The following is a 57,429-nucleotide window of genomic DNA, read 5'->3' as shown; positions in this document are numbered from 1 at the left end:
TCCAGGCTCTGCTTTTGCCTAAGGAGGTGATGTGGGGATGGGGGAAGGTCTGCAGCCCAGTGGGGAGCAGGGTTGAGGAAGAAATCTGGTTTGTTCTGCATTATAACTCTGGGTTGCCTAATAAGGACTTGCCGAAACAGAACACGAAGCAAATGTAGGCATCCTTTGAACATTGCACTTCTCTGGGGGTTTTTAAATGTGCAAATAATGTGGACAAAAAAAGGTGTATACTGTACACTGTACTGGGTGGGCGCAGTGAGTATACACATGCATATATTGGTGAATAATAATATGCAAAACTGCACACAAATACAGTAGGTAGGTTTCCCACAGGCTTTTGGTTGGCCACTGTGAGAACAGGATGCTGGACGAGATGAGCCACTGGCCTGATCCAGAAGAGCTATTCTCAGTGCTATTTTTCTAGAAAAAGAGATCACTATGAACGCCTCCCTTGTTCTCCTAGAATGGCAATGGCGCCCACCTGAGAGGTGCCGGAACTGAGCTCCATTGAGTTCCGGTTGAATAAAAAACGCCCTGGCTGTACCTTACGTTATGATACGTTTGTTAAGAGAATAAAATGCAGGTTACTTTTTTCTGAGAACTTCTTTAAAAACAAACAAACTTAGGCAGAAAATAGTTTAAGGCTGAATTTAAGATTTAAGAAAATGGTGTTAAGATTGGAAAATAAAAGAGAGAGAAACCAAAATTAACAGATTTATATATATCTTTCTTTTACTCCTGTCCTCCCTCCATGATTGCTTTGACCAGTGTTTTTTGTTTTTTTAAAAACTGGAAAAACTCCTCTCTGTGTATTGGGGGGGATTGTGACACTGGTGTGTGTGTGTGTGTGTGTTTAACCCTTTCCTTCCATCCCATTTGCTCAACCAAATTCACACAGAGACACACATCCAACTGCTATCAGCTCTACGGGTGGATGGGGGTTACATGCTCTGATTCTGCAACCCCCTGCTGTAGCAGGGACTTTGCACCAAGAGCTGCTGAATTTTGCAATGCGTATCTCTGATCTCAGCTTTGCAGAACTCACAGGCTCCTCTTCCCCCTCCTCAGGAGCTCTTAAGCGATCAACGGAAAGGACAACCTGTTTTAAAAGTCCCCAAGTTACCGTAACAGCCAGGAGACTTCAAAGGGAAAGGGAGAGCGGTGGCCATCCTTCAACACCCTTTCCTCCCCATGGCCAGAGGCAAGAGCTCATTCTTCCCAACGCAACATGTTTTGAACTGATCGCATGACGTGGTTTCTGGACGTCTTCTTGCCGCGTGCCAGGAAGGCTAATTACGTTGTTTGGCTTTATGATGCGGCCTCGTGCAATCAGCGCTTTGAAAGAACAAAGTCATCCGCAAACATTGTCCTAGAAGGAGCGTGGATGAAGGATAAACATTCTTAGGATTTCTGGCAGCCTTCTCACTTTACCAATGACACCATGTTTTCATCCCATAGCTATGTTACTGCCTGGAAAGATGAGTCTGAATTCCTGGACAGTCTTGACGACAGAGAAGGGATTAAACGGAAACGTCAATTGTTGCATCCTTCAACTCTGAGAATGCCTTTGGCTTGCCTGGACAGAGGACAGAGGTGTGTGGTGTCACGGCACAAAACACATTTTTTTGCTTTCCCTGCTCTTTCCTCTAGGCTTCTGCTGGCATGCGGCCCCTGGAAATTCCCTTAAAAAGGAATGTGGCCCTTGGGTCTGAGAGAGATTCCCCACGGCTAAGGAAGGGTTGTTGTTGTGACAATAAAACGGCGAGGTGGAGAATGATGTATGCCTCTTTGGTAGGTAAAGGTGGGATGTAAAAGCCATGAAAAGGGATGCGGGTGGTGCTGTGGTCTAAACCACTGAGCCTAGGGCTTGCCGATTGAAAGGTCAGCGGTTCGAATCCCCGCGACGGGGTGAGCTCCCGTTGCTCAGTCCCAGCTCCTGCCAACCTAGCAGTTTGAAAGCATGTCAAAATGCAAGTAGATAAATAGGTACCACTCCAGCGGGAAGGTAAACGGTGTTTCCATGCACTGCTCTGGTTTTGGAAATGTACATCCATTTTTTTCTTTAACTTTTTTTGGGGCCCCCAAGAGAGTGGGGCCCTAAGCTATAGCTTGTTTAGCTTATACGTAAATCCAGGCTCTAGGTGTAGTCCTGGTGGTGCGGGGCGCCAGGTCGGAAGGGGGGGCGCTGAGTGGCAAAGCCGCGTGGAAGCCGTGCTGCGCGCTGCGGGGGCGGGGGCGGGGGCGCCGGAGCGATCTCAGTGCCAGGGCACCCGACCTGCTTGAGACGGCCCTGTGTAAATCCGGCACTGCCAGTCTAGCATCCTGTTCTCCCAGTGTCCAACTGCATGTCGGTGGGAAACCCACAATCAGGATTCGAACGCAAGAGCCCTCTCCCCTCCTGCGGTTCCCAGCAACCGGCATTCAGAGGCATAACACCTCTGACCATGGGCGTACCCAGGATCAAAACTAGGGGGGGGCAAGGGGGGGGCCAAGGCACAGAAGGGGAGGGGCCACAAAGTGGGCGGGAATGGCGAACTCGTTCCCCGCCGCGCTTGGCCTTGCCTGAGGGCGCGCCGGGGAGCTGGAGGGAGGGTGCGGCGCGGTGCGGTGGGAATGGCGAACTCGCACTCCGCCGGGCTGTGCTCCGCCTCTGCCCACCAGCCCTGCTTCTAGAGTAGGGCGGCTGCCCTAACTTGCCCCGTGGTGGGTACGCCCTTGCCTCTGACAGTGGAAGTAGAAATGCCCCATTGTGGCTGGTCGCCATTTATAGCCTTACCCTCCATGAATTTGTTTGGTCCTCTTTTAAATCCATCTAGGTTGGTGGTCATCACTGTCTCCTGTTGGATGGAGCAAGTTCCATAGCTGAACTATAAAATCATAGAATTGTAGAGTTGGAAGGGACCCCCAAGGGTCATCCAGTCCAACCCCAGCAATGCAGGAAATACATAACAAGGGACAAAATTTTTAAAAATGCCTTCCAGTAGCACCTTAGAGACCAACTAAGTTTGTCATTGGTATGAGCTTTCATGTGCATGCACACCTCTTTAGGTAACTGTAACAGGTATGTTTAGCCTGGAGAAGAGAAGGTTAAGGGGTGATATGATAGCCATGTTCAAATATATAAAAGGATGTCATATAGAGGAGGGAGAAAGGTTGTTTTCTGCTGCTCCAGAGAAGCGGACACGGAGCAATGGATTCAAACTACAAGAAGATTCCACCTAAACATTAGGAAGAACTTCCTGACAGTAAGAGCTGTTCGGCAGTGGAATTTGCTGCCAAGGAGTGTGGTGGAGTCTCCTTCTTTGGAGGTCTTTAAGTAGAGGCTTGACAGCCATATGTCAAGAATGCTTTGATGGTGTTTCCTGCTTGGCAGGGGGTTGGACTGGATGGCCCTTGTGGTCTCTTCCAACTCTATGATTCTATGATAACAAGGGACATAACTGATTACGCCAGTTTTGCTGGTAGCATACCCCCCAACATTTTAAGAGGAAAATTGGGGGGCACCATCCTGCCGACTCCATCACTCAACCTCTCCCTGCTGCCGACCCCTTCCTTGTCCACCTCCCCACTGCAGCAACCTGCTTGCTTGCCCCCTCCCTCCCCTCTCTTACCTTTCTCTGCTGTCTTTGCCTCCTGCTCCACAGCATTGGGAGACACCCTGTGGCCCGGAACAGCCTGCCGGAAGGTTGGCCCAGCCTGTCCAGCATCAGGAGATGCCACATGGCCCGGGGAAGACTTCCCCGGCCTGCACAGTATTGGGAGATGACGCAAGGACCAAACCAGCCTCCATCTCTTTCTCTGGCGCCGCAGACATACCGTATTTTCCCATGTATAAGACGCCCCCATGTATAAGACAACCCCTATTTTTTTGAGCCCAAAATGTAGAAATAAATAATGGCAACATTCCGTGTATAAGACAGCCCCCAATTTTAAACTTATTTTTTTTTAGGGGGGAAATAATAGTCTCATACACGGAAAAATACAGTACTTTCATCCAGAAGTGCCGTGACACGAGAAAGGGGAGTGGTGATGTGCAGGGCCAAGGTACGTTTTCCTTTCGCTTTTTGGGCCTGCGCTCTGGTGTGAGCCGACACCCGTCTTTTGGAACCAAACTTTGGCATGGCCAGAGCACGTGAGCCAAAGCAGGACATCTGGGATTGGGATCAGAAGCAGAGCCGGCTTCTACCATCCTGGTTAAATTGGGACACTTGAGGGGTACATGATAGGGAATAGGGGGACAAACAATGAAGGTTTCAGCAGATTCCAAACTGCAGCGGCAGGGAAACAGCTCTGGTTGCAGCGAATGCTGCCTCCTTACAGTCCTAGCAGCAAGTGATGGAGAGAGGGGAGGGGGAACTGGCCCTTAGGAGGAGGCCCACAGGAGAAATGAAAAGCCAGCCCTTGTTTCCCAAAGCTCCCTGCTGGCACCGTTCTGCTTGGCAACTGGAGCGGGCAGAGCTCATTATCCTAAGGATGCATAGGATGGAGGATCAGTTGCAGGGCAATGGTTCCGTTGCAGCTCGCTTTGCTGTCTTGAAGCTCACGGCCCGGACTTGTCTCCTGTTCCTGGCCTGCCACTTCTGGCTTGCTGCCAACCCGAGCAAAGAGCAGCGAGGCTCATTCAAACCTCCCCTCCTAGCCCAACGCTTTCTCTGAGCCAACTTTGGCTGCAAATATTGGGGATCAATCCTAAGTGGAGTTGCCTCTTTGGGGTGCACAGATTTCCCTCTTCCATCCATGTCTTGATTCCTGAGTTTAGGAAAGCAAAGAAAGGATTGGGAGAGCTCTGGGATTTGCCCTCCCGAAAGGATGGAGCAAAACTTTGCTTTGTGCTCATTATAATTTCTAGCAAGTGAAGGCAGGTCCTATCAGGGCAAATGGAGCGCTGGCATGTCAATCTCAGCCTGCTCTCAACCAGCCTCGCCTGCATGTCAATCCAGGGGCTGGTGGTGTCAACTGCCAGCTTCCCTCTCCAATGTGTTGGAGGAGAGGGGAAGTGTGGTGTAGTGGTCAGCGTGTTAGGCTAGGACCTGGGAGACCGGGGTTCAAATCCCCACTTGGCCATGACACTCACCAACTGACCTGGGGCCAGTCACTGCCTCTCCACCTAGCCTACCTTGCAGGGTTGTTGTTTTGATTAAATGGAGGGAGAGAACCATGTACATCCCATTGAGGTCCTTGGAGAAAAGGGTGGGAGGGAAATCCAATCAATCAATCAATCAATCAAAATGTACAGGCACTGTTCCTCTGATTTGGGGGAGGAGGGGAGAAATGGTTTCAAAAATGGTACAAGAAACAGGTGGAGATAGGTTTAAGAACAGGGACGAAAAAGCTGGAAAAGCTTGTTGAAACAAAAGTGTCTCCCGTTATTTCCAGAGTGCAGATAAATAGGTGCCTGTCCTGTCATATCTCAGCAGGGATGGTATTCCACAAAACCAGGACAGCCTCCCTAAAAGCCCGGCTTCCAAGTTAACATGCAGTGGGCTTCTGGAAAGTTTGAGACTTTAGGAGGCGATCTCCTGCAGAATGCAGTTAGTCCTGGGTATATACAAACTGCCTGGCCTCTGAGATCTTCAGGGGAGAGCCTTCTCTCGGTCCCACCACAGGCACACTTGATGGGAATGCAGGAAAGGGTCTTCTCGGTGGCTGCTCCCAGACTCTGGGACTCCCTCCCTGGAGAAGCCTGACTGGCTCCCTCCTTTTCCGTCCACCAGCAGGTGAAGCCTTTCTTATTCCAGTGGGCCTTTGGGAACTCTTGTTTTTTCAGGAAAGGGCTTCAAATAGTGCTGTTTAAATTAAAATACTCTCTGTATTTTAATACTGTAGATTTGTTTTTTACATTGTTCTGATCCATCATCATCATCATCATCATCATTTTGTACCCCTCCCATCTGACTGGGTTGCCGCAGCCACTCTGGGCAGCTCAGAGTTTATTTACTTTTAAACTCTTCCCTTTTTTATATGTCGTTAGCTTTTTGTATTTTTTTATCGGCATGGTTTTCCTTTGTTCAAGCTGACTTGAGCCCCCCTCTGGGAAAAAGATGGGATGTAATTGATGAGACTGATTAATTGCATTTAAGGAACAAGGTGGTCTCTCAAGTAACCCAGCCCTGAGCTGTATGTTCGTACCAACACCTCTGATTTGGCTTGGTAAAAGATTGGCAGACAATGGACTCAATGAAATCACATTGTGTGTGTGCGTGTGTTTGTGTATCGCTTCCTGGCCAGCTGTTGCACTGTTGGGACTTGTGCAGCACTTCTCTGAGGATGGAGAAGGCGGGGGAGAGAGAGGGAAAGTGAGGCTGCAGGAAACGCTAATGTGTTTCTAGCTGCAAATGCGCCCTGAGTGCATTAATACAGGATTTCCCTCGGCTGGCTTTGCAACCACGGCCAAGTCATACTTGGCAAGTGGTCAGCGAGCCGAGCCAACCTTTACGAAGGAGCTCAGGGGACGCAGATCGCTGGCCCAGGCAGGGGCAGAGGAGAAGGGCCACCCCAGCAAAATTTCAGGGCTGGGTTACAAAGCAGGGCGAGGTCTTGGGAGGGTGCTAAGCTGCGTTGCGGAGCTCCCACGCGGCTCTGACTCACAAGCCAAGTCTCTGCAAGCGCTCCTAATGTGGTATAGTGATTAGAACATTGGGCTGGGACCCTGAAGGCCAGGGTTCAAATCCCGACTCAGCCATGGCGGAAAGATACCCACAATAGAGGAGTGGCTGATGAAAAGCTATTGGACTCTGTCGAAATGGCAAAGTTAACATGCTTAAATAGAGAAAAATCATTATTGACATTTATTCAGGATTGGAAACTTCCCATGGGCTTTTTTCATGAACGAGAAAACCTGCAGATTTGGTATTTGAAGATTGGAAAAATACTGGTTCACAAGAGATAGAATGGTTGGGTTTTAATGAGTTGAATACTATATTTAGCTGCAGGACAGAGAACCGGAAGTCATTTTATCTTTCTTTAATCTCTTCTCTCTCCTCCTCTTCTTTTGTTTTCTCTTTTGGTCTCTCTTTCCTTTTTTCCTTTGTTCTTAAAGTAGTGTAATATAAAAATATACTTTGCAAAGAGCATCAACTTTTGTTCACTTTTGAATATTATTTAATTCCAGCTTAGCCATGAAGCTCATTGGTCAGCTGTTGGCCAGCTGCTCACTCTAAGCCTCACCTTCCTCATTGTAAGTATAAAATGGGTAGGAGAACCATGCTGCCACCTTGAGCTCCTTGGAGATATTTTGGAGTACAACTCCCATCAGCTTCGTGGCTGTGTGGGGATGTGAACTCTAGTCTCCCAGGTCCTAATCTGACAGTGTTTTTCCCAACCAGTGTTTTTCCCATCCTGGGTTTCCAGCTGTTGCCGGACTACAACTCCCATCATCCCTAGCTAGCATGGACAGTGGTTGTGAATGATGGGAGTTGTAGTCCAACAGTTGCTGGAGACCCGAGTTTGAGAAACACTGCATAAACACTACACAACGCTGGCTCTGTTTTATTCTTTGTTTTTAAACAAAAGCTGGAAATTTGGGGGGTGGGGTTTCTGCTGCCACCCCTGTGGACACTGCAGCCCCTATCAGTTGTGCTGGTACAGATCAATTGCTCCAGGTCCTCTGGCCACCACTTCTGATCTCAAATTGTCCGATGGTGGAGTTTTTGTCCTCACCTCTCTCTTTCCCTCCCTCTCTGCGCTCCCCCCCCTCGCCTCCCCAGGTCCATTCTCAGAAATGAGATCATAAGAGCTGCTTCTCACAGCCTGACCTTTTCCGCTAATGGCTCTCAAGCAACAGTGAGCCAGGGAAAACCTTTCTCTTTCCCCAAATGCGGGTTTCTGCCAGAGGCCCGCGGCTGAAATTTCAAATGGGGGCACGCCGGCAGGCTGGCACAGAAGGGATTAGGCAGAGGGCAAAACAGGCTTTGCTGTTTTTAATGCGCACTTAGCAGATTTCGTACGAGGCGGGATCCCAGTCGTATTTTGGTCTCCCCTATAAGCTCTGCTCTTGGGACAGAAGCGTTTCCCGACCGAACCACAGAATTGCAGTTGGAAGGTACCCCAAAGGGCCATCTAGTCCAACCCCCTGTATGCAAGAATCACAGCCAAAGGACTGTATGAACAAAGGAGACATTCACACAACCCCCTCCCTTTTTCCTTGCCTCACTATGTGTCCTGTCCTGGATTGGGGGGAGTTTATCATTTCCTTCTTTAACTTTTACTGGATCACGCAGACAGATAGCAAGGAACAGCATGGCACTTAATTAGGCCAACCAACATGTCATGAAATAGTATGCCAGCTTTGGAGTTCCACAGAAGTCTTTTTCAACAGGCTAGATGGTTTAAAAAAAATTCAAGCAGGCAGCAGAAAGGCAATGCAAATGCCTGCTGGTGTTGGTCAAGCCATGCGGGGAATAGGTTTTCAAATTGTTTTGTGTTATTAACTGTTGAGATTTTCTTAATAGCACCCCCCCCAAAAAAAATATGGCACTGGTTTTAACTTTTAAATCCCCAGATGATTTTTGAGATTTTTGGAGGGTCACCTGCACCTGTATAAGCCTGCCTGAACTTCAAGATCAACATCAAGAGGATCTCAATGTCATAAATGGCACATACCCAAAGACAGGGGCTTTTCAGTTGTGGAGCCACACCTTTGGAACTCCCTTCCTAGGGAAATCATAGAATCATAGAGTTGGAAGAGACCACTAGGGCCATCCAGTCCAACCCCCTGCCAAGCAGGAAACACCATCAAAGCATTCTTGACATGTGGCTGTCAAGCCTCTGCTTAAAGACCTCCAAAGAAGGAGACTCCACCACACTCCTTGGTAGCAAATTCCACTGCCGAACAGCTCTTACTGTCAGGAAATTCTTCCTAATGTTTAGGTGGAATCTTCTTTCTTGAAGTTTGAATCCATTGCTCCGTGTCCGCTTCTCTGGAGCAGCAGAAAACAATCTTTCTCCCTCCTCCATATGACATCCTTTCATATATATGCACAGCCCCTTCATAAACATCCTCTAACTTAATTTTTTTAAATGCTTCTCATAAATTAATGGATTAGATGGCTATTTTATTCATTGTTATTATTGCTTTGAATAAATTCACCTTGGGTGGGCAACGGGCCCTGAAAGGCAGGTTATAATTCATATTTATTTAGAGCAGAGAAGAAAAGTGCAGAAATGAGGGGTGTCAAATAATAATGAAATATTGAAGTATTACCGTATGTCCTGTTCAATCACATTTGTTAATTAACAAATTTGTTAGCTGAGATTCCTGCATTGCAGGGGGTTGGACTAGATGACCCTTGGGTCCCTTCCAGCTCCACAATTCTATGATTCTAACATAGCAAGAGTTGCTATGCATTTTGATTCATAAGGTGAATTAACACAGCAAAGTTGGGTTGATTGTGCTAGTACCAATTTCTTTGGGCCACTGTGCTTTTCTGGAAAACCCGCAGCGAAGACCGCCAACTTGGACGAGTTTGAAAGAGGGTTCGGCAAATTCATCGTTGGCTATGGCTTTGCCTCCACGGCTGGAGGCAGCAATGTTTCTGAATATCAGTTGCTGGAAGCTACAGGAGAGGAAAAGGGACTCTTGTGGGTTTCTGTGAGAACAGAATGCATAGAATCATAGAATCATAGAGTTGGAAGAGACCACAAGGGCCATCCAGTCAAACCCCCCCCCCCCCCGCCAAGCAGGAAACACCCTCAAAGCATTCTTGACATATGCCTGTCAAGCCTCTGCTTAAAGACCTTCAAAGAAGGAGACTCCACCACACTCCTTGGTAGCAAATTCCACTGCCGAACAGCTCTTACTGTCAGGAAGTTCTTCCTAATGTTTAGGTGGAATCTTCTTTCTTGTAGTTTGAATCCATTGCTCAGTGTCGGCTTCTCTGGAGCAGCAGAAAACAATCTTTCACCCTCCTCTATATGGCATCCTTTCATATATTTGAACATGGCTGTCATATCACCCCTTAACCTTCTCTTCTCCAGGCTAAACATACCCAGCTCCCTAAGCCGTTCCTCATAAGGCATTGTTTCCAGGCCTTTGACCATTTTGGTTGCCCTCCTCTGGACACGTTGGACTAGATGGGCCATTGACCTGATCCAGGCCATTGGCCTGATCCTCTTGCATTCTTAAGAAGCAGAGTATATCAACAGCAGGTGGCCTAGAGGCTCTCCATGCTGGGTGTACAAAGGTGAACAGTTAGGCTTGCCCCCCTCCATACCATGGGGAAGGATGCCAAAGGATTTTTGCTTTTTTCTGCAGTAGAGGTGGCATCAGAGAGTTGTCCTCTCTCCAAATACTATCCATTCATTCATTTTCTCTACAGATTTCAACGCCAGCTGTGCAGGCTGGCTCCAGAACCGCCCCCCTCCCTCCTGCAAAGAGGGCTTATTTTTAAACACAAAAGCATCCTTTCCACTACAAGTCAGTTCCAATATACCCTTTTCCTGCTGAGGTTACATGCGTTCAAGCGGGTGTGTCTATCAGACGGGAAGAGAGAAAGAGATAGAGAGAGGCAGCAGACCATTCTTTAAAGAACAAGACTTTTAATACAAATAAGTTGACAGGGTTTCGTCTCTTTCTTCCCCGCCCTTTCCCTTGCTAGCTAAACTTCACAACCGCCGGCACAAAATAATATACGGACTTGGAAGGAACAAATACAAAGAAACATTATAAATAACAAGTTTAGGCAACTTCGATGCAAACAGGCGTTGCAAAGGGGACAAGGTCAGAGTTTCGAAATACAAAGAGAAGGAGTTGCACTCATACACAAACACACACACACACACACAATAAAAAACATAGCCAAAGTTAGGGAAGGTGACTAGAGGTGGCTGGCTGCATTGCTAAACATCCTGGCAAAATTCTGTTCCTGCCGGACTGTTACAGATCTGTATCCACCAGAGATAGGGGACCTGTGGCTATCAAGGTATTGTTGGACTACGAATCCCATCAGCTCCAGCCAGCATGGCTACTGGGGAAGAATGATGGGGGTTGTAGTCCTGGGAACATCAGGAATGCGGCAGGTTTGCCTGGTATAAATCCACTACTGATGGCTATCTTTGGCGTCAGGTCCTGGACAAAAAGAATTGCTTGTTTGGACATCTTCAGCCATTCCCCTCCAGGCTTCTCCTGCTCCCTGTAGGGGACGGAGCAACTATTCTTTATTAGACAGGAGATCCACTCTAGCCAAAGGGATGAGCACCACGATGGACTCCCCTTCCTAACAGGAAGGGAAGTTCACAGCCCCCCATTCATATTGGAGAAGAGGTGAGATAACCACACGTAAAACATCATCCAGTTGTCGAAGGGGTGGTGGAAGCAGAGGAGAGCTATTATCTGCTTTGAACTTGAGCCTTCGGAGGAGAAGAGATGCACAAACAGCAGGCAGGTGGAAGCACACCTGCAAACGGTTCAGAGGATTGGAACGGAGTCGAAAGAGCTGTGCATTAGCCAGTCGCATCCTTCAAGGAATACGCAGGACAGCGATTCTCCCCAAAACATGGGGAGATTCAATCCATAACAACAACAACCCCCCAAGTCCCTTTATTGCTCAGTTGGTGACTGGGAGAGAAAATCCTTCTCCCAGGAGAACCTTGACAGAAAGGGACCCTTTGTTTTCTGCAAACAATTCAGAGGGGTCCATGGTCCGGTTTAATCACCCAATGCATTTCTCAATTATCTTTCTTTAGAAGGGGTTTTAAGAAGACATGTATGGCCAAAATTAGGCTCAGGACTTTTGGGAAACCTGGTTGCTGAGGACAGCCAGTTTCTTCCACCCCGTTATCCACCCCGGCAGAGAGCTCTCGCTTGGCAAGCATCAGAAACAATAGGATATGGACGTGGATGGTTGCATCACGGGCGGCGGTTGTTTGATGGAAGACTTGGCGCCACGTGCCAAGCAAAAGCTGTTGGAAACAAGGGATTTTTCCCTAAAGCCTGGGGAGAGAGGTCCACACACCTTCCTGGCTAACAACACAGACCCCCCCCCCAAACCCGGAAGACACCTCCACATTACCAAAGGTTTACGAAAGCAGTTGCTACATCCTCAACGATGGTATCGGCACCCCTTTGTTTTGGACACCTGGGACCAGACTCTACTGGATTGCCCAGTTTGGGTCTTTGGGGGGGGGGGGGCTTCCAGGGCAGAATGCCACCACAACTCAATGGTTGCTTGGCTATTTCCTGGGCTCGCAGGCCCAAGCAGGTATTTGCTAGGTGCCTGCAGAAACAGCTTGCGTTCTTCTACCTCTCTCACAATAGGCCCGTTTTTTTTTTTACAGCCCTCTCAGCCGTTAAGATTTCCATTGTTAACAATCCCATTGTTGCTTCTGCAAAAGCTTATCCCTGTCTGCTCTGTGCTGCACAAATTCCCAAGGCTTAGCAAACAAACGGGTGCGATCGAGACCTTGGGAATGAAAACAGCAATGTCTGGCTTAAGAATTGCACTTGGTAGCACAGTACCCACCAGAAGTGGATGGGAGATGGAGCCCAGCAACACCTGGAAGTTCGCTGATCCCTCCTCCAATGGGTTGCTTCCTCCTGTTGCAACAATGGCCACCTATTCAGGGGGCTCCTTTCTTATCCTTATGCATCCCTTGCAGGACTTTGCAAGAATCTAGGAACCTGCTTGCTCTGGGCTTCTCACTCCTGGAAAAGACATTCTAATCAACTCTCTTCCTTTTGGACTTTTGGAGATTCAGAAGGAGCCCAGATACACTTCTTCCCCAGGTGGATTTTCTGCAGGGATTTAGATTATGGGATGCCTCATCAGAACAACCCCGCTGCCCCAAGGCAGACCAGACATTTCTCAAAAGGAACACACACAAAACCCATGCAACAGTTGCCAACTTTTTCCCTCCAATAGTAAATATCCAAAACACACACTGAAACAAACAATGGGGGGGGGGAGTTTGTTTGTTTGTTTTCCTCGCTTCCTGTTGGAGCCCGCCAAAGTACCACTATACGTTGGATACCTTTTGGGACTCTCTGGCTTGCCGTAGTCCATACAGCCACTTGATGACCCGGGCGTTGCGCTCAATGATGGAGATGCCGTAAGGGATGCGCTCGGCCTGCCTCTCCTCCAAGGTGACGGCGCTGCGGCGCGAGCGGGTCCCCTCCGAGCTGGCCGTGCTGACGCTGTGGAACTTGACGGACACAATGTCCGAACTGGCCCGGGTGAAGCGCTCCACCTCCACGTCCCCCATGTCCTCTGGGTCCAGGCCACAGTAGTTGAAGAAGCGCTCGAGGTCAGCCGTCGCCCGGGAGTACCGGTCGCTCAGGTCCGACTTGGAGCGGTGCAGCAAGGTCTGGCGCCTGGCGCTGTCTGTCCGCAGCTCACCGCGGGGGCTGGGGGAGCTCAGGGGGCCAGGAGACAGGATCTTGGCCTGCGCAGGGGAGGAGGGGACCGGCGTCAACTGGATGCTGGGAACGACCCTCGCCCTCAGGGCCCCGCACGGCCGGACGTCCACCCTGCGCACGGCAACCGTGCTGGGCGGCTTGGAGGAGGCCGAGCTTTGGGACAGTTTGCTCATGCCTTCCGCCGGGTGGCCCTTCTTCCTCGGGGTGTCAGGGAGGCTCCCGGGGCTCCAGCCCTGGCCCCCCGCCCCCCACTTGTGCTCTGCGGGGCTCTTCTCTGGCTTGGGGAACGACAGCGGGCTGTCGCAGAAGTTGATCAGGTTGTTGAGGATCTCCAGGTTCAGGGAAGTCTTGGCGCCACGCGCCTCCGCCCGGCGTCCTCCTTGCGGGGTCTTCCGGCTGGGGGTGACCATCACCCGCCGCACCCCCGGGCTGAAGAGGGGCTGCTTGAGCAACAGAGCCCTCACCGGCTCCTGCCGCGTGCTGGCCACCTGCTGGCTCTTGACATACTTGGCCTTGTCCGCTTCCAGCCTCTCCACGGCGCTGGGCTTCTTGGCGGCACCGCCGGCCGCCGGCCGCCGGAAGTACTCGGGGCCCTTGTTCAGGATTCGGAAGGGCATGGCCGAGGTGAAGGGTGCAGCAGCCGGGACGCCTTTCATGGCGTGGCTGGCTTGGAGGGTCTCCACCGGCATGGCACTCACCACAATGCTTCCAGACCACTGCCGTGTCCCGTGGTGGGGAGGGGGGTTGTCACATGCCACAGAGGGCAGCCCGCCCTGGGAAATCGTCACTCCGGCTTGCCTCCCCGCTCTCGATCAACAGGAGTCGGCTGCCGCCTGACACTTTGCTGTGGAGAAGGAAAAGGCGTGCAAAATCAGTGCTGAGACCTGGCGGGCTTCCTTGCCCCTGCAGGGCTTTTCCACCCTTTTCCTGGCACAGCTCTCCTCTGACGGCCGAGTGCTGCTGTTGTTACTGCTCCAGCTCCAGAGCCGGGGGTTTCTGTGCCGTCCCTCAGACAAACAGCACACGGCAGACAAAGGCAGGAGCTGGTGCTGGGCAGAGGGAGCTGAGCGCTGAGCTGCCTATTTCAAGGCAAGGGACCACCCACCCCTTTCAGACTGGGCTGCCCCCGCTGGCCAATCGGAGAGGAGAGAGGCACTTCAAATGGGGGCCTCGGCCTATCAGGATGGAGCCAGGGGAAAGGGAGGGAGGAGGGAGGCAAACTCATTGAATGAAAATAGCCCTGGAGAAAGAAAAGCAGTTCGTCTGGACCTCCTGCCAGCTCCAGCCTCCGTTTGGCTATTATTATGCGGATTCCCTACCCCCCCTCCTCCTCCTCCCACTTCCTCCTGCCCCCCCCTTCCCAACATCACCTGTGCTCTTCCCACATACTAGGATCCGACAGCTTTAAGAGAGGGGGAGAACAAGTGGAGGAGGCAGCGTCATCATCCGAGGATAAAGCCTTGCTCCCTTCAAATGTTACTAGATGCGTGTAGGTTTTATCTGCCAACCTCCCAGCGAATTGCGCCGAGCAAGGTTCTCCCCAAAGACCAGAAGAAGGAACAGATGATCAGCCGCAGCTTTTCCACAGGGGAAATAAATAACACCCCACATGGGGAGGGGGGGGCAGCATCTCCCAGCCCTTCACGCAGCGATGGCACGCTCCCTGCTAAGTACACAAGACAAGCATGGAGGCAGGAACAGGCTGGAGGGCCACCGAGAGCCCAGGATCCTGTTCTTGCAGTGGCCAGACAGATCCTGGAGGTCCAAAATCCCAGGCATCTCCTGGGAGGTCTAGGAGAGACCCTGGCCCTGCAGGGCTACTGCCGGCCAGTGTGGACAATACTGAGCTACATGGGTGAAAGGTCTTATTCATTATAAGGAAGCTTCCCTGCGTTCCTATGTTCAAAACAGCTATGGGGGGCACCCGTTTGGGGAAGCTTGGTTTAGAACAAAGAAGGGAACGGGGAAGAATTGAAAACCACCTATTTTCTGGGTGCAATCCTCTCTTGGCTACCCTCTCCCCTTTCAAATCAGGATTCTGATTTTGTTAAGTGGCTATCTGTGTCGTTTTCTGTATTCATATTCATGAATAAAGTCATCCTGAATTGTGGCTGGGGTGGCATGGTAGGGGGGAAAAATCAATTCACAACACCAGTGGCAATTCTTGGGAGCTACATCTGCCCTCCCAACCCCAAAAGACACTCTCTGTTTAATGCTAGAAGATTACAGCACAATTTTTGCATTATTATTTTTTTTAAAGCCATCGTTTGAGCGAAAAAGGGGGAGCAGGGTTGGAGGCAGCCATGGATCAGGAAGATGAAAGAGAAGATGATTTTCTACCCACAGGGTGGCAGGAAGTCCCAAAGGCTCCCGCCCCCCCCCCTTCTTGCATATGTGATAGTGAATCGCACACAAAAGCATAGCCCAGACCTGGAGCCTTTTTCAACCCAAAGCATCACCTCCCTCTCCTCCCTCTCCTCCTCACCCCCCTAATCCTTGCAAGAGGGGCATTTTAAACAGTTTGCAACTGCTCTGGGTACCTCATTAGCCAGGAGGATTAGCAGCAGGGGTTGCTCAAATGTCTGGCAAGGGGGAAGAGAGGCTCATCAAAAGCTCAGGAAATGGCTGGCAGGCAATGCTGGGCTCCTCCCCATATGAGGGAGTGGGGTGTCTGCTGCTCTGCCCCCCACCCCCACCCCCCAGCATGAGCTGACAAAAAACCAAAAGGTAATTAAGAGGGAGCTTCCATAAGGCCAAAAGGTATCTGGCCATCGCTGCAAAAGAGGTTGTAGGACACAGTGCAGATACCCCCTACATAATCCCCAAAAAATTGCCTTTTTATTTTTAAGAGAAAGGTGCTAGTCCTCATGGTTGCAGAGTTTCCACTTTCCCCCAACAGTATATATATATAAACACCATGTACCCAAGGACAAGTTATTGTATTGTGTGTCCTCCCAGGGAAAAACAGGATTGTTACCCTTAAAGGACCATAAAGAAGGCTGATCGCCGAAGAATTGATGCTTTTGAATCATGGTGCTGGAGGAGACTCTTGAGAGTCCCATGGACTGCAAGAAGATCAAACCTATCCATTCTAAAGGAAATCAGCCCTGAGTGCTCCCTGAAAGGACAGATCGTGAAGCTGAGGCTCCAATACTTTGGCCACCTCATGAGAAGAGAAGAATCCTTGGAAAAGACCCTGATGTTGAGAAAGATGGAGGGCACAAGGAGAAGGGGACGACAGAGGACAAGATGGTTGGACAGTGTTCTCGAAGCTACGAACATGAGTCTGACCAAACTGCAGGAGGCAGTGCAAGACAGGAGTGCCTGGCGTGCTATGGTCCATGGGGTCACAAAGAGTCGGACGATTAAACGACTAAACAACAACAACAACCCTTAAAGGAACAATTACCCCTATAAGAACAACACTTTCAGATCAGTCCAAGAATGTGTGTGGCCCAACGCTTGGCTTCCTACAGTGGCCACAAGCAGATGCTACCAAGGAGAGCACAAGGAGGACAGGGGAGGGAACCACCTTCCCCCTGTTATTTGCCCCCACTTGCTCTCCGCCTCCCCCCCCCCCCAGTGCCAGAGCATGAAGCTCCGCCACTGCCAGGAGGTTCCATTCCATTATGATGTTTCATTCATTTGTTGTTTCTATCCTGGTCTTTCCCCAATGTGCTCAAGGTATGTTTCTCTCCCACTTTTATCCTTACAACAGCCCTGTAAAGTAGGCCAGTCTAAGGAGAGAGGGACTGGCCCAAGATCACCCAGTGAGCTTCTTATCTTAATGAGGATTTTAACTTGATTTCAGACTTTGAGAAGCTTTTATCACCGGATCTGGTTCATCAGAGAATCATAGAATCTTAGAGCTGGAAGGGACCCCGAGGGTCATCCAGTCCAACCCCCTGCAATACAAGAATCTCAGATAAAGCATCCAGGACAGATGGCCACCCAACCTTTAAAGCCCTAAACGGCCTCAGCCCAGTATACCTGAAGGAGTGTCTCCACCCCCATCGTTCTGCCTGGACACTGAGGTCCAGCTCTGAGGGCCTTCTGGCAGTTCCCTCCCTGCGAAAAGTGAGGTTACAGGGAACCAGGCAGAGGGCCTTCTCAGTGGTGGCGCCCGCCCTGTGGAACGCCCTCCCATCAGCTGTCAAAGAAATAAACAACTCTCTGACTTTTAGAAGACATCTGAAGGCAGCCCTGTTTAGGAAAGTTTTTAATGTTTGATGTTTTATTATGGTTTTAATATTCTGTTGAGAGCCACCCAGAGAAACCTAATCAGATGGGCGGGGTACTAATAATAATAATAATAATAATAATAATAATAATAATAATAATAACCACCTCTGCTTAAAAACCTCCAAGGAAGGCGATCCCACCACCTCCCGAGGGAGTCCGTTCTACTGTCCAACAGCTCTTCCTGTTTGGTTAAATTGATTAAACTAAATTATTTTAACTGGATTTTGAATAAATGTGCAACTGATGCGTAACTGTTCTGAATTTTAGTGTGTTATTGTCTTCTTTAGTAGGTCATGCCAACAGCTCTTTTGAATAATGCTTTTTAGGTAGGACGGGGGACACTGGGGCGAGTTTACGGAACAAACCAAAGTAGCAGTGGCCTGAAAGAGTTAGCAAACCACCGGTCTAACTGCTACACCGCACTGGTTCCCATAAGGGCGAGGGGCAGCACATCCATGCCGTGCATCTACTTCATTTTGCTTACATCTCCACCCAAAGGCGTTTTGGAGAGGGAGCCCCAAAGCAAACTAGGTAGTCACTGGGAGAGCCAGGATGTTGTGTTGCTGTTAAGCCTGATTTAAGTCTGATTTAGCAAGCCTCTTCGGAGAATACGGTATATCAGGCCTTCAACAACGGGCTTTCTTCCCCCACTCCACCAGAAGCCGCATCTTATCTGATGTCCAGGAAAGGATCTGTGCAACTCTATCGGTGAGTAACGCTTTGGGAAATTCTGACGGCACCAGTTGCAGCGGGGGGAGGGGGGGTGATGGCACACTGTGAATTTTCAGCTTTTCATAGAAGGAAGGATCATAGAATTGTAGAGTTGGAAGGGAACCAGAGAGTCATCTAGTCCAACCCCCTGTAATAAAAGAATCCAAAGAAAAGAGAAGGGATTCAGACCTCCCCCATCCCCTTTTGAGGCTCACCTGTCTATTTAACAAACAGGAAAAGTTAAGGACAGGACTTTGAACAGGACAAAGCCTGCAGCAGCGGCAGGAATCCATGAACATGAGATTACAGAATGAGTGGCCTTGGGTTATCGATCCTGTTTGGCGGGATGTTTTAAGCTATCAGACCCTCCAAGTGTCCCTGTTTTCCAGGGACAGTCCCAGATTTACAGAAGCCGTCCTGGCTTCTGATTTGATCCCAGAATGTCCTGCTTTTCCTTAGGGTGTCCCACATAACACCACCGAGACCATGTAACACGGGTCCTGAAAGACCTACATTGGCTCCCAGTACGTTTCTGACCACAATTCAAACTGTTGGTGTTGTTGTTTAGTCGTTTAGTCATGTCCGACTCTTCGTGACCCCATGGACCAGAGCACGCCAGGCACTAAGAGAAGGGGACGACAGAGGACGAGATGGTTGGACAGTGTTCTTGAAGCCACCAACATGAGTCTGACCAAACTGCGGGAGGCAGTGGAAGACAGGAGTGCCTGGCGTGCTCTGGTCCATGGGGTCACGAAGAGTCGGACACGACTAAACACCAACATCAGGGCATCTGGTTGGTCACTGTGAAAGCTGGATTCTGGACAAAATGGACCTCCCTCTGTCCCACTCTCACAGAGTTGCAGAGTTGGAAGGGACAAAAAACACATTTAGAACCAGCATTAAAATTTCCAGTTGCCTGAAAAACAGATGTTAAATGTTCAGGAGCCATGGCCTGCTTTGCTTCTCCCTGGAAAAGACCCTGATGTTGGGAAAGATTGAGAGCACAAGGAGAAGGGGACGACAGAGGACGAAATGGTTGGACAGTGTTCTTGAAGCTACCAACATGAGTCTGACCAAACTGCGGGAGGCAGTGGAAGACAGGAGTGCCTGGCATGCTCTGGTCCATGGGGTCACGAAGAGTCAGACATGACTAAACGACTAAACAACAACAACAACAGAGATCGCAGTCTTGTGAGTTGGACGTGCCTGGACTACAGGATCCTCGGGGTCCCTTCCAGCTCTATGATTCTATGAAAGGGCAGTTGGGAGACCACTGAGCCTGTTAGGAGCAGGGAGAACAGCCCTGCCAGATCAGACTGAAGATTCACCACTGCAACATCTGGTTTCCCACAGCGGTCAGTCACATGCCATTGGGAACACCACATGACGAATGTGAGAACATCAGAAGAGCCCCTCTGGATCAGGCCAAAGGTCCATCCTGAGTCAGCATCCTGTTCTCACAGTGGCCCGACCAGAGGCCTGTGGGAGGACCACAAGCAGGATATTGCGGGATTGTTTTTTTTTATAAAAAAATTAACCCTCAAAGATGCTTATAAATAGCTAAAGTAATAAAATCAAGAAAAATCTGCAACCCTGCTTTAAAACATGCAGAAGTTAAAATACTAAAATGTATTAAAACCACCTCCCCTTTCTCAACATCTGGGGGAAGGTAAAGGTGAAGGGACCCCTGACCGTTAGGTCCAGTCGTGACCGACTCTGGGGTTGCGGCGCTCATCTCGCTTTATTGACCGAGGGAGCTTCCGGGTCATGTGGCCAGCATGACTAAGCTGCTTCTGGCGAACCAGAGCACCGCATGGAAACACCGTTTACCTTCCCACCGGAGCGGTACCTATTTATCTACTTGCACTTGACGTGCTTTCGAACTGCTAGATTGGCAGGAGCAGGGACCGAACAGGGGGAGCTCACCCCGTCGCAAGGATTCAAATTGCCGACCTTCTGATCAGCAAGCCCTAGGCTCTGTGGTTTAACCCACAGCGCCACCGCTACCCTCTGGGTAGGCATGTCTAAACAAGAATGTTTTTAGCAGGCGCTGAAAAGAGTACAGTCGTACCTTGGATCTCAAACACCTTGGCTCCCAAACAAATCGGCTCCCGAATGATCCAAACCTGGAAATGAGTGTTCCGGTTTTTGAATGATTTTCGGAAGCCGAACATCCAGTTCCAGGAGTCGAATGGATTCCCGGAACGCATTCTGTTCGAGAACCAAGGTACAACTGTACAGTGAAGGTGGTCGCTTGATTCTCAAAAGGCAGGGATTTTGTAGGCGCTCCCCCCTGAAGGAAATGATTTACAGATGGTATTTAACTCGAGCAGGCTTGCTAAGATGTATAAGACTGAATCAGATAAGTGCTGGAGATGCATTGAGGTTGAGCATACATTCTTTCATATGTGGCGGACCTGTAAAAGGGTAAAAAGAGTATTGGGAAATAATTCATAATGAATTGAAAAAAATGTTTAAAAGCACCTTTCCAAAAAAACATTTTTGTTGTGGATAATTCATACTGAAGTTCCCAGGTGTCAGCAAAGGTTTTTTTATTTATGCCAGTACAGCGGCCCGTGTTTTGTAGCCCAAAAATGGAAAACGAGCGAGGTCCCAACCAAAGAAGAATGGCAACTTAAACTGATGGAACATGCGCAGCTTGCGGAACTTATAGAATAAGAGAACAAAAAGAACATTTGTTACTTTAAAGAAGATTGGAAAATGTTTACTGAATATATGGGGGGAATTGTGTACACTTCAAAACACTGGCACCATTAATATAAATTAAACAGTGTAAATAAATTTGCTGGAAGTAATAATGGAATGGTTTAGTTTATGTAAAAAATGCAGGGATTTATGCTGTGCAAAATGAACCATGGAAAGAGAAGAATGGAAGTCATTGATATTTTAAGGCTGTCTAAATGAATATTCTAAATTGTAAAACAGAAAATTTAATAAAAAGTACACACACACACACACGAGTGTAGGGACTGCCACACCAAATGGTCGAGTCCTTACAAATGTGGAATAGTCATTATGTGGCACGTATAGTATTGCCAATTCCGCCAATCAAAGCACTAGCAAGAAATCAGTCTTTTAGTGGGAAACGCCTCCACTTTGGAACTCCCTGCCTATTGACATCAGGCAGCTGCCCTCCCTTTTCTATTTTCAATACCTGCTGAAAACATTTTTGTTTAGGCGGGCCTATCCGGACATGTAAAAGGTGGCATGCGTTTGAGTCTCTTTTAAACTTACTTTTGCTTTTAATTATATTTTGGGTTGTTTTTATTGCACCTGTTTTTAACTGCCTTTCATTGATAAATTTAATGGGTGTGTTTTTGCAAGCTGCCCGGAGGCTTTATTGCAACATTTCAGAACGTGAAATGAAACAAACCAATCTGCCGCCGAAGGCAGTTGCCTCACTCTGCCTAATAGTGCAGCCGGCCGGCCCTGCTCAGGCGGATATTGTTCCTGCACATGGGACTATATTATAACTAATAGCCATGGATAGCTACTAATTTGTCAAATCCCCTGTGGGAAAGAGCAGTGGAGAATAGCCTGTAAGCAAAAGGAAAAGGTGAAGAAAGGAATAGGAGGGAAGAAACGAGCTGGGAGAAGGGCTGGGAAGAGGCAGGGAAGATTTAGCTGGTCTCCCTTGGGCAACATGAGGAAGGTTAAGGAGACAATCCATTGCAGGGGGTTGGACTAGATGACTCTTTGGGTCCCCTCCAACGCTGCTAGAAACTGAAGTTTGTAGCAGCTGCTTCTGGGAGCCAGAGAATTTCAGATGAATAAGATTTGGGGGTGCAATCCCAATCCTGTTCATCTGGGAGCAACTACTACTGAATGCAGGAGGAGTTATTTCTGGGTAGACATTGTTAGGATGGTGCTGTTGAGGGCCAGATTTAGGTTGGATGAGGCCCTGAGCTACTGAAGGTAATGGCGCCCTTTATATGTCCAGCTGTCCTTTGTCAACAACTAATTGTCACAATCTTTTGTGTTGAATATATGCTATATGGTAATTTATGGACCTAATAGATATCTGAGGCCGTTTGCACATAACAAATAGGAGCCTACACACCACAAAACACTGTTGCTGTATAAAAATATTCCTTCCAGTAGCACCTTAGAGACCAACTAAGTTTGTCATTGGCATGAGCCTTCATGTGCATGCACACTTCTTCAGATACACTGCAACAGAAGTCACCAGACAAACTTAGTTGGTCTCTAAGGTGCTACTGGGAGGAATATTTTTATTTTGTTTCGACTACGGCAGACCAAACACGGCTACCTACCTGTTGCTGTATGTAGGTTTTATTTTATTTGTTTTTTATCTTATATTTTGGAAACGTACATCCATTCTTTTCCCTTTAATTTTTTGGGGGGCCCTAATCTATAGCTTGTTTAGCTTATACGTAAATATAGCTTATACGTAAATATGGCACTAGACCGGAAAACAAAGCGCGTGCTTTATACGGAGTCAGACAGTGTTGTCTTCACTGCTACCACGGAGGGGCTTACTCGGGTCTAAAAAGGTTAGCCTCAGACTGTCCCCCACCCCACCCCATTGCCATAGGGATCACTTACCTTGGTTATCTTGGGCCCACCATTCCCTCCCCCTCCACCTAACCTGCCTCGCAGGGTTGTTGTGAGGAAACCACCCTTGAGCGCATGCCAACCCCGGGTGCCTTGAGGGAAAGCAGAGATAAACACATGATCAAATAATAGTAGTGCATAAGGTATAATCACTATATGGCACAGGTCTGAGTAGCATGGCTTGGCTTGTCATTGTAATCACCTCGGAGGCGGTGACACCAATTCCTTGCGCTGTTCTCTGCATTGTTTATGAATCAGCACCTGGGCAATTGAAATAGAACCGCACTGCAGGTGTGTCGCTGGGAGTGACCCTAAGGAGCATGGGCCTCAAATCTTTTTCCAAGTCGCCCGAGTTTGGGGGAGTGAGTAATTAATTCAGAGGAAAATGAACTGGAGGGTGGCTAGTGGGTAAGACACAGGTTTTTTTGGGAGGGGGGGGGACAAATTAATTTTAGATCTGGATGGGGAATTAGAATCATAGAATCATAGAGTTGGAAGAGACCACAAGGGCCATCCAGTCCAACCCTCTGCCAAGCAGGAACCACCATCAAAGCATTCTTGACATATGGCTGTCAAGCCTCTGCTTAAAGACCTCCAAAGAAGGAGACTCCACCACACTCCTTGGCAGCAAATTCCACTGCCGAACAGCTCTTACTGTCAGGAAGTTCTTCCTAAGGTTTAGGTGGAATCTTCTTTCTTGAAGTTTGAATCCATTGCTCCGTGTCGGCTTCTCTGGAGCAGCAGAAAACAATCTTTCTCCCTCCTCCATATGGCATCCTTTCATATATTTGAACATGGCTATCATATCACCCCTTAACCTTCTCTTCTCCAGGCTAAACATACCCAGCTCCCTAAGCCGTTCCTCGTAAGGCATCGTTTCCAGGCCTTTGACCATTTAGCAGGCTTTCCGTGATTCATTTAAAGATATGTGATCCTAACCCCAACAAGCTGGGAGCAAGTCCCACTGAATTCAACAGGACTTACTTCTGAGTAGATATAGCTGGGATTTGGACTGAAAATCTGCATCTATACCTAGAAGCGAACACTTGCAAACTATATGCAAATCTGTGCCTATTGCCCAATGCCCCAAATCTTTTAAGTATCTGGCTACACCCCTGCGGTATAGTCCCATCCCAACCTACTGCTTGCAAGTTGTTTGTAAAGGGTGGTAGAGGAAAGGTGTTCCTCGAGTCCAAAAGCAAGGATTTCCCCGGAATCCATCCATTAATTATTGCAAAAAAACAACAACACCCCAAACCCTGCAGTTTAGTAAGAGGTTAAATATACTTCTCCTGCCAGACTGGGATATAGTTTAAGATTGCAACAGGAGAAGAATGTCTACGTGTCATCACAAGGGTGTTTGCAACGTGGGAGGCTGAAACTATCCTGCCCCTGGGGTTTAGGAAGAAACATGTCGGCAGGCTCTTCCAGGCTCAGCCATCAAACTGACTACAGAGGCATTCGCAAGGTCATGCCACGCCACCAGCAATTCGCACAACCATCTGTTTTAGAATGAGCCTGACCTCCGGGAAGCTACCTTATACTGAGTCAGACCAACAGTCCACCAAGCTCAGTATTGTCTACACACTGACCGGCAGAGGCTCTCTAGGGTTCCAGGCAGGGGACAAGACCAGCCCTAATCTGGAGCGGCCATTGGGGGGTTGAACCTGAGACCTTCTGCATGCAAAGCAGATGTTCTGCACTGAGCTACGGCCCTTCCCTAAGCAGATGCATCTGACTTATGCTGAGACAGACCCATCTAGATCAATACTGTCTGCACTGACTGGTAGCAGATCTCCACGGTTTCCAGACAAGGGACATTTCCAGTTTCAATCATCCTATATAATAAAGTCCCTGTGTCTCTGCGTCCAGTCCCTGTGTCCCTGTGTCCGTGCTAATGCGCATGTGCCCAACGGACACAGGGAGTGGACGAAGAGGCGGGATGTACACATGCGCACACTCTCTTCCCCCCTCAACGCTCTGCCTCCCGTTCCCCTGCGGCGGCGGACCAAGATGGCGGCATCGGGCTCTGGGGCCGTGGTGGCGGCAGAGCCTGATGCCGCCATCCTGGTCCGCCGCCTCCTCCTCCTGACAACCCTACCTGGCCCGTGGGAGGAGCGGCGGGGCCACGGTCTTCCCTCCCTCTTTGCGCTCGGCTGTAGGACACGACAGGAGAGCGCTTTGTTTAATTGCGTTCCTGGCGCGCCCCGCGGCCAAGCGCAGAAAGGGAGGGAAGGCCGCGGCCCCGTCGCACCTCTAGCGCCCGTTTTCTTAACGGCCTGAATGAGACTAGTTCCCACAATAATTCATTATAAACTGATCACACCTGGCCGCTGGGGGTGTGTGTGTCTTAGTCAGGCTCAGCCAGCCTGTGGTTTCTGACAGCTCACTAGAAATGGTCTTTCTGTTTCCACACCCAGGACTAACAACTTGAAACAGAGGAGGAAAAGCTGCTATTCCCAGGAAGGTGAATTCTAGGCTCCAAACCACATGGGGGATAGACGCAGTTGTGTGTCTTTGTTTCCGAATGTGAACCTTTTTCCATGGGCTTGTATGTATTGCAACAGAGAAAGCTGCCTATTGTATGAAGCTACTGGCTGTGTGTTCTGATGAGGGGAATCTGAATTAAATTGGGGTGGGGGTTAAATATGGCTTGGCATTTTGATGACAACTATGTTGCGTGGACAAGGACACAGGTGGCGCTGCATGGGTTAAACCACAGAGCCTAGGGCTTGCCGATCAGAAGGTCGGCGGTTCAAATCCCTTCGACGGGGTGAGCTCTCATTGCTCGGTCCCAGCTCCTGCCCACCTAGCAGTTGGAAAGCACGTCAAAGTGCAAGTAGATAAATAGGTACCACTACAGCGGGAAGGTAAACGGCGGTTCCATGTGCTGCTCTGGTTCGCCAGAAGCGGCTTTGTCATGACCCGGAAGCTGCACGCTGGCTCCCTCGGCCAGCAAAGCGAGATGAGCGCCACAACCTCAGAGTTGTCCGCGACTGGACCTAATGGTCAGGGGTCCCTTGCATGGACAGACATTGCTAAAAGCAATGAAGGTTCGAGAAGTCCTGATCCCATAATAAACACCCACCTCAAAGCACCCTCCGTGTTCTACTAGGGTGGTGGGTTTGGGTGCTGAGATCCAGGTTCAAATCTTCGCTTAGGCATGAAGGTCAGGCAGACGCCCTCGGCACCAACACACACTCCTCGGCCAACCCTACCTCGCAGGACCGGTGTTGGGATGAAATGAGAAGCCGAGGGAAGAGTTCTGCAGAACAGCAAATCCTTCGTCACATCCCAATGACAGCTTGCCAGAGTTCCTGAGGAGGAGCCACTCCACCTCTGGGGTGTGGGCATGTCTACCTAGGATGACTCAAAAAGCTAACCTGCACGGCGCGTCTGGTGAACCAAATATGGAAGAGGAAGTCCCAAAAGGGGTGAGAAAAGGGAAACAGAAGAAGCCAGATCCAAGCACAGGCTGTTCAGGAAAAGATTGAGCAACCGGCAAAGTACTGGAGAAGTCAGGACAAGAAATCTATAATAATAATAATAATAATAATAATAATAATAATAATAATAATAATAATTTTTTATTTGTACCCTGCCCTTCCGGCTGGGTTTCCCCAGCCACTCTGGGCGGCTTCCAACAAAGATTAAAATACATTAAAATGTCACACATTAAAAACTTCCCTAAACAGATACGAAAGATGAATTGACAAAAGATGTGATGATAAAATGGGCAAAAGATTTTGGGCATAATATTGAATATGACGCGTGGTTGAAATTGTGGAATCAAACATTGAAGTTTACAGCATGTACTGCCCTGAAAGAAAACGTTTTGAAGATGATGTATAGATGGTATTTAACACCAGTAAAATTGGCTAAGATGTATAGAATGAGTAGTAAATTATGCTGGAAATGTAAGGAGAAAGATGGTGAGTTTTATCATATGTGGGGGACATGCAACAAATTTAAAAGATTTTGGGAAATGATATATAATGAATTGAAAAAGATTTTTAAATATACTTTTCCCAAAAAACCAGAGGCATTTTTATTAGGAATTATAGGAGAGGAGATTGTAAAAGAAGACCAAGTATTGTTAATGTATGCGACAACCGCGGCTAGGACATTGTTAGCCCAAAAATGGAAAACCCAGGAATTACCAACGATTGATGAGTGGCAGATGAAAATGATGGACTATGCGGAATTAGCAAGGCTGACTAGCAGGATCCGAAACCAGGTAGAGACAAGGTTCCGAAAAGACTGGAGTAAATTTGTGGACTATATGGAGAAGAACTGTAGAAGTTTAAAGACACTTGCAGGACTGAAATAAATCCTACGAACTGACTAAAGTAAGGGTAACAAAGAACTGCAAGATAGGAGTGAATAAGAAAACCGGATGAAGGGAGGGAGGGAAGTCATAGCTCGGCAGAGCAAAAGGAACTGAGATGGGTGAATTTAAGATGAATTGTACAAAAATTGTTGTTTTGTTTGTTTATTTGGAAAAACTTAATAAAAATTATTTAAAAACAAAACAAAAACTTCCCTAAACAGGGCTGCCTTCAGATGTTTTCTAAATGTCAGGTAAGTTGTTTATCTCTTTGACATCTGATGGTAGGGCATTCCACAGGGCGGGCACCACAACCGAGAAGGCCCTCTGCCTGGTTCCCTGTAGCTTTGCTTCTCGCAGTGAGGGAACTGCCAGAAGGCCCTCGGAACTGGACCTCAGTGTCCGGGCAGAACAATGGCGGTGGAGACGCTCCTTCAGGTATACTGGACTGAGGCCATTTAGCAAGAAGCAAGAAATAGATAGAAGCATTGCATTGGAAGGGGTCATCTCGTCCAACCTCCTGCAATGCAGGAATCTCAACTAAATCTCAACATGACAGATTGCCATCCCACCTCTGCTTAAAAACCTCCAAGGAAGGAGAGCCCTTCACCTTCCAAGGGAGACTGTTCCACTGTTGAGCAGCTCTTACTGCTAGGAAGTTCTTCCTGATGTTTAGTCAGCGGAGGGGTCAGGGGGCAACTGCAGAGGAGGAGGAAGTGGAGGGTCAGCCAGCGTCTTTGGCCCAAATCTGCCGCCTGAGGCAACTGCCTCACTTTGTCTCACGAGCGGGCAGGCCATGCTTGTAGAACTTGGCAGGGACAAGGATGGGGGCAAAAACTACATCCTTGGCTCCGCCTCTCATTGGCTCTGGCTCCACCCACTATTTGGACTCCCTGCCTTCCTCCCCACCACTCCCAAAGGGCACCCGCCCCATCTGTCTCCAGCTGAAATGAATATTCAGACTTCGCCACCGTATCTGTTCAGAATAGTTGCTATCATTGCTTTTCTCTCTGTCCTCGGCTGTCATCCCAGCCCTCAGATTGGAAGCGCCTTGGGGCAGATACTGCCTTTTCCGCCTCCTTTTTAAAAGTCCTGCCTATGTCGCTCCAAAAAGTGCCATGTAGACTTAGTAATCATGCATTCCATCAATGGGGGGGGGAATTCGCCACGCCTTTCTCCTTCCCCCGCACAACAACCCGGGGAGGTTCAGTACCGCAGTGGCGAACACCCCACAACCAAATCTCTTGCATGTCCTCTGCCCAGAATAGCCTCCACCTCAAGGCCTCTCAACCAGTTAAACTTGTTATCAGGGGAGCCCAGGAAGAGCTCATGCCATGGGTGGGAAGAACAAATGTGCTCGAGAAAGTGATAATTAACTTCCACAAGTCCTGCCTGGGACAGAAGGGAGCCAGGCTATTTCACTAGTGTTTCTCAATAGAAATATTTCAACCATGAGGACTAGGTACTTGGGGTTTTTTATGATGGAAGAGTATGGGGGATACCAATATTGTGGAGGGGAAGCATGGTAACTCCACACATCTGGGGTCTCTTTGTGAATGACCCCCCCCCCGATTCTGCTCCACACATTCTGTAGCAGTCCTGCTTCTTGACAGCGGAGAAAGGGCTACGTGACAGAATGTCTGATCTTGGAATTGGTTTGGAATCACTTCCACCTTTAAAATATCACAGAATTTGAAGGGACTCCAAGAGTCATCAAGTCCAACCCACTGTGATTTAGGAAACACAGCTTTAAAACTCCTGACAGATAGTCATCCGACTTCTGTGCTTTTATTTTTTAAAAAAAATTGGCAAAAAACCCAACAAACATCACATTTCCAAAATAGGAGCTATAAAACACCAACACTGGAATTTCCATACCCAATAAATCATTTGGTGATTAGCTGTTATGGTCAGAAGGCTTTTTGGTTCCCAGATTGAAATAGAGGTGATTAATTTCATCGGCATTTTGTAATCTGCACAACCAAAGTTTGTTTGGTTTGAAATTCCTCCTGTCTGGTTTTTTGGGGTGGAGACTTGGAGTTGCTGTTTTGCTTTTGAACCGTTTTGGTTTCAGAAAAGCAGAGAGGCAATAATGTGTGTCACTCGTAAGCCTCGCCATCCCCACTTCTGCAGCAAGAGAGAGGAATCAGCAGCCTCAGGAAAGCACCAGTATTTCCAGAAGGAAGAAAGGAAGAAAGGAAAGATAGGTAGATGATGAGAGTGAGAGAGAGAGAGACTGAGAGAGAATCCGCTAAAGGGGTGTGTGTGTGTGCGTGCATTTTCAGGTGTGATACAATCACATACTGACAAACTCAGATTGCATACAGGTAATTAAGAGTTGGTTTCGTGCCTTGGCTCAACAAATCAATTTCTGCAGTTAAGGAAAGTGACAAGGAAATGCAAAGTTTGGGATAAGCCTTGCTTGATGCCCTGTCATATAACCTCCCTGAAAACATATAAGAACAGATGTTCCCCCCAAAAAACCTGTGTCTAACCTCCCCAAAACTTTGTGCAAACACATAAGTGAGCGGATGTAGCCAAATGGGGTCTGAATATAGCTCATTGTTGGGAAGGCAGGGGAGATGGAAAACCAGGAGGGTGGAAGAATGGAATGGAGCTTCCCGATGTGGAACTCTGATCAGGAGGCACTTTGCAGAGGCGGTTTCGGGGTAGCTTGACTGGTTTGGCCTCAAGGGGGGCCACACTGCCGGGGGCACCCCAACAATGCTGTGGAACGGAGCACAAAAGGTGGGGGCGCCACATTTTAGTGTCCCACAGAGCACTGCTGGAATTGGAGAGCCCAAAATCCAACTTTACTGCAGGTCCCCCTTTCGTCATTTATCCCATGACATTAATGATATCCTGTCCCTCCTTCCAAAGGAACCTAGAGTGACTTCTTAGGGTGTAGGATGGGTTTTGTTTCTGTTTTCATAATAGATGTTTTGCTGTTCACCTCGAGCCTCTAGGACAGGGTGAGACATGCGCTTGAGTAAATGAACAGGAAGCAGAAGCTGTGTTTTTCAAGTGACTGGCCCTCATGATCATCCTGCAGCATCCCTCAAGACCTGCCCTCCAGGAAGACCATCCATGCAGCCATCAACAGAGGCTTCCCATCTTCTCCCCATCTCCCCCCTGACTTCAAGGAGCTTCTCTTACAGTGTGTTTGCAGAGGCTCAGAGCAGAGGGACAGGAGGGAGATCTACTCTACGGAGGAGGCAGAGAAGTTTCTGATGAGCCACCCTAGAGACACCTCTAAACTTTCCGCACCCTCAGCTCCTTTGGGTGCAGCTTGCATTTCCGTGCCTCCCACGTCTTTTCCTTATTTTGCAAACACCGTATCTTCAAACAGGGTGAGCCAAGGTGCTAAATAAATCCTGAAATTATAAGATGATTAAAAACAGCACGCACTGTTTAAATATAGACATGGGGTTTGCAAAACAGACGTCTGTGCAAATGTGGTCACTGTGCTGAATCAAGAATTAAATTCCTAGTTCTCGTTGGCGCAAGGGGAATTCTGCCAAACAGTGTGTTCTAAAGGCCGGTCCTTGCACCTAGGATGGCCTGGTGCCCTCTAGACTAGAGGTTTCAGACTACAACCCCCAGTCCTGGCTTGGGCTCATGGGAGTTCTAGTCCAAACCATCTGGAAGGCCCCAGGTTGGCAAAGGTGCCCATCCTGGGTGCCAGCTACTTACTGTCAGGCATGGCTAGGAAGATACTCCAAGGAAGACAGTCTGCCCAGAAAACAGGGTCCCAAGCTACCACAACATCCGACTGCTGAAAGGAGGTCCTTTGGCCTTCATTGTGTTTGACTACTCTGTGCTGGGCCTCATTATCTGACTGAGAGACGTCCTGACTCCTGTTCTTTTTCATGCAAACAGAAAGGGATCATACAGAAAGGGATCATTCAAATTCGATGCTGGGAAATTGCAAACTGCTGCCCTCCAAACAAAGACTGTTAATCAGTAACATTGATTATTTTTTTTAAAGTGTTTGTCTCAGCATCCATTTCCTAGGTGTGAAAGCTCTTTTCTGATCTTGACTTGCATTTGTTTTGAATTTTTGAAGTTGGGATGTCCTGGGAAGCAGCACCAATGTTCTGGATGGAGAAGACTCGAGCAAATGGACCGATAGCTTAGGTTATTAAATTCATGGGGAACAAATTCAGAGGACAGGTCTACCAATACCTATTAGCTATGAAAGTTCAAGACTTATTATTCTGACTGCTTAAAGGCATTTATTATTATTATTATTATTAAGTTGTTGAAAACTCTTGTTAATTTGTTAATTAAGGAAACTCCATGTGCAGAAGCAGTCTATATCACTGGGAATAAGATGCTGCAGGCAAAGAAAAGTGGAGGCCTGTTGCCTTCATTTCCCTGCTTGTAAAGGTAAAGTTCCAGGTCCAGGTCTAAGTGTCCCTGCCCCACGGTGCCTCCCCTTTCCCTCCGGGTCTAGGTCTCCCTCCTGCCCCACAGTGCCTCCTTGCTCCTGCTGGACCATAAAGAAGGCTGATCGCCGAAGAATTGATGCTTTTGAATTATGATGCTGGAGGAGACTCTTGAGAGTCCCATGGACTGCAAGAAGATCAAACCTATCCATTCTTAAGGAAATCAGCCCTGAGTGCTCACTGGAAGGACAGATCGTGAAGCTGAGGCTCCAATACTTTGGCCACCTCACAAGAAGAGAAGACCCCCTGGAAAAGACCCTGATGTTGGGAAAGATTGAGGGCACTAGGAGAACGAGATGGTTGGACAGTGTTCTCGAAGCTACGAACATGAGTTTGACCAAACTGTGGGAGGCAGTGGAAGACAGGAGTGCCTGGCATGCTATGGTCCATGGGGTCACGAAGAGTCGGACACGACTAAACAACAAAGGTAAAGGTAAAGGGACCCCTGACCATTAGGTCCGGTCATGACCGACTCTGGGGTTGCGGTGCTCATCTCGTTTTATTGGCAGAGGGAGCCGGCGTACAGCTTCCAGGTCATGTGGCCAGCATGAAAAAGCCGCTTCTGGCGAACCAGAGCAGCACACGGAAACGCCGTTTACCTTCCTGCTGTAGCAGTACCTATTTATCTACTTGCACTTTGACGTTGTTATAGAAAATTATAAGGGGGTTGCATAACACCATTACTAATGAACAGAGAGGGGTGACCGAACCTGACAGCTGCAGTTACCCAGAATCCCTCGCAACACCACCTTCTTCGCCTCTGCTCCACTCCAGAGACCCTAACCCCTCCCGCTTGGACTCAACCCTGCCTTAAGGAAGACTTAAGGATCAGCATATGCACACATTTCCACATGACTAGCAACTTGGGAGCCATAATTCCCTGTCAATGGTATCTCATTCACAATAGAAGACTCCTCTGAACAAAAGACAGTGATCAACTCTTATGAAAATGTTAATTTCTCTTTGTGTTTAGGAATTCACACCTGGGAGGGGTGATAGGAGGACTAGGAGAGGTGTCAAAAGTGCTCAGATTTCTACCTTGAACCCTCCTTTTTGTGAGGTATTGATTACATAGCTGTGATGTAGGAATGATGTATTGGGGGCGTTTCTTGGTGATGGGAAAACTGATAAAAGTGGAGGTTCTCTTTTGTTCTGGGTTCCTTCCTTGTTCTCCTCCGTGAGGGGAAGGACCCTGTTGCAACAGCAAATAAAGGCTTTGCTTCTCAAACTTCTCTGGTTGGCCTCTGTTATATATTCTCCGACCGATGGAGAACCCAATAAGGCTCTTGTGTACCCCATAAGGGAATAAGAGCAGATTTTGCTTAGAACAACGTGCTTTCAAACTGCTATGTTGGCAGGAGCTGGGACTAAGCAGGGAGCTCACCCCGCCGCGGGGATTTGAACTTCTGATCGGCAAGCCCTAGGCTCTGTGGTTTAACCCACAGCGCCACCCGCGTCCCCTGCTTGTATCCTTCCCTAAATACTTGGGAGTAGGGGTTAAGTTAGACCCTGGGAGTCCTCGCAATGCATTCATTGAGCAATCACCTTGCTTTGCTTGTAGGGAGGTTAGATGACGCTGTGTCAAAGCCAGTGTTATCCTGCACTTTCCAGTGTATCATTTTTCCTCGCTGCTAAAAAGCCTGATCCTTCAAACCAACCACAACTGCGCAACCAGAATTTCCTGGCATGCGACGGAATCTCACCCGGAAATAGCAAGAAAGTCTGGAAGCTGGGGGGGGGGCTGCTGCTTCAGGATGGTGGGAGGAAAGAGGCCTCTACACACCCATCTTTGCTATCAGTTAGATGTTGGAACTAAAGAAAGAGAGAGAGAGAGAGAGAGAGAGAGAGAGAGAGAGGGAGGTCATCACCTATTACATCAGGGAGGTTTGGCTTCAAGGAGTATCTGAGAATGTTTGACCACAGTCAAATAATGGGTGAGGAACGGGTCATATTTCGTCAGCCAACTGCCTGGAATTATTGCAAATAACAGAAAGACGTTGGAACGCAGGCAACCAAGTTTTCGTTAGATTCACTACCGTAATTACAATGGGCCTAAGTGAGTCATGCCTGTTAATTTGAATGAGCCTACTCGGAGTAGATGCAACCCATTAGCTCTAATTCTCCCTGCCACGTGCTTAGGCTCCTTCTCATGGTTCTTAGGGGAAGGAACAAGATCTCAAAGGAAAGGATCATAGAATTATAGAGTTGGAAGGGGGTCCCAAGGGTCATCTATCCCAACCCTCTGCAATGCAGGAATAAATCAGAATCGGGGAGGTAGTACGGTTCACCAGCCTATTCTCAAAGCTCTTTTTGTCTATTTTCTTGGAGCCCCGGACGTCAGAACGTAAGAAGCGCCTGCAGGATCAGACCAATTGCATCCTGTTCGCACAGGGGCCACCAAGCAGATGCCTGTACGAAACATGCAGGCAGGATTTGAACACAAGAACACCGAGTACCAGCAACCAGAAACATTTCTGCCTCCAACCATGCAGGCAGGGCATAGCCATCGTGGCTAGTGGCCACTGATATTTGTCCATCTAGCCAACTAGGCTGGTGGCTATCACTGCCTCCTCTGGGAGGGCATCCCACAGGTGAGCTATACACTACATGAAGAAGTCCTTTTCTTTTATCTGTCCTGAATCTCCCAACTTTCAGCTTCCTTGCGTGTCCAGGAATTCTAGTGTTGTGAGAAGGAGACAAGCATTTCTGTCCACTTTCTCCAAGACATCATGCTTCACCCTGAAGCACAAGGCACAAACAGACTGTCCCCTTACCCAGTGCCGTAGCTACAGGGGAGGGCTAGCCTGTTTTTTTGCCCTGGATGAAGCCTCTAGAAAGGCGACATTGAGGCTCCCAGCCTGTGTGTGTGCGTGTGCGCACGCACAAATGCACGTGGGGGTTGCCAAACTGGGTCTTTGACCCCTAGTTTTGCCCCTGCCCTGACCCACCAGGTGCCACCCTGTACCACTGAGACACTACTAGGCTCCACCCCAGCCTCAGTTGGCCCCACCCCTAAGCTCCCAGGCTCCGCCCACTGCGTCTCAGGAGAACCGGCAACTCTACATCTGCTCTGTGTGGGTTGACCATATTGTACTACCTATTATATAGGAGACAGAAAAACCAGTAGGAGAACACTTCAATCTCCCAGGACATTCTATACAAGATCTCAGAGTAGCTGTCTTACTACAAAAGAATTTCAGAAATAGACTGGAAAGAGAAGTTGCTGAATTACAACTTATCACCAAGCTCAAAACCATGGAGGGACCTGGTTTGAACAGAGATATCGGATTCTTATCTCATTATACATGATAAGCGATCTTCAGCAATCTCAACCCTTGCTTTTTCATGCAAAACCATTTGCAGTCGTTTTCGGTCATCAACAGCTATCAGTCAATCACCCACTTCCAGCACCCTTCTGAGTGATACCCCCTCCCCACCCCTTCTCTACATAAGTGCCTGGGGACTCCTATTTCACTGTATCTGAAGAAGTGTGCATGCACGCGAAAGCTCATACCAAAATAAAAACTTAGTTGGTCTTTAAGGTGCTACTGAAGGAATTTTTTTATTTTACCTATTATATATGCACTGCGTGATTCTCTCCTAGATCAACCCCACTCCTGCATAGTGTTCTGCATGTTGCCCTGTTTGAGAAAATCCCTTTGCAGGCTCCCGGCTCCATCTCCACAATTCCATGCATGCTTACTCGGAAGTCATTCCCACTGTTCTCCATGGGCCTACACCCTGTAAGTTTATGCTTGCAGCTTTGGTGTAATCGCACAGCATCCAGTGAAGGCCAGTGAGATCGGAATGCTGGACTAGATGGGCCATTGGCCTAATCCGACCGTCTTGTCTTATGTTCTGATATGGATTTGACCATAACAGTGTTGCTCAGCAATTATTTCTCTGTCCCACATCTGCACAGCTTATCCTAATTATAGTGTGGCTCAAGAAAAGCTCCTCTGAGGTGCATCATGCCAGAAACTGCTGGCTTGTTTTAAAACAACAACAACAACCTTTATAAAGCAACGTAGGTAACTTTAAATAGTGAGCCAAGTTACACGGCCAGAACAAAGAAAGGAGCAAATGTTCCCTCCCTCAAGAGGTTCCTCTTTTAGAAACCTACAAGATCTATGGTGTGAAAGAGGAAACAACACACTTCTGGAACCAGTCCAGTAATGCTAAATTAAAAAGAAAAACCTGCATGGCCTCTCATATTCCTTGGACAAAGAAAGGAACAAGCCCCCGTTTTGGGGTCCGTTGGCCCGCACCCACCCCCAAGCTAATTAACGCTGCAGATTTGCGCCACTGTAGAATATATTTTCTTATCTACTGGGGAAAGTCCATTTTTAAACTTTTTTTATAGGTTTTATTGCAGTAAACCGCTGTGATTTTTTTTATTAAAAAAATCACACAGAGGTATGCAAATATTTTTATACACAATAAATAAAACTCGTCTCACACATTCAAACAACACAGCATTTTATGCTTCAAAGTGTGCCTCTATACAACATGCGCTAGTAATAATGTCTGCAGGGTTTCAATCATCAGTAAAGCAGAATTTTTAGATCTGGTACCAAAGGGAAGACGATGCTATTTCACCAGTTATATCGACTCAGAGGTGGTGACAGAAAGAGACTCCTTTGCACGTCGAAAAGGACACACTCTGGTGCCACAACACACAACCTCGCCTCGTGGGAAATTACCCTGGGAAATATCTATTCCTTTCTCCCAATATCCACCTTTGAGGCTTCCCCAGTCCACCATACGTATCCGGTTATCCCTAAGTGAACTAAGCTGCATGCCTTTGCTTTGGAAAATGAAAGCAATTAAAACAGAACAAAATAAGGCTAAACGTCTGGAGCTGCCCTAACGATAGGAAGCCAGTCCTTGCTTGGTCTCTTCTTCTGACCAGGGTCACTTGGAGAGAGATCTATCCCAGCCTGTTCACTGGAGGCGATGAATTTCGAACCTGAGAACGACCTCCTACCGGCGGAGCGCACACCACCACTAAATAAAAAAAGCGCCTGCGTTATATCTGTTGAATTTCTGCCTGCCGCGCCGTAGCTGAAGCCCTGCGATATATGTATTTTGGGGGTGGGGGCGTGGACTGGGGAATCAGGAACCTTGTGCTACTCAAAAGAACCATCTGGCTTCGAGCCTCTTCGGACAGCTGCCCTTCCGGTCTCCTTCCCCTCCCCAGATTATACCTAGTTCACAAAACTGATCAACCAGAGAGAGAGAGAGAGAGAGAGAGAGAGTCCTCCAAGGGCTGGCATTTTACCTGTCCCAGGTGAGGCTCTTGGATTCCAGAGAACCGAACGACCAGCCAGCCAGGAGCTTCCCAGTAATAAACTGCTCGCTTCGGTGCAGGCGTGCGTTAAACTTAGCCAGCTGACCTGAGGGCTCAGGTAACCTCATTGCACAACTTCCTGTTTACACTCACCTGGGGAATTTCTCTTCCTGTTCTCTCTCTCTCGCCTGGGAGCAGCAAGAATGGTAGGTGCGCCTTCCTCCGCGCATGGGGGAACCAACTGGCCGCCCGCTCCCACGAGACAGAACGCAAGGGGCGGCTCCACGTGGCGTAGCCAAGCTCACCCTCGGCTCAGCTTCCCTGGAAAGCCCCCTGCGCCCTGCGGGGATGCGCCCCCCGGGGTCAAAGGGGCTGGACTTTGGAGGAGGCTTCCCGGGGCGGGGGGGCGGGGGGAGGTCCCCGCCAGCTGATCTGCCGGGCGCGCCCGCCTCGTTCTCCATCTGATGCGTTCAGACAAGCTGAACATTAAAAGACAGACGGCCTGACCCCCCGCCTCTCCCCACCTCCGCCTCCTGCTCCTCCGGCTCCCTCTTTGCCCTGGGCGGATTGCGAAGCGTGACCTAGAAAGAGAGGGAGGAGGAAGGCAGATCCCGGGCGCAGCAAGAATGGCCCCTCCGACATCCATCCCCGGGGATCTGGGGAGAGACAGACGTCCGGAAAGCCGGGCTGGCTAATGGGAAGCGCTCGTGCCCTTTGCGCGCAGCGGAGCGAAAGGCAAGCTGGTTGCTGCGGCCAACCAGGAAGGGGGCGCTTAGTCAGCTCAGCTGATGGGTGCTATTATTATTATTTATTTACTATTTTATCTGTTAAATTTGTCAGTCCCTTTCTCCTACTCAGGGCAGCCCAAAGCAACTTCCAACCAACCACAGAGGCGTTAAAATCAAGGCGGGTAAAAAAATGCAATAAAAATATCACACCAACTTCTAACAGGCTTTGGGTAGTTAATACGATTCTTCTTATAGTATACTGCTAGTATATTGATCTGATATGAGTTATTTGCCACATTTATAGCTTGACTTTCCTCCAAGGAGTTCAAGGTGGCATAAAAAGTAAAGATACCCCTGACCATTAGGTCCAGTCACGGACGACTCTAGGGTTGCAGCGCTCATCTCGCTTTACTGGCCGAGGGAGCCAACATACAGCTTCCAGGTCATGTGGCCAGCATGACTAAGCCGCTCCTGGCGAACCAGAGCAGCGTACGGAAATGCAGTTTACCTTCCCGCTGGTGCGGTACCTATTTATCTACTTGCACCTTGACGTGCTTTCAAACTGCTTGGTGGGCAGGAGCAGGGACCGAGCAACAGGGGATTCGAACCGCCAACCTTCTGATCGGCAAGCCCAAGGCCAAGGGTCCCCAAACTAAGGCCCAGGAGCCGCATGTGGCCCAATCGCCTTCTAAATCCAGCCCGTGGACAGTCTGGAAATCAGCATGATTTTACATGAGTAGAATGTGTCCTTTTATTTAAAATGCATCTCTGGGTTATTTGTGGGGCCTGCCTGGTGTTTTTACATGAGTAGAATGTGTGCTTTTTAAAAAAATGCATCTCTGGGTTATTTGTGGGGCGTAGGAATTTGTTCATATTTTTTTTCAAAATATAGTCCGGCCCCCCACAAGGTCTAAGGGACAGTGTACCGGCCCCCCACTGAAAAAGTTTGCTGACCCCTGCCCTAGGCTCTGTGGTTTAGACCACAGCACCACCCGCATCCTTCAAGGTGGCATATCTAGTGGTTATTATTTTGCTTATGTTTGTTTATATCCTGCCTTTTTCCTGGACCCGGGGCACAAGGCAGCCTGCGCAGATTAAATACGAGTTGAATAATATGCGAAAAGCCAGTAAAAGATCATCATTAGGAAATAATTACTGTAAATGGTTACAGAATTAAGATAAAAACAAATCTATTGAATTATATACAGAGAATAAAAGCCCTATTTGAAAGTCATTTTCTTGCAAGAGCCCCCAAAGCCTGCAGGAATAAATCTTCACCTGCCGGCAGAAGGACAACCAAGGAAGAAGCCAGTCCTAGTCCCTCTAGGAAGGAAGTTCCGAGGGCTAAAGACCATGATTTGGCATGGCAAGGAAAGCCTTCTGTAGGAGGCTCAAAAGAGTCACTGCAGGTCAATGCAAACAATACAAGGCTTGATGGGCCGAGGGTTGGACTAGATGACCCTTGGGGGTGCCTTCCAACTGTACAATTCTATCATTCTCATAATATTTTACAATAATAATAACATCATGGTTTTATGTTGCCAACTGCCCTGTGATCACTTGGGAAGACAAGAGAACGAATGCCAGTGTACCGGAAGAAGCAAAGATCACCAGCGTCAAAGCAATGATTCTTCAACATCAACTTTGTTGGACTGATCATGTTGTGCAGATGCCTGATGATCATCTTCCAAATCAACTACTCTATTCTGTACTTTAGAAAGGAAAGCGTAATGCTGGTGATCAACAAAAGAGGTTTAAAGACTCTCTCAAGGCAAACCTTTAAAAAATGTAGTATAAACACTGACAACTGGGAAACACTGACTTGCGAGCGCTCCAGTTGGAGAACAGCCTTTACTAAAAGTGTCATGGACTTTGAAGACACTCGAACTCAGGACAAAAGGGAGAAACGTGTTAAGAGGAAGGCAAGCTTGGCAAACCCTCACCTTGTTCAATTCCTGCCTGGCAACCTATGTCCCCACTGTGGAAGGATGTGTGGATCCAGAATTGGCCTCCACAGTCACTTATGGACTCACCGTTAAGACCATGGTCATGGAGGACAACCTTACTCAGCTACGAGGAATCGCAGGAGGAGGAGGAGGAGGAGGAGACCGGATGAATGGTGGCATATAAATTTAACAAATAACAACACCAACCACATTGGAAGCTGCCTTCATAGAATCATAGAATTGTAGAGCTGGAAGGGACTCCAAGGGTCATTTAGTTCAACCCCTTACAAGACAGGCTCGGACCCACAAGTCTGAGCCAGACCATTGGTCCATCTTGTGCAGTATTACCCACACAGGCTGGCAGCAGCACTCCAGAGTTTCCAGCAAGGAGTCTGTCCTACCTGGAGATCCTGAGAGGGATCGAACCTGAGAGTTTTTACGTGCAAAGCATGTGTGCAAGCACTGAGCCACAACCCTTCCTCAATTTCTTGCCGTGGCTTCTGGCAGGCAGTGAATGGTGCTTTTCAAGAGGGTTTCCCACCTGGCCTTGCTAGGAACACTTGTGTGTGTGTGGCAGGGAGGGTGGGGGGATGGTTTCAGCAAGTAGGGAAAAAAGACACTCCATTTCTTGCAGAAGCTTAGCAGTCCATGTGTGGCACCCACACAACACACACACACACACTGTTCTACATTCTTGCTGCCCTGGCAGGCATCCAGCCCTGGCACCAACTGCCAAGCCCACAACCCAGCGCTCAGTCCGACAAAGAGTCCTACAAAAAAGTCCTTTGTTCAGGGAATCAAATACAACGCGGCTGTTATCGCGCCGAATGCTTGGAAGGGGCGTCTTTGCTGCTGTGGGTGGGGGAAGTTAGGCCGAGGGAGAGGAAAACCCGTCCATATAACCCCTCAGATGGGAATACTCGGAGCAGCCCCAGCAAGAAGGGGGGAAATGAATCGGGGGGGGGGGGGCTCTGTTTTGCACTTTGAAATGTATCCCAGGAGGGGTTCTGCTCACCTGACTGTCTCGCCAGCGTGGTGCATGCTCTGGTTATCTCCCTCTTGGACTACTGCAACGTGGGGCTACCTTTGAAGGTGACTCAGAAATGGCAACTAATCCAGAATGCAGCAGCTAGACTGGGAGTGGCTGCCGAGACCATATAACACCGGTCCTGAAAGACTTACATAGGCTCCCAGTATGTTTCTGAGCACAATTCAAAGTGTTGGTGCTAACCTTTAAAGCCTTAAATGGCCGTGGCCCAGTATACCTGAAGGAGCATCTCCACCCCCATTGTTCAGTCCAGACTCTGAGGTCCAGCTCTGAGGGCCTTCTGGCAGTTCCCTCCCTGCAAGATGTGAAGTTACAGGGAACCAGGCAGAGGGCCTATTCTGTAGCTGCACCCGCCTTATGGAACATCTTCCCATCAGATGTCAAGGAAATAGACATCTGACTTTTAGAAGACACCTGAAGGCAGCCCTGTTTAGGGAAGTTTTTAATGTTTGATGTTTTATTGTGTTGGGAGCTGCCCAGAGTGGGGGCTGGGGAAACGCAGGGTATAAATAATTTTTTGTTGTTGTTGTTGTTGTTGTTGTTGCTGGGTTTTGTAAAGCTCATCGAAACCCCTGCTTTTCCTCTTAGCGGGAAAACACACACAACCTTGAAATCATAGAATTGTAGTGTTAGGAGGGAACCCAAGGGTCATCCAGTCCAACCCCCTGCAATGCGGGAATATCAGCTAAAGAATCCCTGACAACTGGATACCTCAGCTGGTTAGAGCATGGTACTGATAATGCTAAGGTTGCAGGTTCGATCCATGTATGAGACAGCTGCATGTTCTTGCATGGATAGGCTGATACAGGAGAGACATGTTTTGTTGCAGCTGGGGCAGATGAAGGCATCCGGTTGTGCTGCTGCAGATGCAACATGGCATTTCTTCTCTCTGCGCTCCTCCCAGCAGTCATTCCTCCTCTGTCCCAACTCCAGGCACTGGGGTCGTCTACAAGGGATTCCCACACGGCAGGGCTGATATTGCTGGCCTTCGTGTCACGTTTGCAGACATTTTTGTAACACAGTTGGTCTGTTAATAGGCCTGGTGCCTGAAATCGGCTCATCCTTGGGGATCCTGCCATCTTCCCTTCTGCGGACATGACCAAGGCAGTATAGACGTTGCTGAGACAGGAGTGTGAACATGCTGGGAATGTGGAAGAGCACATCTAATCTTTGTTTAAAGCCATCTAGGTTGGTGGTCATTCCTGCCCGCTGTGGGACTGAGTTCCACAGTTTAACTGCGTTATTAAAAAATCCCTTTCTTTTATCTGTCTGGAATCTCCCGACATTCAGCTTCGTTGGACATGCACAAGTTCTGGGGTTACGATAACTTTCTCTAGCCGCTGGAAATTGTGGATTTGGTTTGCAATGCCTCAAATTCTGTCCTTGCTGTGTTGACACTCTTTGCTTTCCACTGCAAATTGGCCATGGAAGGCCCGGATCGCTGACTCAGAATCTTTCCCAATCAAACAAACATTGGTGCCCATCAGAAATGCTGCTTCAGTTTGAGTGTTGAAACTTCAAAGCTGGAAATGGTTCTTCGGTGAGCATTGAGCAACAGCAAGCAAAAGGAAGAGCGGGGAAGCGATGGGGTTTTTGCAGGGGTGGTCTTATCTTTATAGCCAGCCCCACTCTTCTTACACACAGCTTGGTCATCCTTCCTTCGTCATACTCTCTTCAGATCATCTCCTTTGCTGACAAAACGATAAGCTATGCAAAGGTTGGCAGACAACGGCACAAGGGTGCTTTCATAGGGTGCAACATGTTTTCTGCGCCTCCACAGCACTCCTCTGCAAGCGCAGAATCCATTACCTGGAGCACCATCCTGCTTTTGTTACATTTCAATGAATTGTGCAAGTTCCTAGTCCTCATGGCCAAGGAATGCCAAGGATTCTGTGATTACGATGATGAGCTGTTGCCATGTCCACCACCCTTTTTCCTTGAGAAGTGGCGATTTATTAGAACGTAGGAAGCCTTGTGCTGAGCCAGACTGTTGTTCCATCTAGCTCATATCGCCTACACTGTCTGGCAGCAGCTCCCAAAGGTTTCAGACAAGCCTATCCAGACATTAACCAGGCTTTTAGCTTATCATTGATTTTAATTATTTTTTGAATGTTGTAAATGAGTGGGTTTTTTTACTGATCATTTCAATGTTTTATTCTTTTTGCAAACTGCTTTGTTTTTTGTTTTGTTTTCTTAAAAAAGCAGCATATCAATTCTATGAAATAAATAAAGGTGGTTGGTCCCCATCCCCCCCCCGGTCTGCCACTGCTAGCAAAATTGGTGGAACCAGGGCAGAAAAAAAAATCAGTGGGGGTCAAATCACCCCTTGGTCAGCTGCCACCACCCCTCCAGCTCCCAAAGGGCTCACCACTGATTCCCGCCCACCTGCTATTGCTATCAAGATCAGCTCACCCCCAGCCATCTTGCTGATCTTCGGGCAACAAATTAAAGTTATTCATATTGAGTCAGACCATCTAGATCAGTATTGTATACAGTGGTACCTTGGTTCTCAAACTTAATCCGTTCCAGAAGTCCGTTCCAAAACCAAAGCATTCCAAAACCGAGGCGCGCTTTCCCATAGAAAGTAATGCAAAAGGGATTAATCCATTCCAGACTTTTAAAAACAATCCCTAAAACAGCAATTCAGCATGAATTTTACTATCTAACGAGACCATTGATCCATAAAATGAAAACAATGAACAATGTACTGCAGTCATACAATCAATCAATCAATCAGTAGCTGAATTGGGTTCCACACAGTCACAAAAACAAAAAACAAAAGAGCCACAAAAACAAAAACGCAAAATAAATAGCAAAAACAGACAGACCTCAGCGTAACACTCCAAATGGAAGTGTGGCATTCAAATTGGAAGCGTAACACTCAAAATGGAGCACATTCGGCTTCCGGAAAAAGTTCGCAAACCGGAACCCTTACTTCCGGGTTTGCAGTGTTTGGGTTCCAAGTTGTTTGAGTACCAAGGCGTTTGAGAACCGAGGTAGCACTGTACTCTGCACTGACTGGCAGGATTCCAGGCTAGGATCTCTCCCAGTCCCAGCCCACCCTGGAGGTGCTGGGGACTAAGCTTCAGGACTTCTGCATGCAGGACAGATGCTCTGCCTTGCCAGTGGCCCATTCGCAATACAGTATGGGATACATGGTTCCTGCATTGCAGGGGGTTGGACTAGATGACCCTTGGGGTGCTTACTCCCAACTGCACAATTCTATGATTCTGTGCTTGCAAAGTAAGACCCCCCCCTGCCTCAAAGCCCTCTGGATCTAATGGGCTAGCTAGCCTCCCTTCTAATTGTTGTTAAATAATAATAATAAAACCAGCATGGCTTGCTTTCCGATGATTTCTCGAACAAGATCATGGCAAGGTGATATTTGCAGGGGTCGGACTCTTTGGAAGATTTAGGCTCCTCTGAAAGATCTTTAGTATTAAATATCAGCAAAACAAGCATTGCAAAACCTGGGGAAAGAGGGAGGGATCCTTGTGCAAGAATGGTCTTGACTTGTAAGAAACGGTTGTGCATCAATCATTTTTTATTTTTCTGCAGGCTGCAAACCCAAAACACGCAACTTGGAACAGCATAAGAGTCCTCAGCAGGGCTAGCCCAATACATTTTGGCACCCCAAAATGTTGTCCCACTCCCACTCCCAGCCAAGATCTACATCAGGAACAGTGGGGGCAAAATAAAAAAAAATCCTTCAGTAGCACCTTAAAGACCAACTAAGTTTATATTTTGGTATGAGCTTTCGTGCCTGTTGTCTTTGTCCATGGAGTTTTCTTGGCAGGGATACTGGAGTGGCTTGCCAGTTCCTTCTCCAGGTGGATCACGTTTAGTCAAAACTCTCCACTATGACCTGTCCATCTTGGGTGGCCCTGCATGGCATAGCTCATAGCTTCTCTGAGTTATTCAAGCCCCTTCGCCACGACAAGGCATTGATCCATGAAACTGATTAACCTCCAGCATTTATGGTGTTACATTTTTTCCACAGGGGCTATGCTTTAAGAAACTCACCTGGTGAACTGGGACATGATCAACGCCCCAAGCTTTCAGCCCAGAAGCCTCTAGAGCCTTCTTTCTGGGCATCTTCATTGGTCATCTCACACTGCCACTATCTCTGTTGCATTTTGGTTCCAGTTGCGGGATTTCTATTATCATCTAGTTGGCTATTGTGTGAACAGAACAATGGACCACCGTGCTCATTTTGGCATATAAATCCCTCTGCATCTTGGGATTAGGATTCCAGAAAGGTAATCTCACCCCTGATATATACCCAGTTGATCACAGCAAATTGAAGTCATAAAACTACTACTAGGCGCAACTGTGGAAAGTAAAAGGTGAACTGTACAGGAAAGCTCCATAACTGAAAATCTTTTAACTATCTTGGCTTATAGATTCCAGGTGTTCCCTGTACCTTTAAAAAGCCACACCGCCAAATGGGAAATGTGCTTTCAGGGGGTTGTGAATGACAGTCGCCATTTTGCTACGCGCTGGATTATGGAGAAAGCTAGAGAGTTCCAGAAAAACGTCTACTTCTGCTTCATTGACTATGCAAAAGCCTTTGACTGTGTCGACCACAGCAAACTATGGCAAGTTCTTAAAGAAATGGGAGTGCCTGATCACCTCATCTGTCTCCTGAGAAATCTCTATGTGGGACAAGAAGCTACAGTTAGAACTGGATATGGAACAACTGAGTGGTTCAAAATTGGGAAAGGAGTACGACAAGGTTGTATATTGTCTCCCTGCTTATTTAACTTATATGCAGAATTCATCATGCGAAAGGCTGGACTAGATGAATCCCAAGCTGGAATTAAGATTGCCGGAAGAAATATCAACAACCTCAGATATGCAGATGACACAACCTTGATGGCAGAAAGCGAGGAGGAATTAAAGAACCTTTTAATGAGGGTGAAAGAGGAGAGCGCAAAATATGGTCTGAAGCTCAACATCAAAAAAACCAAGATCATGGCCACTGGTCCCATCACCTCCTGGCAAATAGAAGGGGAAGAAATGGAGGCAGTGAGAGATTTTACTTTCTTGGGCTCCTTGATCACTGCAGATGGTGACAGCAGTCACGAAATTAAAAGACGCCTGCTTCTTGGGAGAAAAGCAATGACAAACCTAGACAGCATCTTAAAAAGCAGAGACATCACTTTGCCGACAAAGGTCCGTATAGTTAAAGCTATGGTTTTCCCAGTAGTGATGTATGGAAGTGAGAGCTGGACCATAAAGAAGGCTGATCGCCGAAGAATTGATGCTTTTGAATTATGGTGCTGGAGGAGACTCTTGAGAGTCCCATGGACTGCAAGAAGATCAAACCTATCCATTCTTAAGGAAATCAGCCCTGAGTGCTCCCTGGAAGGACAGATCGTGAAGCTGAGGCTCCAATACTTTGGCCACCTCATGAGAAGAGAAGAATCCTTGGAAAAGACCCTGATGTTGGGAAAGATTGAGGGCACTAGGAGAAGGGGACGACAGAGGACAAGATGGTTGGACAGTGTTCTTGAAGCTACGAACATGAGTTTGACCAAACTGCGGGAGGCAGTGCAAGACAGGAGTGCCTGGCGTGCTATGGTCCATGGGGTCACGAAGAGTCGGACACGACTAAACGACTAAACAACAACAACAACATGAGCTTTCGTGTGCATGCACACTTCTTCAGATACCAATGGTGGGGGCAAGAAAGATTAAAGCATTCAGAGCAAAATCTTGCTTCTCCAACATCTTTTCAGGCCCTGCACAGGAGTGAATTAGTACACACCAGTGATTCCCAAAGTGGGAAGTTCCCCACCCCCAACGGGGTGGGGGTGAGATTTTGTGGGGTGGGGCACTAAGAGGCAAGGGGGTGGCGGGGGGGGGGGCTCTGGCCGTGCAAATGGCTACCAGACTTTGAGAAGCTGGCGTCACTAGACGAAGTTCAGCAGTTTTGTTGCGTGGTTTAAACGGAGCAGTTTGGACTGGATTTTGCTTAATTCCTACTGGTTTGAATTTTACTGCATTGTGGAGGAGACACCCCTGAACCCAAGAAGTTAATGAGTGTCAGAGAATCTAGGTAATATTGGGGAGAGGAAAGGGAAATGCAAGCTACAGAAATGTGCCAGACAAGGAATTCCTGGGCGCTTTATGCAAACCGCCCTGGCAAGCTATTATAAAACAATGGCCATGCATTTACACATCAAAGGAAGGGGCTCAGGCCTGTGCAAAACAGGGGTTGCCAAGGTGACAGAGAAAGGTGTGAGGTGACAAGAAAAGTGTCCTTTTACTGCAGGTGTGCTGGGAAAAAGAAGGAGGACAAAGGCCACTTCTCCATGAGCTGCTGGACAGACCCATCTTGGCTTGGAGCAGGGGTGTCAAACTCAAATTCATCGGGGGCCGCATCAGCAGTTTGGTCACCCTCAAAGGGCCGGTTGTATCTGTAGGACTATGTGTCCACTCTTTATTATCATAAATTATTGTCACTGCATTCAATTATTACTGTTTTTTGTAATAATGTAAGTAATAACTAGCTCTGAAAGCAGAAACATAGTCAGAATAATGGCAAGTAGATATTCAAATGTTGTACAATTTATTGAAAAATGATTTTTGGTAACTGCACTGGGTGGTGGAGGCTCGCTAGGGTTTCATGCAGGACCTTTGCAGAGCTACTAGTACCTGGAGATGCTGGGGTCCTTCTGCATGCAGGACAGATGTTCTGCCAGTGAGCCACCACCCTTCACCAAAGGGACTGGCTGAGGTTGACTCACTGAAGCTGCTCTCCTGGTTCCAGGGTTTAAGGGCCAGAAGTATAAAGCAGCATCCTATGTTTCTGAGGAGAGGGAGGGGAGGGGAGGAAGGAAGGAAGGAAAGAAGGAAGGAAGGAAGAAAGAAAAGAGGGAGTGGGAGGGAGAGAGGAAGGAAGGAAGGAAAGAGGGGAGAGAAAGAAGAGTAGGAAATAAGGAAGAGAATAAAGAAGGAAAGAAAAAGAAAGAGGGAGAGAAGACGGAAAGGGAGAAAGAAGGAAGGAAGTAGAGGGAAAGAAGGAATAAGAATGAGGGAGAGGAAGAAAGTTGGGAAGGAAGGAAGGAAGGAAGGAAGGAAGGAAGGAAGGAAGGAAGGAAGGAAGGAAGGAAGGAAGGAAGGAAGGAAGAAAAGAGGGAGCAGGAGGGAGAGAGGAAGGAAAGAGGTGAGAGAAAGAAGAGTAGGAAAGAAGGAATAAAGAAGGAAAAAAAGAAAGAGGGAGAGAAGACAGAGATAAAGAAGGAAGGAAGGAGAGGGAAAGAAAGAATAAGAACGAGAGAGAGGAAGAAAGAAAGGGGGGGGGGTCGCCGCCTTGATTCAGCGCCAGAAAAGAGCGCGAAGGGACCCAGGGGCAAAAAGCATTTCCCCGGCCCCAGCTGTTTGTCAGCGCTTTGTTGGCGCGGCGCTTCAGCAGCAAGGTCCCACTGCTGGGTCCCGCTGGCTGGGGCGCTCGGCGGGCCACATGACGAGGTCTGGCGGGCCGGATTTGGCCCCCGGGCCTTGTGTTTGACACCCGTGGCTTGGAGGATACACTAAGAGGCCAAGAGCAGGCTTCCTCAACCTTGGCCCTCCAGATGTTTTTGGCCTTGTTGTTGTTTAGTTGTTTAGTCGTTTAGTTGTGTCCGACTCTTCGTGACCCCATGGCCTACAACTCCCATGATCCCTTGCTAGCAGGTCAGGGATGATGGGAATTGTAGTCTCAAAACATCTGGAGGGCCGAGGTTGAGGAAGCCTGACCAAGAGCCATGACTGGCTGCTGCTTTGGAGCCAAGCTTGCTGAAGCTATGGGAGGGGCAGTAGAATTCATAGAATTCACAGACTCAAGAGTTGGAAGAGACCATGAGGGTCATCTAGTCCAACCCCCTGCAATACGGCAAACTTTTGCTCAATGTGGGGCTCGAACCCACAACCCTTTTATAATAATTTTAAGGTCTCAAATATAGAATAAATATTCATAAATGCACACATATCTAAATATATGAACCATGGTGTGCCTGAAATGGTATGGGAGAGCAATCTTGAAGCCATTTTGACCCTCCCAATGACCTCAAATATTCCTCTGCAGTAAGGGAGGCAAATGGGGAAAGCCATCCCATTGTCTTTTTGCTTGCAAATCCTGTCTTAAGGGCATATTTGTGTATGAATAGTGTGAGCCTGTGACCTGTAACATGTAACCATCATGAAAAAATGGTAATGCAATCAGTGACCATTACCAGATACCCTGGCAGCAGGATTTCTGCTGTAGACCGCCTCCTCTGCTGCAGATGTCCTCCTTCTGTGATGTATGTATGATGTTTTGGGGGTGGTCTTGGGCTACAGGGTGGGCAATTTCAGAAGTCTATATCAGGGCTTGCGCACCATTGTTCAGGGTTCTCCTCCCTCCTGCGTGTGGTGAGTGGGGACCCTGTTGCAACAGTTCCTTTAATAAAGATCAGGCTTGCTACCGCTTTGCTTCTCAAAATACTCCGGTTGGCCTCTGTTATTTCCTCCTACTGATAGGGAACCCACTTAAGGACTCTATACGGGCTCCAAATACCCCATAAGGGAAAGGGAGCCGTTTTTCTTATAACAACCCTGAGATTACAAGAGTCTCATGCTCTGCTGACTGAGCTATCCTTGCTGACTTTGTCATATATGAGCTTGCCTTACACTGAGTTGGACCACAGATCCATCTCGGCTAGTATCACCTGCTCTGGCAGGCAGCTGCTCTCCTAGGTCTTTCTCCGCTAACGCTATAGTGCCTGGGATCTGATGCACACAAACCATTTGCCTAACCACCAAGTTGTGGCTCTTCCTTTAAAGGGCTTGAGCTCCTGACACCCTGGCTCAACAGGCAGACTCCTCCTTCGCACTGAGTCATGTAACCTGGGAGACCCCATTGCTTCCCACTTCCAAGGACTCCTGCCCCCAGGGCAGGGGCGAGGCCAGGATCAAAATTAGGGGGCAAGGGGCGGGGCCAAGGCATGGGGAGGGGCCACAGTGGGGCAAGGAAAGCCATGGTCGTTCAGGGGCGAGAGGGCACCAGGATCAGCCCAAAATCGGGCTGCTCCGACCCCCTCCTCCCCCTCCACAACCGGCAGGGGCGAGGGGGCGCCAGGATCAGCCCGAAATCGGGCTGTTCCGATCCCCTCCTCCCCCTCCGCGATCGCCGGGGCGGGTGGAGAGAAAGCTGGCTTTCCTTCCACCCGCCCCACAGCCAGCAAGGGAGAAGGGAGATGTCCCTTCTAGCCGGCTGGCTGTGGGGCAGGTGGAGGGAAAGCCCCAGAGCCGCGCAAAGCGTTTGGCTGGCTTTCCCTCCACCCACCCCACAGCCAGCCGGCTAGAAGGGACGTCTCCCTTCTCCCTGGCTGGCTGTGTGGCGGGCGGAGGGAAAGCCAGCCAAACGCTTTGCGCGGCTCTGGGGTTTTCCCTCCACCCGCCCCACAGCCAGCCAGGGAGAAGGGAGACGGCACCGGGCGGTGGCGGGCAGCGGGGCAGGCTGGCCAGCAGTCCTGCTTCTAGGGGGGGCAACTGCCCCCTCCTGCCCCGTGCCTATGCCCATGCCCCAGGGTCCTCAGCATGGTGCCCCTGGGCATATATGCACCCACCAAGGCTTTACCTGCCACCCATAAACATGGTCCCAATGGAAGGGGTGTAGAAAGTGGAACCCGCCCCCCAAGGATGGACATTGAGGCCTGTGCTTTTCAACTTGTTCCGAAATGATTTAGATTTGGGGTGAGCAGTAAGGAGCCACATTTGTTTTGTTTATCCAGCAGAGCACAGCTATCATGCCTAAAAGCCATCGATAGCCAATGACAAATCTAGACAGCACCTTAAAAAGCAGAGACATCACCTTGCCGATAAAGGTCCGTATAGTTAAAGCTATGGTTTTCCCAGTAGTGATGTATGGAAGTGAGAGCTGGACCATAAAGAAGGCTGATCGCCGAAGAATTGATGCGTTTGAATTATGGTGCTGGAGGAGACTCTTGAGAGTCCCATGGACTGCAAGAAGATCAAACCTCTCCATTCTGAAGGAAATCAGCCCCGAGTGCTCACTGGAAGGACAGATCGTGAAGCTGAGGCTCCAATACTTTGGCCACCTCATGAGAAGAGAAGAATCCTTGGAAAAGACCCTGATGTTGGGAAAGATGGAGGGCACAAGGAGAAGGGGACGACAGAGGACGAGATGGTTGGACAGTGTTCTCAAAGCTACGAACATGAGTTTGACCAAACTGCGGGAGGCAGTGGAAGACAAGAGTGCCTGACGTGCTCTGGTCCATGGGGTCACGAAGAGTCAGACACGACTAAAATTTGCCTAATCTTTTAAAGCCTCCTGTGGCAGAGAGTTCCCTATGCACTGTGTGAAGAACTGTTGTCTTTTATCTGTCCTGAGCCACCTCGAGCAAAATATGAGAGCTGTGCTCCGCCAGGCAGAAAAGCAGGCCTGGATCTGTTTGCTCCAAAATAGCCTGGCCTGATTTTGCTCCTGGCTGCACATTTCCACCTGTTGGGGTGAGCTTGCTCCGGAAGGAGCCGGCTGGCGGAAAGTGCAGCTGTCCTCACTCTCCAGCGGGGCTCCGGCCTGTCTGCCAGCCACTCACTTCCTGAGGGATCTGCCCTAACACGCTTCTCCTGGATCCGAGGTGTCCTCTTTTGAGCTCCGGAGAGCCTGTCCTCATGCCGTGGTGCTGCCCAAACAGCCTCGCCCAGCCTGGGAATAACCCAGGGATGGTTGAGCGCGGCCAAACCCTGCAGAGGAACTTTCAGATGCACACAATAATAAACACACGCAAACACACACTGACAACGTTCTTGAGAGCAGGACCGGAACCGCTCTGAGATCTTGGACAAATGCAGCTAAGTCTGGCCTGAACCAGATGCAATAGTTAGGTTTTCTTTATTTTTTTAAAAAATGCAAATTGCACCACCTGGGTGGACTGAATTAACAGGATCAGTGCAGGCTGTGCAGGCAAGAAAGAAGATTCCACCTAAACATTAGGAAGAACTTCCTGACAGTAAGAGCTGTTCGGCAGTGGAATTTGCTACCAAGGAGTGTGGTGGAATCTCCTTCTTTGGAGGTCTTTAAGCAGAGGCTTGACAGGCATATGTCAAGAATGCTTCGATGGTGTTTCCTGCTTGGCAGGGGGTTGGACTGGATGGCCCTCGTGGTCTCTTCCAACTCTATGATTCTATGATTCTAGGCATGGAGGGTGGGGGAGGTAGGGAGGACCCCACCTGCATTATACATTTGGGGCAAGATCTTTCCACTTTTCGCCCCAGCTGCAGTCCAGAGAAGTTGTCATGGGGGAAAGATGCAGCCGGCATGTTTTCTCCTGCTCCAGAGGGTAGGATGCGAACCAAGGGATTCAAAAGACAAGAAAGGAGATTCCGACTAAACACCAGGAAGAACATTCCTGTGGTAAGAGCTGTTCGAAAATGAAACAGATTTCCTCAAAAGGTGGTGGACTCTCCTTCACTGGAGGTTTTTAATAATAATAATAATAATAATAATAATAATAATAATAATACAATAATAATTTTTTATTTATACCCTGCCCTCCCCTGTCAAAAACCGGGCTCAGGGCGGCTCACATCAACAAAACCACAATAAAACATAAAAACAATTAATTAAAATGCAGATTAAAATACAGTATTAAAATTTAAAATGCAGCCTCATTTCAAGTAGTCCATAATTCCAGGCCATGCGGGAGGAAAACACAGGGGTCAGGCTAAGTCCAACCCAAAGGCCAGGCGGAACAGCTCTGTCTTGCAGGCCCTGCGGAAAGATGACAAATCCCACAGGGCCCTAGTCTCCTGGGAAAGAGCATTCCACCAAGTTGGGGCCAATACTGAAAAGACCCTGGCTTTAGTAGAGGCCAATCTAGCCACCTTATGCCTCGGGATCTCCAGAGTATTGTTGTTTGTGGACCTTAATGTCCTCCGCGGGGCATACCAGGAGAGGCGGTCCCATAGGTACGAGGATCCCAAGCCGCATAGGGCTTTAGAGGTCAAAACCAGCACCTTAAACCTGATCCTGTACTCCACCGGGAGCCAGTGCAGCTGGTAAAGCACTGGATGAATGTGATCCCGCCGTCGGGACCCCGTAAGGAGCCTCGCCGCAGCATTCTGCACCCACTGGAGTTTCTGGGTCAGCTTTAAGGGCAGCCCCGCGTAGAGTGAGTTACAATAATCAATAATTTAAGCAGCAGTTAGATGGATAGCTGTGATTCCTGCATTGCAGTGGGTTAGACTAGATGACTCTAGGGGTCCCTTTCAATTCCACAGTTCTATGAAAATCTCTTCTGTAGCAATCCCATACAGCAGAGGTTTTCAACCTTTTGGGGTCCACGGCTCCCTTGACCAACTACACTCTTTCTGCGCCACCCCTGTGAGGCTCAGGAATCCACTTATGCCACCCCTTTCCTGCAAAGCTGGCAGCCCTTTTCGAACACCCTCCCTCAACCACCTCCTCTCTTCTCCGCTCTACTTGGGAGTGCTTTGGGCAGCTACTGCCACCACCCCTGGTCTCTGAGCTGCCTCCCCCCACCCCAAAGAGAGGTGTCTCCACAGGGGCCTGGGAAGCAGGGACGTCGCAATAGGGGGTGGGGTGGGGCAGCTGCGCAAGCCTTAGGGAGGCAGAGACGCAAGAGGCAGGAGTGCCAGCTTGGCCCCACGACCATGGGTGTCCCGGGCCATGGGTGCCATGCAGCGTGCATGGCCCTGGCATTGAAATTTGTGGTTTTCCGGACCCTTCATGGGGAATTTCATGGGTGCTCCTTAGGGAGCTGCCACCTATGGCAAGAGGGCATCAGAGGAGGGAGGGAAAGGAAGAGGGCTAGAGACCAGTGTTGCCCACGGCACCCTGACCATCATTTAAGGCACCCCAGGTTGCTACGGCACACTGGCTGAAAACCACTGCCATACAGCAATGATAAAGATGTGGCTGCAGGAGCTCTGGATTGGCTCTGCGGAAAAACCTGTGAGCTTTGGCTCCTCCCCTTCCATTCCAGTCCATCACTGCAAGAGCTCTGCTGATGCAGCTAAGATATTATGCCTACACTTGTATTTTTCCTTCTCCCTCCCAGTCCCTTTTCCTTTTGTGTTGCGGCTCTTCAGTTGTCAGCCTGAGGAAAAGGGAGTTTCCTTTATCACTGAGATGTGTAAGCTGCTCTGGGGAGTTTTGTTTTTGTTCTTTCCTGAAGAATGGGATAAAAATGTTTTTACTGTCATTGAGTTTAAGGTTGCAGTCAAAGCTTGCACTTTGTTTGAGCGGGGAATCCCTCATTGGTACCAGAGGAGACTTTCTTCCTAATACAAATACAGCCGTCAGAGGAGGGATTTTCCTCAGAGCTGAGAGAGGATTGCCAACTTTTTTTAAAAAAAACTGGACCTTGATCCTGTGCATCTTTTAAACCAAAAGAGGTTTAAAGACTCTCTCAAGGCAAATCTTTAAAAATGTAGTATAAACACCAGCAACTAGGAAACACTGGCCTGCAAGTACCCCAATTGGAGAACAGCCTTTACCAAAGGTGTCATGGGCTTTGAAGACACTCGAACTCAGGACACAAGGGAGAAATGTGCTAAGAGAGGACCTAGGCACACTTGGCAAATCCACACCATGATCAACTCCCTCCCAGAAACCTATGTCCCCACTGTATGGATGTATGGATCCAGAATTGGCCTCCACAGTCACTTATGGACTCATTGTTAAAATCGTGTTTATGGAAGACAATCTTGCTCAGCTACAAGGGATCGCAGAAGGAAGAAGAAGAAGAAGAAGAAGAAGAAGAAGAAGAAGAAGAAGAAGAAGAAGAAGAAGAAGAAGAAGAAGAAGAAGAAGAAGAAGAAGAAGAAGAAGAAGAAGAAGAGAGGAGGAGGAGGAGGAGGAGGAGGAGGAGGAGGAGGAGGAGGAGGAGGAGAAGAAGAAGAAGAAGAAGAAGAAGAAGAAGAAGAAGAAGAAGAAGAAGAAGAAGAAGAAGAAGAAGAAGAAGAAGAAGAAGAAGGGATTGCAAAGAGATGGCCATATCTTATAAGTCATATCTGTATATTCCTACAGGACTACTTTTTAACTCAGGAAAATCTTCTCAAAAGCCAGGGGTCGTCTTATACGCCAGGTTGTATTTCTTATACGGCGAGTATATCCCAAACTCTATATTTTAACTGGAAAAGTTGGGGGTCGTCTTATATGCCCAGTCATCTTATACGCCGGAATATACAGTATTTTCCGTTAACCTCCTATGCATCCATCCGTAAGCTGAGCAGCAAAGTTCTCTCCTTGAACCAGAGACTCTAAGATGGGCGAGAATCTCAGTTCTCTGGCCTTTGGGTGATACCTGGGAAGGGCTGTTTGCTCACCTTATCCTATTTATCCTCTTGAAGGTCTCCCCGCCCCTCATCCTGCGCCATTATTACAGCTCGGCTCCTTTTTCTTCCCAGAGCGGCGACCATAAAGCAAGGCACCTTGGCATTACTGAAACTCCCAGGTGGACTTTATGTATTTATTTTGTAATAGGGGTAGAATGGGGAAAGGGTGGGGCCATTTATTGCCCAGTTTGAGGCCCACCTGGAACAGCGTCACCTTGGCAAGGCATGAAGTGTCGCAGCCCCTCTCTACACACACCCCTCTCTCCCTAGCCCACCCCAATTCATCTTATCTGGGTGTTAATGCCTGTTAATGCCTCCAACACATTTCAACTTATCTGGGTGTTCATTGCAGCCCAGCCAGTTTCTATTGCGAGAGCCAAGAGGTTAACTCTTTCAGCGCTTGAGCTCCCTAGCCCTCAATTATTGCTTTATTAGTTAAAAAAGAAAGAAAGAAAAAACAGTCAACAAACGAAAAACCAAAGGATAATGTTGTTGTTGTTTAGTCGTTTAGTCGTGTCCGACTCTTCGTGACACCATGGACCAGAGCAGATCCCCTTCATGGATCAATGCCTTGTCGTGGCGAAGGGGCTTGAATAACTCAGAGAAGCTATGAGCTATGCCATGCAGGGCCACCCAAGATGGACAGGTCATAGTGGAGAGTTTTGACTAAACGTGATCCACCTGGAGAAGGAACTGGCAAGCCACTCCAGTATCCCTGCTAAGAAAACTCCATGGACAAAGACAACAGGCATATACCTGTAAAAGGATAATACAAATTACAAAAAGTAAATAGATTTCTTACAACGCAACTTCTATTATGACTTCCAGTTACACCATTGAGTGTCCTGGGTTACTTTTATGTAACACACTTTTTGTTATCACTCCAATCTTATCCCATACCTTTAATTTTATAAGATTTTCTATGTTTCTACAGGGGTCCTTCTAAGCCTGCCAGAGAATTCACATTTTTACAATGCTCCTTAATATATTTTCTGTACCCCACTCTCTAATAAACAGTCAATCTCTATTATATCTAATTCCTCTTGTTGTCTTGGCTAATTCTGTAAATCCTAATAATTTTGTCTGCCAATTCACTTTGGTCGGGATCAAATCTATTTTCCAATTTTTGGCTAATAAGATTCTTGCTGCCACTGTTGCATATAGGAAGATTTTCCTCTTATTTTGGGGGATATCCCTACCTGTTAAATCAGAAGTTAAATTGGCAGTGGTTCAATGGGCCAGAGACTTTGGTTATAATACTGTATTCCAATCGGTGCATGGGAAAGATTATGGAAAGAAGACCTGAAGCTTATGGCATTTTAGAGAACTTCATGAAACTGCTTTACCATTGGTATCTAACACCATCAAAGTTGCCAAAAATATACAGAACCAGGTCAAGCATTTGTTGGAGATGTAGAGAGGTGGAGGGTACAATGATACACATGTGGTGGAATTGTAGGAAAATAAGGGAAATTATTTGGGACCCAGGTGGCGCTGTGGTTAAACCACTGAGCCTAGGGCTTGCTGATCAGAAGGTCAGGGGTTCGAATCCCTGTGATGGGGTGAGCTCCTGTTGCTTGGTCCCAGCTCCTGCCAACCTAGCAGTTCGAAAGCACGTCAAAATGCAAGTAGATAAATAGGAACCGCTACAGCGGGAAGGTAAACGGCATTTCCATGTGCTGCTCTGGTTTGCCAGAAGCGGCTTTGTCATGCTGGCCACATGACCTGGAAGCTATACGCCGGCTCCCTCGACCAATAATGCGAGATGAGCGCGCAACCCCAGAGTCGGTCATGACTGGACCTAATGGTCAGGGGTCCCTTTACCTTTACCTTTAAGGGAATTTTGGGACTTAATATATAATGAACTCAAAAAGATGTTTAAAATCTCTTTTGGGGGAAAAACCTGAAGCCTTTCTACTGGGTATAACACATAGGCCCTCGATGACATAAAGGAGCCCCTCCAAGTGTCCCTATTTTCCAGGGACAGCCCTGGATTTACAGAAGCTGTCCTGGCTTCTGATCCTGGAATTTGCAGGAAGAATAGATGTGTTGGGGGTGGGTGGGTGGGAAAGAAAGCTCTCATTGCAATGTCCAGTAAGTTAGATAATACAACAAGGCTTTCTTTCTCTCTCTCTAAGGGTGAATTTCATGGGACATGGTTTGCCCTTGTCAAAATGATAGTAAAATTTAAATAATAATAATTTCTTATTGGGTTGGGCTGCCGCTAGACAAAACCCTCATGTCCCTTCCAACTCTAAGATTCTATCTGAAGAAGTGTGCATGCACACGAAAGCTCATACCATAATAAAAACTTAGTTGGTCTTTAAGGTGCTCCTGATGGAATTTTTTTATTTTACTTCGACCCAGACCAACACGGCTACCTACCTGTAACC

The 57,429-nt window shown here is 48.3% G+C and overlaps 1 protein-coding gene across 1 annotated transcript; it reads right to left on the bottom strand.

Annotated features, from left to right (window-relative positions):
- Positions 1-10,575: 10,575 nt before the first annotated feature.
- Positions 10,576-37,091, bottom strand: FAM110A (family with sequence similarity 110 member A). Its single transcript, XM_035123714.2, has 2 exons — positions 36,957-37,091; positions 10,576-14,195 (listed from the first exon to the last, which is right to left on the bottom strand). Exon 2 carries the CDS (start codon positions 14,038-14,040, stop codon positions 12,952-12,954), a length of 1,089 nt encoding a protein of 362 aa, XP_034979605.1. The 5' UTR covers positions 14,041-14,195; positions 36,957-37,091; the 3' UTR covers positions 10,576-12,951.
- Positions 37,092-57,429: the final 20,338 nt, after the last annotated feature.

The sequence above is a fragment of the Zootoca vivipara genome, chromosome 7, assembly GCF_963506605.1.
Source record: "Zootoca vivipara chromosome 7, rZooViv1.1, whole genome shotgun sequence".
NCBI classification, from domain to species: Eukaryota; Metazoa; Chordata; class Lepidosauria; order Squamata; family Lacertidae; genus Zootoca; species Zootoca vivipara.
Note: the sequence above shows the minus strand (reverse complement) of the source record. Positions and strands in the feature narration are given on the sequence as shown.

Bases quoted from the DNA above. Each gene is read 5' to 3' on its own strand.
- FAM110A (XM_035123714.2), bottom strand. From the start codon at position 14,040: ATGCCGGTGGAGACCCTCCAAGCCAGCCACGCCATGAAAGGCGTCCCG.